Source organism: Eptesicus fuscus, chromosome 17 (assembly GCF_027574615.1).
Source record: "Eptesicus fuscus isolate TK198812 chromosome 17, DD_ASM_mEF_20220401, whole genome shotgun sequence".
In the NCBI taxonomy this organism is placed as follows: domain Eukaryota; kingdom Metazoa; phylum Chordata; class Mammalia; order Chiroptera; family Vespertilionidae; genus Eptesicus; species Eptesicus fuscus.
The window spans coordinates 38,856,561-38,909,662 of record NC_072489.1 but is presented as its reverse complement, the minus strand read 5'-3'; the positions used below and the strand labels follow the sequence as shown (position 1 = coordinate 38,909,662).

Here is a 53,102-nt window from a genome sequence, read left to right as displayed (position 1 = left end):
ATGACACCACACTTGGTTTTTCTAAATCAGATTAAACCTAGAAAGTGAAAGTTCTCCATAATTACAGTTGCCCCCACAGAGGTCACCGGTGCCAACTATCGATGTGTGGTCCTCCAAGCTTTCTCCTCTGCACATAGGACATACCCAAATCTATAAACAAACGCTTTGCATAGTCTTTATCCCCTTAACGGTGGAACTGGGGTAGGTTTCCATAATTCACCAAACCCCTATTGATGATGCAAATGTTTGAAAGTCTCGCCAGCTTTCTACCACAACCAACAATGGTGCATTGAGTACAATTATTGGCTCAAAGAGCAGGAACATTTCGAATCTTGAGATCCTGCCAAATTGCCTTCCCCCAAAAATGCCGATTTTATTCTAGGCCAAGTCCACGGGAGTGTCTGTCTCCCCACCACCCAATTAAAACTAGCTCATTATCCGCTTCTACGAAATGTCCCTTGGTTCGCCTGCCTTTTCTCTGATTGGCCCCTTCTCAGTCCTCTTCCTATCTTCGCTGGGTTCTCAGCTTCTGTTATTTTCTCTCCACACGTGCTCCTTCAGGTCTCAGGTCTCTCACAATGTAATTTGAGGCCAAGGAGTCCATTGTATGAGGGCTCTTTTCAATGAAGAGTGGTAGAAACCTAACACCACGGATCATTCTTGAGTGACATCACTAGGAAGAAGGGAGTTGGAGCTAGCCTCAGGCAGGAACGAATGCAGAGACAAAGTTTCTGTTGGTATGCCCTGACCTGTTTGGCTCAGTGGATAGTGTGTCGGCCTGAGGACTGAATGGTCCCAGGTTCGATTCCAGTCCAGGGCATGTACCTTGGTTGCAGGCACATCACCAATAGGGAGTGTGCAGGAGGCAGTTGAATCGATGTTTCTAACTATCCCTCTCCCTTCCTCTCTGTAAAAAAATCAATAAAATATATATTTTTTAAAAGTTTCTGTTGGCCAAAACCGGTTTGGCTCAGTGGATGGAGCATCGGCCTGCAGACTGAAGGGTCCCAGGTTCTATTCTGGTCGAGGGCATGTACCTTGGTTGCAGGCACATCCCCAGTAGGGGGTGTGCGGGAGGCAGCTGGTCGATGTTTCTCTCTCATCGATGTTTCTAGCTTTCTATCCCTCTCCCTTCCTCTCTGTAAAAAATCAATAAAATACTTTTTAAAAAAAAGTTTCTGTTGGTATTTGTCTTATCCTTGGGGTTGCTGGTCTTGTTTGGCTGCACGTTCACCTGCTGAATGCAGCAGCAGGCAGCCTCGCAGCAGCTCCCACCATTTCTCTGACTCCAGACGAGGCTAAGGCCTTCCTGTTAAGTTCCTACTTGGTGCAGGTAATTGATTGCATGGATTAGCCAAGAAGGTGGTTCAGATTGAGAATATCCAAAAACATTTAAGATGAACCCATAGATGCAAAAGGCCTTGATGAGATTATGAGTGACTGTGTGACAATTCAGTTTGTGATGTCTGTCCTGGAAGATAACCACTCTTCCCTTCACTCAGCCATCAGCAGGAGCAAAATGCTGCCTAGATTGAATCTCTCTGGAAAACTTGTTTTCAAGTGAGATCTGACAAACGGATAAGCATCTGCAAAAGAGCGGTGGATCTGAGAATCCTCTTCAGAGCAGTAGCATAAGTCATGTCGCAACAATTTGAGCGAGAGCTGAACGTACCGAGGTCCATGGATCTCAAAGGACGGTCAGTGGACCCCTTGCAGCCCTCGGACCCTCTCAGGAGACTTGTAAAGTCAAAACTATTTTCACAAAAGTGTTAAGGTGCGTGTGGTGCCAGTTCCCAAGAAAGTCTTCGGCGATCCTCACCTCCAGGACTCACAGCCTGGAGCGGTCCCTTCTGCACTCTGTCAGGGTTGGCCTGCATGACGAACAGATTATGACAGAAGAGAGGGTATGTCGCTTCTGAGTCCAGGTCATAGAAGCCATGTGACTTCTGTCTCTTGCTCTTGGGGAGAAACAGGCTCTAATTTAGAACTTCTGGTGCCAGGTACCTTGTTGTGTTAGAGAAATGTGCTAATGCCTCCCAAAACAAGAGGCATTTGAAAGAACAGTGGGCTGGGAGTCTGAAGACCTGGTTCGAAAGACCCGCTGCCTCAGATTCTTGTTAGGTTGTGAGACCCCGGAAGTGCCGGTTGAGCTCTCTGAGCCTGGGTTTCCTCGTCTGGGAGGAGGAGGTGCCTGGACCACAGTGGAGTTCTGTTAGAAGGAGGAAGAAGTGATGTTTGGAAGGCAACCTGCAAGGCCCACCACAGAGCTCTCCAATTATTCCAGTGCCTCCTGTATACCAGCACCTTCCATGCATCTTCTCGTTGCTCTTGCCAATCCTGTGAGGTAGGTATTCTTGTCTCCATTTACAGGTAGGAGCCTGAGACTCAGGAATTCAGCCTGAGGTATACAGCCAGTAAGTGGGTTCAGTCGGACTCCAAGGCCAGTTCTTTCCATTCATCACACTCTACTGCCTCCAGGGGACCACAGCGGGGACAAGTCTGCAAGCATGACTTCATGGAATACGAATAGCGATAACCGTTTGATAAACACCTACTATGTGCTTGAACATCGAAAGTTCAATAAAAGATGTATGTCCCTCCCCAGTCTAATGTCAGAGCCGAGACAGCAGCAGTGGCATAGAAGGAATCTTCATGTACCCCTGCCGATTCCATGTCATCCTATTCTTTACCACTCACAAGCCTCTCTGGTCCAGCCCCTGCCTGTACTTCCCACCCCCACACTAGCCCTTCAGTGCCTGCACTGCGGCTCCCATATGTGGTGTCATGGATCCGCAGAGCTCCTAGGCCACCAAGAACCTTGTGCTCCATGTTTTCTGTGTCAGTTAAGAATAACTTCAACCGCAAGAGCACGTGGCCCAACAAGTGACAGCTTATGTGACACAGATGTCCCGTTTCACAAAAGAGAAGGCAGGCGTCTGGGTTAGCATTTCTGACTCCCCTGTCCTTTCCCAATTATGAGCTGACTACTACCATGGCAACTCCAAGCATACGTCCTCATACAACTGCTTCTGAAGGCAGGAAGCGGGGAGCAACCCAGGACTTGGCAATACCTACTCATCTCTACATCATTACTGTAGTGAGTCCACGGTGTTCACGGTATGGATGCACCGAGGCATACCCAGCAGCTCCCTCTTGTTGACAGAGTGTTTTCAATATTGTGCAATTAGGCACAGTTCTCTGATGGACAACCTTTTACATACTCTTAGTACGTTAAGTGCCTACTTTTTTTCTAGAATAAATTCCTAGAATGTAGTGGGGTGGAGAGTCTGACCTTGCCACGTGATTTGCAAATGAGGGGAGAGGCTACTGTGAGTGTGTGTTTAATTTTCTAATTTACACTATAGAGTGATTCCCCTCCTTCCCCTCCCTCCCCCGTCAAGTTTTTACCCTGTGGGTACTGGAGTGTTTATTTCATCTATTAAAATGTTATGTTTCTAAAAAAAAAAAAAAAAATCCTAAAAGTGGAATTGTTAGATCAAAGGTTATGATGTATACTTTTTAAAATATATATATTTTTATTGATTCCAGAGAGGAAGGGAGAGGGACAGAGAGAGAGAGAAACATCAATGATGAGAGAGAATCATTGATCGGCTGCCTCCTGCATGCCCGGAAAATTGAACCGTGATCTTCTGGTTCATAGGTTGACGCTAAACCACTGAGCCACTCCAGCCGGGCGTGATGTATACCTTTGACAGCTACATAGTGTCACACAGCTGTTGACAAGATGGGTCAGGTCTTTCTTGGAGGTCACCTTGGATGTGTGCTTTCCTGTCTGTGGCCAAGACTTCATCATCGTAGGCTCTCCCGCAACCGACACCTCTTCCTGAAATTCCTTCCTCTGTGACAAAACGCTTCCCACTCACCAAGTGAGTGTGGAGTTAGAGGTGCCCTCATCATCTTCCGCTTGGGAGTCCAGTTGTAGATGAACGGGCTTAAGTTTCTTGTGTGTGTGTGTGTGTGTGTGTGTGTTTTTAGCCTGACCAGTGTGACTCAGTGGTTGAGCATCGATCCATGAACCAGGAGGTCACTGGTTCCATTCCTGGTCAGGGCACATGGCCAGGTGGTGGGCTCGATCCCCAGTAAGGGGGCGTGCAGAAGGCAGCCGATGGACGATGCTCCTCTCTCATCCATGTTTCTATCCTATCCCTCTCCCTCTCTCTCTTTCTAAAAATCAATAAAAACATTTTTTAAAGTGGTTTTTTTTTTAAGTTTCCAAAGAATTCAGTGTGGCTCCTTCACCTAGGAGCCCAGGGGAGGCAGCCTGTGGAGGGGTGTGCCGAGCAGTTGGTGTGGAATCAGAGGCGCTTCTAGAGAACGGTGGGAGAAGCAGGCAGAGATGGGAGCAGCGGGACTCTAGGGGCGAGAGGAGAGTTTTCAGGAGGAGCTGTGTGCAGAAACACGCAGAGAGGACGCTAAGCTTCAATCCAGGGGCTTAGAGAGTTCACCCAGAGCAGGCGGGGTCAGGCCTGAAAGAGAATAAGTAACAACTGTGTCCCATTTACCTAGAAACAATGAAGTCCCTTATGCACAGCAACCTTTCCATGACCCTGCAAAGAAGGCCTGGTCCTGCTTTCCAGTTAAGAGGAAACCTCTCAATCCTGTTCCTCCTCCAGCGACAGCCTCCTTTCTCTCGTTCCCTCCCAGCGAAAGGCCCCAAAAGAGCTGTCTGGGGGCTGGGTGGAGGCGGGCACAGGGGTGGGTGGGGAATGGGAACATCTGTAACAGTGTCAACGATAAATTTTTTGAGAGAAAATTAAAAATAAAAAAGAGCTGTCTGTACTTGTGGTCTCCCAATTCCTCTCCTCTGATTCCCTCTTGAGCCCACTCCTTTCAGGATTTCCTCCCACGCCCCAACAAAACCCATCTCTTCAGGCCCTTCTAAGATCTTCCCGCCTCTTAATCTTGTGCTGGGTCTCAATGCTCAGCTCCCTGGACTTCAGCAGCATTTGACACACCGGCTCCCCCCTCCCTCCGAGAATCACTTTCCTCCCAGGCCAGCATCTTACAGTTGGTGACCCAAGGCCCCATCCTCGACCCTCCCCTGTTTTCCTGGTCCCGGGGCCGCCACCCACTCTCATGTCTTAAAAATCCACTGTATGTTCCTCTCCTGCCTGGCCTCTCCTGTGGGCTCCAGACTCCTAGATGCAACTGCTGTGCCACATCCCCGCTCAAGCTTAAATATGTCCAGAGCTAAATTCCTTAGCGTACCCCCAAAGCTGCTTCTCCCACAGGCCACCCCGTCTTCTTCGTTCACGGCAGTTCCATCGTTATAGCTGCTGTTCAGGCCAGAACACTTGAGTCATCCTGGACACCCCTCCGGTACCTCCCTTCCTCTCCATCAGCAAACGCTCGACAACACAGCGGAATCCCAGCACTGCGCCCCGGCTCCTCCGCTCTCCACCCTGGGTCCCCGCCAGTAATCATCTCTCGCCTGGATTAGGACAACAGCCCACTCACGGCTCCCTGCCCTGTTCTTGCCTCCTCCTCCATCTGTTTCAACACACAGAGCAGAGTGTTGGAAACACAAGGCAGATCACGTTCATCCTCTGCCTGGAGCCCTCGGGACCCTCCCTCTGACTCCCAGTGATTCTCCGATGCCCCTCCAGGCACTGCCGGGTCAGGCCCTCTGTCGTCTCTCTGACCTCATTGCCTGCTCCTCCCTCCCGCGCTAACCCCAGCCCCCCTGGCCGCCTTGCCAATGGACATGCCAGGAGTCCCCGTCTTTGAACTTGCTATTCCTCTGCCTGGAATGCTCACTCACCTGGCTCAGCTCTCCATTCAAATCACTTTCCTGGAGAAGTCTTCCCTCACCACTTCTATTTTTGATGCTTGCAACCCTGCTTCATTTTTCTCCATAGAACATAACACCGTCTATTGTGCTATGTGTTATCCCCTTTTAAAAAAACATTTTATAAGGTCACAGAAAAGTTCCAAGAATAAGGACGGTACAAAGAACTTTAGCAGGGCTATCCTTTAGCAGATCCACCTATTGTTAACATCTTATCTCATTTACTTCATTTCTCTCTCTCTCTCTCTCTCTCTCTCTCTCGCGCACACACACACACACTCATATACACATAACTTTGTTCTGAATGTTTGAGACGTAGTTACATACATGCAGCCCTTTATTTCTTTAAAAAAATGTTTTCATTGATTTGAGAGAGAAAGGAAGGGAAAGGGAGAGACATCGATGTGAGAAACATCCATCGGCTGCTTCCTGCACACCCCCTACTGGGTATCGAGCCCCAGCCCAGGCACATGGCCTTACTGGGAATCGAACCAGCAAACTCTCGGTGCTTTAGGCCAACTGAGCCACACTGGCCAGAGTGCCGCCCTTTATTTCTGAATACCCCAGTGTGCATTTCCTAAAGACAGGGCTCTTCCCTTACGCAGCCACCATCTAATTATCAACCAGACATTTAACATTGATACAAGCCCTGACCGGTTTGGCTCAGTGGATAGAGCGTCGGCCTGTGGACTCAAGGGTCCCAGGTTCAATTCTGGTCAGGGGCATGATGTACCTTGGTTGCGGGCACATCCCCAGTAGGGGGTGTGCAGGAGGCAGCTGATTGATGTTACTAATTCTCTCTCCCTCCCTCTCTGTAAAAAATCAATAAAATATATTAAAACAAAACATTGACACAAGACTTCAACCTCCCACCTGTATCTATTTATTGCCACCAGATATATTGCGTTTGGGTTGTCAGACTCTTTACTCTCCTTTAATCTGGAACATTGCCACCAACTTTCTCTGTCTTTAATGACATTGCCATTTTAAAGAACATAGTTCCTCGCCCACGCCCTTTAATTTATGAGGGGCTTGCCTGATGTTTCCCTGTGACTGTGTTCAGGTTATGCGTTCCCGGCTGGAGTGTGTCCTTCTCAGGATGCCATATTTGAGTCACACATTGCTCTTTGCCCCTCGCTGGTGACGTTAACTTTGATCTCCTAGCAAAGTGGTGTTGGATTTTGCCGTGTATTGTTATTTTTTCCCTTTTGCACCTAATAAGCAATCTGCAGGAAGGTACTCTAAGGCTGTACAGACGTCCTGCTCATCAAACTGTCACCCAAGATTTGTACCCAATGATGATTCTTGTTTGAATTAATCTTTACTATGATAGTTGCAAAATGATGGTTTTCAAACTCTTTTTAAAATATTTTTATCTGTTGATTTGAGAGAGAAACACCAATTTGTTGTTCCACTTATTTATACATTCCTTGGTTGATTCTTTTTTTAAAATTTTTTTTCATATATTTTTTATTGATTTTTTTTACAGAGAGGAAGGGTGAGGGATAGAGAGTTAGAAACATCGATGAGAGAGAAACATCGATCAGCTGCCTCCTGCACACCCCCTACTGGGGATGTGCCTGAAACCAAGGTACATGCCCCTTGACCGGAATCGAACCTGGGACCCTGCAGTCCGCAGGCCGACGCTGTATCCACTGGGTCAAACCGGTCAGGGCCCTTGGTTGATTCTTTATGTGCCCTGGCCATAGATAGAACCTGCAGCCTTGGTGTATCGAGACGATGCTCTAACCAACTGAGCTCCCCGCCAGGGCAGTTTGCAAACTCTTGCAGTCCCTCCACATTTCCTACTTGGCCTTCAGAATTCCACGGTAAACAGGAGCCCTCTTCCTTCTGCCCTCCTCCCCTCCCCGTTCTTCCTTGCTTCCTTCACCTATCCATACATCCATCTACTGTGGGAACTTGTTGATCCTTGTGTCTTTTTTTTTCTGATAAGCTGGACAATTTTAATGCTTAAATTGTTCCAGTAGCAGTGGGAGCTCCGTTAAGCAGGCCTCTGTGCCCTTGTAACATGCATTCACCACCTTTTCAAGCACTTTCTTACCTTCTACATAACCAGCTATTCTGGGCTCATCGTGTACCTATCTCGCCGCAGCCCTCTAATTTCCTTGAGACGCACTGCACCTCTCATGGTGCTTAGGAACCAAGATCAGGATACCAGGTGTACTCATTGCTCTGCAGTATCATTCTTCCAGGCCCCTTTGGCAGGAAAACATATACAAGCAAATACACATATACATACTAGTTACACGTCCTTATTTAAATACTAGCGGCCCAATGCACGAAATTCATGCAAGAGTAGGCTTTCCTTCCCCCGGCTGCCGGCACCAGCTTCCCTTGCAGCCCCGGCTTCGTCCGGAAGGGCGTCCAATCTAATTAGCATATTACGCTTTTATTATTACAGATACACACGCATACGTGACCATACATACACAAAATATGCCATATCGTTTACTTATTTATTTTATTGTTTGTCCATTACACTAAAATGTTAGCTCCATGAGGGAGGACCTTTCTGTCTGTCTTGTTAGGTGTTGACTAAAAGAGAGAAAAAGAAACAGCCCCAGTCAGCTAAATGCCTCACCAAATCCTCACAGCTACAAAGGGCAGACCTCTCCTTTCACCTGGCTTCAAAGACCCCTCAGAGGAGCTGGCGTCTGGCTAGGATAACAGACGTCTTCATGGTCATTTTCCCACTTCATTTTTTTCTGAACTCTTTTACCTCCAGACTTCGTAGTTCGGAACCACTCTTCCTATGCTCTGGGATTCACAATTTCAGGTGGGCGGTGGGCGGGGGCGGAAGTCAGAGGTTCGGTGGCTAGGCCCAGGGGTAGGAGAAGACCCCTGACCTCTCTTCAGCCTAGAATGGAACCTAATGTGAGGGGTTGAGGGGGACAGGTGGTGATACCTGCCAGCATTGTCATTTCTAGCTGGCCTCCTGCTCTGTTCTCACCCAGCAGCAGCCCTGATGCGACCCCAGGAATGACCGCAGGGAAGCAGAATGCTCGAGGTAATAGGAGAGAAGATGAACCCAGAGGGGGTGGGTGCAGACCCAGCAGAGAGGAAGCCACCCTCTGGGAGGCCTGGCGTCATGGAAACTGGCCCTGCCACTCATCTGTCCCCAAGTGCTATAAATAGTTTCAGTATCAGCCATGACCAGACCAGGCCCGAAACTCAGGCGAAGCCCCAGAGGAAATGATTGGGAGGGGATGTCACAGAGAGAGTGCGGGGTGGAATGGGTGGAATGAGGCTGGAGGAAGCCCGTGCCTGTCCCCACTGCACGCCCTATCTGGTCGCTGGCGCCCAGAGCCCTCCCCACAGAATTCCCCAGCCTGCCTATTGTCCACTGATGTTATCCCACAGACCACGTCGCGCCCCTCCTACGACCTCGTTTTGTTTCTGCTGCCTGTCAAGGCCTTTCTGCCTTCATATTTGCTGAGACTTTTGAATCTTATCTCAAATTCCACCTCCTCCAAGAAGGAGGTCCGGAAAGCCACCCACCAAGGGATTTAGTCTAGCCGAGTGGCTGGCACTTGGGCTGCGGGTGTCCCTGCCAGTGGGACAGGGAGATCTGGCCCTGGGACCTCCATGGAGTGTGGACTTGAGGAGTTTTCTGGGATCCCAAGAACCTCTGAAAAACCTCTCGCCTGCCTCTCCCTCTTCTTCACAGAGCCCTCCAGGCCCCACAGGGGTCTGCCTCCCCAGCCCAGACTTTGCCTTGGGACTGGGTGACTGAATGACTTCGGGGAAATCCGTTAACCTCTCCGGGCCTATTGCAGGCTGGGTTCCCTGGTCCCAGGGAGAGTATAGCCTGCAGGATGTTCATTAAGGAGGCCTTGGCCCTCACCTGCAGGCCCTCACCGCCCGTGCAGGGGCATGGAGAGGAAGCTGAATGGGTCAGAGAGAGAAGGTGAGCTGCCAGGTAGGCCTGACAGCCTCCACCTATTCCACAGGGAGCTCTAGAGCCAGAACGACCCACCAAAGTTGTCCCCTGTCGGCCAAAGTGGCCATTCCTTTAGCCCCACCTAGAGCAGCCTGGGGAAGGGCCTGCCCTCAGGCAAGGCTGCTCTCTACAGCAACAACAGTCCCTGCAGGGGCTAAAAGCTGATCGCTGTCCTCCTCTCAGCAGCTGGGACAAGTCCCTCCATGAAGAGGGATCTGGGCTGTGCACTGGTGTCCCGGATTCCTCCTGTAACAAGGGTTTAAGACACCTCATTGGAATCTTGTTCCAACGACATGCAACAAACTAAGACAAGTTCCTGGTACACACTCTGACTCACATCACTGCTTAGTAATGAGAACAATGTTTATTGTCTGAGTATTGGGTTAAGGCCTGTTGGGTAATCCTGACCCCAAGCCAACTTTCCTCTCTTGGGGAGGGGCCAAGGGGTGATTCCATGTGAGCTAGACTCAAATTTAAACTTTTAAAGTTTCTTTAAAAAAAAAATGTTTTTTATTGATTTTGAGAGAGTGAGGAAGGGAGAGGGGAGAGAGATAAAAACATCGATGAGCCTGGCTGGTTTGGCTCCGTGGATAGAGCGTCAGCCTGCGGACTGAGGGGTCCCGGGTTCGATTCTGGTCAAGGACACATGCCTGGGTTGTGGGCTTGGTTCCCAGGGGGGGACGTGCAGGAGGCAGCCGATCGATGGTTCTCTCTCATCATTGATGTTTCTCTCTCTCCTTCCCTCTCCCTTCCTCTCTGAAATCAATAAAAATATATTTAAGCCGAAACCGGTTTGGCTCAGTGGATAGAGCGTTGGCCTGCGGACTCAAGGGTCCCAGGTTCGATTCCGGTCAAGGGCATGTACCTTGGTTGTGGGCACATCCCCAGTGAGGGGGGGGGGGGTGCAAGAGGCAGCTGATCGATGTTTCTCTCTCATCGATGTTTCTAACTCTCTATCCCGCTCTCTTCCTCTCTGTAAAAAATCAATAAAATATATTTTTTTAAAAAGATATATTTAAAAAACAAAAAAAAAAACATCGATGAGCCTGGCTGGTGTAGCTCAGCAGTTGAGCCTTGCGCTAGGAACCAAGCGGCCCCAGGTTCAATTCCCGGTCAGGGACCATGCCCAGTTCTGGCTTAATTCCCTGTGGGGGGCGTGCAGGAGGCAGCTGATCAGTGATGTTTCTCTCTCATAGATGTTTCTATCTCTCTATCCCTTTCCCTTCCTCTTCCTCTAAAAAATCAATAAAATATATATTTTAAAAAATGGATGAGAGAGAAACAGCATCATCAATGGGCTGCATCCTGCACGCCCCCTACTGGGGGATCGAGCTCACAATGGGGGCATATGCCCTGACCAGGTATTGAACCCTGACCTCTTGGTTCCTGGGTTGATGCTCAACTACAGAGCCGCACCAGCTGGGCAGTTTCTCTAGATGAAGTTCCATATAAAGTCACAGAAATACAACAACAAAAATGAAATATGTTCATCCCACAAATTTAAAAGAGGTCTCAGATTAGCAGATGCATTACATTTTATTCATTTATTCATTATCTTGTGAACAACACTGTCATACTACATTTTGTGTTTTTGTCTTAACTTCTCCAATATACTAAATGTTTAATATGAATCGCTTTGTCCCGGATCCTATTATGGAGTTTCTTCTCAATATTCAGGCATGCTTGAGAAATGGTGGTGGTCAGGCTTCCTCTGCCTTTGGGAACTCTGTGCCCCCCGGTCCAGGTGGGGGCCAGGAGGCAGGTGGGTAGCAGCTTCAGCTCTGGGGCTGGTCCCTCCATTTCGTGTCCACTAGGAACATGGCTTTGGACCCAACAGCTTATCTGTCCCCGGCTTTTCCAGCCGCGAGGGAGAACCCCAGGCAGGTCAGGTGCACACGTGTCCTTATGGTGCAAGCGCCGAGGAGCATGCTCTGTGCCGCCTGGCGCCCAATCCCGAGTGGCCACTTCAGGATTTCCTCTGGGCTGGAGCAGGAAGCGGGAGAAAAGCAAAAGTCGGGAGCCGATTCCCTGCCCAGCCCCTGGCACAGCCGAGGGCACCTCCCCCAGCAGTCCAGCCGCCCGCGCTGACCAGCCGCCCGCGCCTGGGATCCCAGGGAAGGACGCGCGGCCTCCGGGGGCAGGGTTAGGGGTTGAACGCGGCTGGGCTGGCGGGACTGGGCCGGGCGGGAAAGACGTCTTTGTTCTGCGAACCTCCAAGCTTAGGTTTCATTCTTTTTACAGAAAAAAAAAAAAAAAGCATGTCGCTCGGCTGTCTTTTGAGCAGGGCGCCCCGGGCAGCCGCGCCGTTGGAGGGCGTGGGAGGCACTGTGCGCCCTGCCAGGCGGCTTCCCGCGGTCTCCGGCGCCCGGGCAGAGCCGGCCTCAACCCCCGGCGTAGGCGCTGAGTCTGCGAGTCACCTACGCTCCCACCTGGGTCGGGCCAGAACCGCTCAGCCCTGGAGGAGGGTCCTGGTGGCGATTTCCAGGGATGGGAACACCTGGGCGAGTCCAGGACCTGGAGATTAAAAACGACCCTAGGGCCCTGGCCGGTTTGGCCCAGTGGATAGAGCGTCAGCCTGCGGACTGAAGGGTCCCAGGTTTGATTCTGGTCAAGGGCACATGCCCGGGTTGCGGGCTCAATCCCCAGTACGGGGTGTGCAGGAGGCAGCCAATCAATTGTTCTCTCATCATTGATGTTTCTATCTCTCTCTCCCTCTTCCTTCCTCTCTGAAATCAATAAAAATATTTTTAAAAATTAAAAAGAAAAAACGACCATAGGTAAATTCCTGGTCTCTATCTCCATCCACAGAGTGGCCCCCTGGGGGTCCTGGCAATGGCACCCTGGGTGTGGGGTTGCCAGCTCTGCAGAAGCCAGACTGGGGGAATCCGCAGGCAGAGCCCCCCACCCTGTCCACACTGCAAAACCGGATTGATAACTGGAAAGACCCACTGTCCGCCCCGCTCCCTGGACCACTCCTCTGTCCGGTGCCTGCCCTCCTTGCTTCCATTTCTCCAGCATTCTCCTGCATCCCCTCCAACCCCACCCCACCCACCCCCTTCCAGACATTTGGTGGCGGCTGTTGAGGTCAACAGACTTCTACGGAATTCATTATAATAATAACAAGGCAACTGACGTTCAGAGAGGTTGCTTAAGGCCTCCGCAGGAGTCAAAGGTCTGAGGGAACTGGGAGGAGGGATAAATAAGAAATGGTGTTTAACATAAGACAGGGTTGCTTGCGTTCCCGGCCAGAACTGTCAATGGCCTGGGCATTTGAGTACGTGCTGTGTGGTCAGTTCAGAGCTCCCCAGTAGAAGAGATTTAAAAGATAGAAGATGAGACTTCCTACCCCCAGAAAGACTGACCTTTAGTCACCAATCCAAGAAGCTGAGAACAGTTTATTTGTTTTGAAAACTTTACACCATCATTAGAGGAAATTCTTTTTTAAAAATCCCCCAATTGCATCTCCCAAAACAAAGTTAGCTTTTTGTGCTTTCTCCTAATTTTTAGCAGTAAGAAGACATAATTTTCGTTTTTTGACATAAATTTTACAAACAATAATATTTGGTTTACAAATAGTCTTGTTCCACTTATTTTTACCTATTCTGAAAACACGTTTCCCTGTCTCCTCTTAGTCCTCAGCGTCGTTATTCTCATGCTGCATACTCTTCCCTCATGTGGCCACACCATATTTAGCCACTTTTCTGTTACTGGTTGATTCCAGTTTTGTTTTTTGTGTTGTTGTTTTTTTTGTCATTATAAATAATGTGGCTATAAATATCTTTGTACATATAGCTTTTTTTTTTCTTCTTTTAAATTATATCCTTGGAATCACTGCCCAGAAGGGGGATGTATGGGTCAAAGGGTTGACTGTTTTATAGCTCTTGCTACGTAGATCCCGACTACAACTGAGAACCTTTAACAACTAAATGAAGCAACTGAGGACTCCCGGCCCTCACAATTGCACCAGTGCCCACACCTGCAAAGAACATTGTGTAGCCTGACTGGCGTGGCTCAGTGGTTGAGTGTCGACCTATAAACCAGGAGGTTGCGGGCTCCATCCCCAGGGTTGGGTGTGCAGGAGGCAGCCGATCAATGATTCTCTCTCATCGTTGGTATTTCTATTTCCCTCTCCCTTCCTTTCTGTAATCAATAAAAATATATATTTTTAAAAAGACTATTGTGTAGAATAAGCACTGTTGGCACCTATGAGTATCAGGCCCCTGCTAGCAGGACACACAGGATGAATGAGAGAGAGGCAGGCCCCCTCCTTGGGAGCACAGAAGCTGTGGCTTTTCCACCTTTTCCTCCTCCTCGGACACAAAATACTTCAAACTGCTACACATCTAAGGGCAGACTCGGAATTTAGCAATTCTCCCCACATTCTGCAAGGACTTGAAACACTAGCATGTTTTCTAATCAGCAGAATCTTAATCAACGCCAGTGGATTTGGGGCTTCCATGAAGCCGGTGGCTGGCTGGTTCCTGGCTGCAAGTCCATTCCTTTTTTCTCAGACTCAAAGAATATCAAGGGATGGGAGGGATGTATAGATAACATAAATCCACTTTGCTTTCTAAATGTAAGCAAACCCTTCCTAAAAATAGACATCGTGCTGTGATACAATCAGAGAAGTAAGATGATCCTTTCATGTGTAATCTGGTAGGTAGACCAGAAGACAGAGCCCTGCTTTTGTTTTAAAAATATATTTATTATTGATTCCAGAGAGGAAGGGAGAGGGAAAGAGATAGAAACATCATTGATGAGAGAGAATCACTGATTGGCTGCCTCCTGCAGGCCCCTCACTGGGGATCGAGTCTGCAACCTGGGCATGTGCCCTTGACTGGAATCGAACCTGGGACCCTTCAGTCCGCAGGCCAACACTCTATCCACTGAGCCAAACCAGCTAGGGCAGAGCCCTGTTTTTAACAAACACATTCAATTAAGTTCCTGGACCCAACTGGATCGTGGGATGGGGTGGGGTTCTCCCCACGCCAACAATTCTTAGACACCAGCAAGGTGTTCAAGAAATCAACTCAACTTTGACACTATCTACAAGACTGCGCCCCTCCACACACACACACTTCAGAAGCCAGCCTTAATCAGGCTCACACCCGTGCTTCTGACCAGCTGGCTATAGATTGGAGGTTCCAACACGACCCAGGACACTGAGCAATTTAAAGCTTCAATTGTTTATTTCTGAAACTTTCCATTTCATATTTTCTGCCCAGGGGTGACCACAGGTGATAGATTGGAGGTTCCAACGACCCCCTCCAACTCAGAATGCCAATCACAAGTCCAAGTTGTTACCTGCACTTCTGACCGACTGGCTATAAAATCAGAGGTTCCCAAAACCTCCTCCTTGCTTTCAATTAATTTGCTAGAACAGCTCGAAGAACTCAGAGAAATCTGTTACTTGCTACAGCTCTGGTTTATTGTAAAAGGATATGACTTAGGAACAGCCAGATGTTAAGATGCATAGGGTAAGGATTTTTTTGGGGGGGGGGCGTGCGGAGCTTCCAAGCCATTTCCAAGTGCACCACTCTCCCCGCATATCCCTGTGTTCACCAACCTGGAAGCTCTCAAAAGCAAATTCACGGAACCCAATGAGAAGAAGGTTGTGGGAACCTCTGAGTTGAGGTCAGTCGATTTTTATGGAGGCTTTTTATACGTAGGCTTGGCTGATTAAATCACCCGCCGTCGGTGATTGATTCATCTCCAGTCCCTCCCTCCTCCCGGAGGTGGGGGTGGGGAGTATGGGATTGAAAATTCTAAACCTCTAAATCACGTGGTCCACGCTCCAGGCAACCAGCCCCCATCCATAGGTGCTTTCTACAAGTCACTTCATTCACATAACAAAAGACACCGCTATCTTTCTCAACACGGGAAATTTTGTGGGTTTCTGCAGTTGTGAGCCAGGAATTGTAGGTGAAAACCAAATATTTTTGAGAAATACACTTTACTCATCTGAATGTGTAAATATATACGGTTTATAAATCTCTATATCGCACACATCGGGCATGTGCTCTGTGCCAAGCACAGCACTGGGGCCCTGGGGCAGGATGAATGAGGGCCAAGAAAACCACGAGGTACCTGGTCCGAAAAGGGTAAGTGGTCCTAATGGCCAATGCATTGCATCCATTAAGTACTGTGTGCCGTGCACTATTCTAGACACTGGGACAATCTGATAAAACTGATAAACACCTTACCCCCACGGAACAAAGGCTTAGGGGTCGGGTAGGGCAGGTAATAAGTAAAATGCAGAGTCTGTCAGATGGCGATAAATACAACGGAGAAAAATAAAGCAGAGGAAAGGCGACAGCGTTCGCGAGAGGAGGTTTAAGTAGGGCGCTCCGAGATGGTGACCTCTGAACAAAGAGAGCCAAGGTGAGCATTCCAGACAGAGGCCCCGAGGCAGGAGCCCGAGGTGCGGCGGGGGGCAGCTGGAGGAGATGAGGTCAGAGAGGGTGTGGGCCTCCTTGTGGGTGGCCCCATAAGCGTTTTAAGGATTTCGGCTTTACTCAGCGTGAAGCAAGGAACCAGTGGGCAGCGTGAGAGACGGGCTGGTCTGGCACGGAGAAAGCAGGGCAGCGGAGGCCGGCGGGAGGCTGGTGGCAGGCTGGGAACCAGTCTTCCTACGCAACCCAGTGCCCTTTCCTCTTATTAGCTAGCTCTTGGCCCGCCCCCCAGACAGGAGGCCTGAGCTGTAAAGGTCAGAACCCACAGCGAACTCCAGCCTGGAGGAAGTTCTCTAGGACGGTTCTGGATTCCAAATACTGGACCACACCGTGCGACGGTCTCACTGGCATTGTAAACGCACCCAGACGGGCTTCCCTCGCTAGGGGGGCGCCAGCTGGGTAGCCTCGGGCCAGTCTTTGAACCTCAGGCCGACCCTGTCACCCCGGCGGCAAAATGGGGCCAGGGGCCCTGTCTGCCCCGTAGGTTCCAGAGATCATTCGATTGCACCTTTTGCACGTCATTATCGTCTACAGAAGGCACAGGTGAAGATGGGGCCGCTCTCAGAGGGCGGACTGCGCACAGCACCTCTTATCGTTTTACAAAGCGCCCAGCCCGGGTCTGTCGGAACCTGCGTGCTTCTCCCCTAGCGCCCTCGGCGGTGCTGGGGTGGCCCCGAGACCCGACCCCAGGCTCTTTCTCGGACCGACTCCCTAACCCTCGGCGGGACACTGGGCGGGGAGGACGCGCGGGGCGGGCGGCCTCACCACTGCCTGGGCGGAGCCGCCCCCGCCCCCCCCCGCCCGCCCCGCGCTCCCGGCCCGCGGCGCGCGCACTCGGAGAGCTGCCGGGGGAGCCCAGCGCGCCCGCCGCGTCCTGCCGCGTCTGTCTTCGCGGGTCGCCGCTCGCCTTCGCGGTGCCATGACCACCGAGCAAATAGTTCTCCAGGGCCCGGGGCCATGGGGCTTCCGCCTCGTGGGGGGCAAGGACTTCGAGCAGCCTCTCGCCATTTCCCGGGTAAGAGCAGCCTGGGGCGCGCGGGGAGCCGGGTGCGCCGCGGCTGGGGAGCGGCGTGACCCGGGGGGGGAACCTGGGAGGCCGGGGCCCCGTGGGCGCTGTCGGAGACGGCGGTTTCGGGAGCCGGGGACGGAGCTGGGGCTGCGGGCGCAGCCAGGTGCGCCGGGAGCACCGCGCACGGAGCGCTTCCCGCGCGCCTCGGGCCCGCCGCCCCTTCCCAGACGCTGCGCTCCGGGGAGCGCCGGGCGGCCGCCTGCCTGCGCGCAGTTCCCGGGTCCGTGAGAAAGGACAAGGCACTTTTCGTGCCTGCGCCCCGGGAGCGCGTCCAGGCGTGTGGACGCGCTTTGTCCGGCGGCGAGAGGACCAGGGTCCCCGCAGACCCCGCACACTGGGAGCTAACACCTTGCGGTTCTTCAAAGGCTCAGAGTGGCGGAAGGTCGTTTGGAAACGCCCGGACCATCTGTACAGTGAGGTGGGTGGGGGGGAAGTTCACTGGGGCCAGTGAGATGAACTTTAAACACCTCCCAAACAACTCGTTTCTCACTCTTTGGACCCGATCCATGGCCAGGTCTCACCTCCCTAATGCCTTTTGGGAAAAAAGTGGAATTTTGGAAACAACCCTCCCCCCCCCCCCCCAATAAACCTTTTTGGACATTCTCCTCCCCCTGCGGGAGTGGCCGTGATCATATTTCTTTCTGGCATTCCCGGATTATCAGCCCATCAGCACTTTTCGAAACCCCGGGAATACTTGAATCAGAGGAATAATTAAATTCTTACAAGGGCCTCCTCTCTTTGGAAGGGCCCAGGTTCCGTCAGAGACCTCCGGACCCGTCACCCTCAAATGAGGCAGAAACCGCGGGAGACCCAGCCTCAGTGTTGAGGCCCAGGCTTTGGTCATGAGCCTGGGCTACAGGCAAGGCTGAGGCCCCACTGAGAGTCATCACCTTCACTGCCTGCTCCTACAAGGCGGCCAATCCACATTTGTGGACCAAATGAAGAAAAGGAGCAGAAAGCACTGCCTGGTGTCCTCGCCTTGCCTTCAGGTCTCACGTTCCATTGTTGGGCCCATCTGCTAAAGCTGACCCTAAACTTGCCTCTTCAGCTACCAGATGATCTTTTTTCTTGGAGGGGAGTGAGAGTGGAGAGAGAAGGGGAAGATCCCTATGGGTCCTTTTGACTGAAGTCCCTGCCACCAGCAGCTGACGAATACAGTGGGAGGTGCAGGAGGAAAAGAATTAGGGGCCTCCTCTTGGATTCTCTGCCCACACTTCCTTTCAGGTGGGGCTGTGGGACTGAGGAGGTTTTCTCTGATCCCCCTCCGCCCCCCACCTCCCAGAAAAAGGCAGGTGTCAAGAGTTCTTAGGCCCTATCTTCCCCCTATCCCCCACCTGCTGCCCTGCAGGGACCTCTTTGATTGTTACGGCAGGTACAGGCCGTCTCCCCAAATTCCTCAAGTGCAGAAACTGTGCCTTCTCCTTATCTGGATCCCCCCCCCCCCCCAAGCCTGGCACAGAGCTGAACCTGGCCATGCCCAGTAAATCTTTTCAGGCTTATTAATAAAGTGCCCGCCCAGGGAAGGCACATTTAGACTCGCTTACCTCATAGTCCATTTGTCCCCACTCTTTGTGTCTATAATTAACCTGTCAGCCCTCTCCACTTCTGAATTTGTATATGACATGCAACCTCTTTTTTTTAAGAAGTGGAAGATCTATTGGCAATCTGTTAAAAGGGCAGTTACTTGCCTGGCATTTTAACTGCTTTCAAAAGTTGACGTAGGCGGCACTGTGTAGGTATGACAAAGTATGGGTTGGAAAGCAACACTGTAAATTCATTAGTTTGTACTTTCACGTATTAATTCATTTATTTGTTATCACATGTTTAATCAGCACGTTCCAGAAACCGCAAAGCCCTGGGGGTCTCCGAAATGAGAGGATACAACTCTCTTCTCAAGGTGTCCATGGTCTAGTGAAGGAAGCTAATCTTTACCTTGGCAGGTGCTGTAATTGAAAAGCGAAAAGTGACTCAGAAGAGGTGACATTCTCATGCTTATGAGACAGTGACTTACTTATTTCTTCATCTCATTTATTTCCAAATGGAAAAATGGGGGCCTGCTCCTGGGAATGGGAAAGTGGCCGCCTGAGATCTGGCGTTGGCCTGGTTTCTGCTGCTTCCTCGGCGGAACCTGGGGTGAGCCTTCTGTTGTGGAGGCTGCCCCCCTAACTGCAGTGGAGATAACCCCGGCCACTGGCTGTGAGGTGCGGTATGCGAGAGTGCTCTGTAAACTGAACAATAGTGAGGAGGCGTGAGCACTGAGCTGGAGAGGTACACACCTTCTGGTTGGTAGGTGTGTTACAGTTATCATCCTGGGCAGATCGAGTTTGCTAGTGTGGGTTTGGATATGTAGACTTTGAGTCTCCACACCAAAGCAAACCATAAAATTAGGCCTGGAGAGGAGTGCCTTTTAGTTAGTTAGGTTTGCTTTCTCTTGCATGGATTATTCTGGTATTGGCTCTAGTCTTTTGTTAAATTGCTAAAGCTTCTGGATATAACTCTAATCCGAGTACTTGAAATTGCTTTTTACATATATATATATATATATATATATATATATATATATTTTTTTTTTTTATTGATTTTAGAGAGGAAGGGAGAGGGAGAAAGAGAAACATCCATGATGAGAATCATTGCTTGGCTGCCTCCTGCACGCCCCCTACTGGGGATCAAGCCTGAAACCCAGGCATGTGCCCTTGACCAGAGTTGAACCTGGGACCCTTCAGTCTGCAGGGAATGCTCTATCCCAGTGGTCGGCCAACTCATTAGTCAACAGAGCCAAATATTAACAGTACAACGATTGAAATTTCTTTTGAGAGCCAAATTTTTTAAACTTAAACTTCTTCTAACGCCACTTCTTCAAAATAGACTTGCCCAGGCCGTGGTATTTTGTGGAAGAGCCACACTCAAGGGGCCAAAGAGCCGCATGTGGCTCGCGAGCCGCAGTTTGCCGACCACTGCTCTATCCACTGAGCCAAACGGGCTAGGGCTTGTTGTGTGTGGTGTTTTTTTTAAAAACTTATTTTTTGTGAAATAAAGTCATAAAATATAATTGCATAGCAAATGATTATAAAGTAAATAATGCCTGTATAATCACCACCACCCAGGTCAAGAAATAGAACATAGCCAGCGCCCCGGAAGCTCACTACCCATAACCCTATCATGACTTATGCTTATCACCTTGCTTTTCTTTATGGTTTCACCACCCAAATTTGCCTCCTGAACACCATAGCTTAATTTTCCCTGTTTCTGAGCAGACTTCATGCAGAATACATTGTGTGTGTAGCTAACGTCTGCTCCTCCACGTTTTCATCTATGTTATTGTGGTGACTTAACATTTCAGTCCAGCTTTTCAACTTTAAATGGACATAAATTAGCTTTCTTCCTTTCCCAGTTTCTTAATTAACTTCTACTTTGGACTCCCTGAGGATGCACACATTGGCCACTGTCCCCTGAGGTTTTTTTTTTTCTGCTCCAAATCTACAGTTGTCTGTCCCCTTGAGTTTTTGTTATTCTGTGTCAATTTCCTCTTTAAAAAAAAAAAACCACATACATTTTTATTGATTTCAGAGAGGAAGGGAGAGGGAGAGTCATTGATCGGCTGCCTCCTTCCGGCCCCACCCTGGGGATGGAGCCCCCAACCCCGACCGGAATCCAGCGGTGACCTCCTGGTTCACAGGTCAATGCTCAGCCACTGAGCCAGGCAGCTGGGCTCTATGTCAATTTCTCATTTCCTCCAGTTGCTTTCAAGGGAAGATTTCAGAGAATCCACACCCAGGTCCACATTGCTGCTGGGTGTATGTTGACTGTTTTTCTCTCCCAGCAACTGACAAAAGACAGGAAGGGGCGGGGCCAGAGATTGGGGTGCTGTTGTGGGAGGAGCTGCTCATTTTCCTCTTGAGTCCCGGGGACGCCTTTGCTGAGAGCCTGTGGTTTTGTGGCGAATTGCTCAATGTAACTAAGGGGTGCTTAGTAATAGGTGCTCTGTAGCCAGAGGGCCTTTTCTGATTTTTCAAGAGCGTTATATCCAGACTCACGTAGGTTTACATCATGGCATAAAGGTCAGGGCTCATCTGTCCGATTATGAAAACCAAGAAATGTCCATGAAGGCTCATTAGGCGTTAATGGCCCCTTGCTCGGTACTCCCTCATTCTGTGAAACCCATTACCTGAGAAATATTAGCCACTCCAGCTGGTCACAGCTGATCTAAGGAGATAGGGGGAAGAGGATGGATCAAAGGGGAATAGCATGTGAGTGAATGCTTGAGCCGCCTGGCCTGAAATTTACCAAGCCATGTCATGACCCCGAACCAGAGGCCCCCCTCTCCCCCCCTTTGTGGATATCAAAGGGGCTGCTTTGTCTTTGAGGAGGAGAGAGGGAAGGAGAATGGCTTTAAGGTATTGCAGCCTGGCAGGTGACTGCGAGGAGAGGACCAGCTCACCACTGAGGTCACACGGTCCTGCTGGTCAGGACTGGGAAAAGCACCAAGGAATTGCTTTTGTGCTGGGACCAGGCTTGTCCTGGCTTCCAAGCCGTGCTCATTCCTTAGGCTGTGCCTTGCATTGTGCTCATTCCTTAGGCTGTGCCTTGCATTGTGCTCATTCCTTAGGCTGTGCCTTGCGTTGCTCCGCGGAGCAGAAGAACGCGGGCGTTGGCCTTTCACAGAGAGGAAGGTCAGGTCCCCATAGCCTGGGGGATTGGCTAGGACTTAGGTTAGGGGTGGTGGTTATTGCACACGGGGCTCCTGGGGCTTGTTGGGAGACTTTTGAGAGACTCAGTGGCTTCTTGATACATTAAGGTATTCTGTTTTGCTATCTGCTTTTTAATTCTATTCCTACCTAAGAAATGATGGTTGTTCTTTCAGACGGAGAGCAGGAAGTCTCTCTGAACTGCCATGCTTAGTGTTAAGAGCTTCCGTTTGCACTGAGCATGAAATGAAGCTTGATTAAGGCACAAATCCTCTAATGTACCTGAACCCCACTTGATTGCCACATTGCCTTGAGAAAATGGTCATAGAGTAATCAAGAACATTTTGACACGTTCTTGGGGTTTTCAGGACAACCTACATAAAATCATACAGTTTCACTTTGCCCCAGCCATGGGTGGTTCTTAAAGGCCTATGACACTATGAGATTCAACTTGAATCCCAAATTTCATTATTCTCGTCTCGTTCCATATAATACGATCTTCATTTAGGCTATCTCACCTACTTGTAAAGAGGATTTAAATTGATTTACAACACCAAACACGTATTTAGAGTATTTAAAACATAACACACATAATAGGATTTATGAACATAGAACAAAAGAGAGATGGGTCCGGACCTTTAAATCAGGTGGTTTCTGAAATTTAATTGTGTACTATGTTTAGCTGTGAGTTTTCTGGCCAAGGCAAAACAGGAACCAGGTTGAGTTATTGACACATCTGGAATGAAATTACTTCTACAATACTCCGTTTGCAAAGAGCTTCAAGGATTTTGACCAACATTATAGGGACTGTATTTTATAAAAAAACACTCCTTTGATAAGAGGTTAGAGAAATACTTTTCTAATGGACGTTTCTCTCAAGGGCCTTCTGTGCACTTTAACAGGAGTGTAAGCCCTTACAGTTGTTTTTGGAGGAGCTGAGATGTGGGTCTAAGTATTTTTTTGTTTACCTTGATGAGTTAACATCATTCAGGAAGAGTACTTCGGGGAAAGGATAGTCAACATCCCCCTTGATGTTTCCAAACCTGGTAAACACCAGAATTTCCTGGGAAGCTTTTTTAAAAAAAAAGTAGATTATGGTCTCACTGTGTAGACCTTCAGTAGATCTAAGGTGGGGTGTGGAGATCTGTGTATTTTTTATAACCCCTAGGGGATCTGATGACTAACTTGTTTAGGAACCATTGCCTCATCCTTGCAAATACTAGTTTTCCTGACTTATTGGTGAGTTGGGTCAAATGCAAGGGTCAAGGTTAACAATGTTCTGTGAATATTCAGGAAATGGGCCTATATTCTGTCCACAGGTAAAAGTCGGAGACTCTTCTGAATAGAGACCATTTCTCCCCTGGGGTGCGGGGTTCTGCATCAGAACTGTGCAAACTGTTTGACAAACATCTGGTTAAAATCCCCATTTCTACCAGAAGGACAGCAGTGCAGTTTGTCATCTGGACTGGAACACTTGAAATGGAAGTGCTTTTGATAATCAAGATGGGAAAGTTGGTTACTATCCTGTGCGAACCAGGGCATCTTATAATCTTAGTCATAAAATGTTTCTACATATAATTTTGTTTTACATAACTTTCTTTTTTTGCCAGTCCTCACCTGAGGATATGTTTTTATTGATTTGAGAGAGAGCGGAAGGAAGGAGACAGAGAGAGAGAGAGATGAACATTGATTGGTTGCCTCCCTTAACGCACCCCAACTGGGGATTGAACCTGCAACCTAGGTATGTGCCCTGACCGGGAATTGAACCTGTGACCTTTTGGTGTACGGGATGATGCTCTAACCAACTGAGCCATCCAGCCAGGGCAGCTTTACCTAACTTTTTAACTAGGCCAGGGGTTAGTTACAAACACATTTGCATGAAGGGGTCAGGAGGCAACATAAATGAGTTTTGACTCAGGGATGAGGGAGTAAGAAAATGAAATTAATAGCTCCAAGAATGATGATAATGGCAGCTGGTACGAAGTTTCTGTGTTGAGGGCAATAGAGCTTGGGAGTGTGGGGGGTGGGCTGTGGCTGAATGGAGAGCGTATGTCCCATCTAGAGGGTACAAGCTCTGTAGCTGGTGCTGAGGGTTGCCATCGGGAATATAGATCCAGAATGCCTAGGTTTTCTGATTTTTCACAAGAAACTGAGAATCTAGGGGTTTTGTATGAAATTTATTGACATGTAATTATTACCAAGTAATTTAAGTTAAAAAAAAAATAAAACAAGATTGCAGGCTGGATTCATTTCATGGGCCTCCAGCTTTCAATGTTGAGCCTGGGGAGTTAAAGGAACCCCATCTAGCTGTCAATGCAACACGCCCTTTTAATGGAACAGCCTTCTGCAAGGCTCACTGGGGAAGCCAGCCTCCCAGTGGTTGGCCTGGAGGCTGACTGGGTGGCCCTGAATGGGCCTGTTTCTTTGAACTGCCATCAGGAGAGTGTTGTCATTCAGTCACCTTAATCTCAGCAAAACTAAGGCTTGGTGGCTGTTTCTTGGCAGCGACTGGGCAGTTGAGTCAAATGCTATGTTTAGATTCCTTTGTTGTTCTCCATTGTCTCCCAGATAAGGTACAATCTTGTGAGAAGGAAAATAACAGGGCCCTTGCAGTCTGATCTCCTTACATGTCCAGCCTCATCCCCTTCCTCTCCCTTCAGGTCCTGGGTTTCATCCATGCCAGTCCACATGCTGTTCCTATCACTGGGTGTGCGTTTTCCCGTCTCCTGCAGTGTCTTTGCACAGTTTTAAGCAACATCTCCTCCAGGGAGTCTTCCCTGATTCTACCCTTAGGTTCCCACTGCCTCTTTGCTTGCTTCTAGCACAGCTCTCATCCGCTGTTGTACATGCCTGTCTTTCTTAGGAGGTTGTGATTGATCCTTCTCCATCTGGATTCCAGTGCCTGTGTGGATACCGGAAGCTACAAATAATAGCTCTCGTTTTTAGCGTTTGACAGTATGCTCTGGCTGAATCATCTCATGTGATCCTCACAACAGCCTTCTGTTGTCAGGACTGCTACCATCCCCATTTCAGAGATGAGAAGAGTGAGGCACACAAAGGTGAAATATCCCTCCCAGGGACACTTAGTTTATAAGTGGCAGAGACAGGACTTGCACCCTGACCATCTGACTTCAGAAGCCACATCTTCATCAACAAGCTACACTGTCTTTCAGAATGTACTTCAGGAATGACTGTGTGATGAGTGAATGAATGAATGAGTGAGTGAATGAGTGAGAGAGGAAGGATAAAGTGGAAACATGCCATTATCACAGGGGAAGGTTACCTCTTCATTGGTCATGGCCGGGGTGGGTATGCGTGCAGTTCTACCTAACAGCAGTATGTAAGTATTTAGATGTAAATTGAAGGAAGCAAGAGAGCTATATCAGAGTTCTAGTCTGCACCATTTAGAAGTGAAATTGAACTCTTCACAACCTTCTGTGTGCTCAGGAGTCTGTTAGCATCCCACAGGCTTTAAAGATGCAAGGAGGAGCTTGCAGTGCAGGGCGAGTGTGCACCCTGCCTCTGAGCAGGTCTGCGGGCGGGACAGGAGCAAAGAAGGCATGAGCGGATTCTGCGGAAAAGAGCAGGTTGGTCATTAGTGGAAACCATTGTGCCTAAAACCCATTCTTAGGCAGCAGGAGTTGTGTGATTGAGTTGTGTGGTCTCTGGGGAAGAAAGCTGGAAAAGGGGTTTTGAGGATGTCCATTCAATTAATGGGTCTGTTTCTTTGGAGGAGAGGATAGGATTTCCATTTTAGAAATTGAAGCTGACTCCATCATGAGCTGATTCCGATGGTGCTTGATGGTCAGGAGGAAATTAGAAAGGACATTGTGGCATACTGGGTTAAGTGGATGGACTCTGGAGCCCACAGCCTGCCACTCACCAGCTCATAACCTCAGGAAAGCCACTTAACCCCTGTACCTCCATTTCCTCATCTGTAATGATGCAGTAATAGTCCCACCTGATCTTATCACGAGGATTGGTAAGTTAACCCTTGACCAAAACTGATGATTATGAAGAATGGAGAGTGTGGTAAGGATTGGAGTCCACCAGTCAAGATGGGAACTAACTGGTGTTGGAGATCGGTCTCCCTGAGGCCCTTCAGTCTGTGTTCTGATTTGTATATTTTATAAGGGACGAGGTTGCCCGGCTCCAGCTCAGTACAGAGCAATTGAGCTGACGGGGCACCCAGGCAGCAGCAGGATCTGTGACACTCCCGTACCTTTTGTAGAATGTGATGAGTCTCTTTAATTCTGGATTTCTCTTTCGCTTTGGGCTTGAAGCATCTGCTTGTGGCTTTGTGGTAAAGCAGAAAGGGAGTCTGGTGTCAAGTTCAGGCTCAAGCCGTTAGCTGGGTGAACTTGAGTCAGTCACAGCTTCTGTGAGTCAGTTTCCTCATCTGTCATTGTTGTATGTTGGTGGTGAGGTCATTATTAAAATCTCAAAGAGGAGATTGGGTGTGAAAGGGCTTTGTAGAAGGCAAATATACATATTTTTCATTTTTAAAATATATTTTTATTGATTTCTGAGAGGAAGGGAGAGGGAGATAGAAACATCAATGATGAGAGAGGATCACTAATTGGCTGCCTCCTGCATGCTCCCTACTTGGGATGGAGCCAGCAATCTGGGCATGTGCCCTGATCTGGAATCAAACTGTAACCTCCTGGTTCATAGGTCAATGCTCACCTGGCTGGGTGAAGGCAAATCTGTAATTTGTTTAAGTCATTTAAAAAACCCCAAAAACCCAACAGCTCATAAAAGAATGAATTTAATCGGTTTATGTGTAATTTCATCCAAGTCCCATCTGATGATGTTGTCTTGTAACACTCTGAGATTTCCTTTAGCTTCCCATCGGTTTGGCTTAAAAAAAAAAAAAAAAAAGTAGATGGAAAGATAGATGGCCAGGCCTTGATTACTCAGGCTCAGGGCTCTTGAGACTGGTTCTAGCTTGTCCTGGACCTGTGGGATGTTCTGAGCAGAAATGCCTCTCCCACAGGACAGTTTGAACCAAATGCTGGAAATTCCAGAGCTCTTAGCCGCTGAGTATCTCAAGAGAAATACTTGGAAATACATAAAATCAAGGGAAACTTCCTTTTTCATCTTTTCAAACTTTTTCTCCCACTCCCATCATTTTAGTTTTGTGAGTGGTCACGTTCCAGGGTAGCCATGCCGAGGGAAATGATGATTTGATCCCTTTTTAAAATAGTCACATTTTTAAAGGATAAAATTAAGTAGCATGAATGCATATTTAATAACACTAGATATTCTAGATTCCATCATTCATTGGACAACTGTTTATTGAGTGCCTACTATGTGCTAGGCATGGTGCTGGGCACTGGGGATACCACAGCGCCAAAGGCAGACAAAATCTGCCCTCACACACCTTCCTGTTTAGTAGGTCCTCAGACATTAAGTAAATTAACCCACAAAACAGATGGACAAACCTAGTGTGACAAGTGCCTCGATGAAGAAGGATGATGGGGGATATAACTTAGATTGGAGGCGAGGGAAGGCTTCTGAGAAAGGGCTCTTGAAGCTGAGGCCTGAAGGGTGAGACGTTCATCAGGCAGAGGCCACAGCAGGTGCTAAGGTCCCGCAGTGGGAAAGAAACAAGGAACCCCGGTAGCTAGAGTTTAGTGGGGGAATGGCAGGAAGTAGGTTAGGAGGGAGGCATGGTCGTTAGGCACCTGGCTGATGATTTTGGATTTTATCTTTAGCCCCATTAGATTCGGTCATAGACATGAGTTTGATCAGGCTCCTTCCTCTGGAGGTAGAGCTTGCCAATCTAGAAGCATTGCTAATCCCAAATGAAGTGATGCCCAGGGCCATTTTTTAAACAAGGGGTGTACTGTTCTTGAGAAAAAAAAAACGGAGCTATACATGAAGTGATGTCAGATCAGTCTCCTCCGGAGAGGAATCCGTCTTCACGGCCTGTGCTGCGGACTCAGAGGCCAGTTCCACCATGCTGGCTGAAGGAAAGCAGCCACGCTTGTCTGTGGTGCGCATGTCTCTTCCCAGTGGCCGGGGGAGAAAAGGTCTGACCTTGGCTCGCTGGTAGATGGACGATGGGAAAGCCCGAAAGGAAGTTGAGGTCAAGATCTCTGCCCTGGTTTCCACGTCCTGCTGCATTCCAGGAGAGTGTTGCCTGGTAACGTCAGAGCCTGTCTAAGCCAGAAGGGACCTCCAGGATCCAGTCATCCCCTCTTCAGTTTACAGGGTTGGGTGCTAATGGGGAGATGGACCCCGACAGCACACCAGCCACCTCGGAGGTGCCGGCCTTGTCATTGAGGTGAAGTTGGAAACTGGCTGCTGAAGCCACATCAGATGCGGGGGCTTAGGGCTTGAGCCTTGTGTCTTGCTGTGGTGCCTGGGAGGGCCTCTTACCCCTGGGTCAGCCTTACAGAGGCGCACGCGTCACGAGATCCTCGGCCGTTGGCTCCCAGGGGTCCAGGGCCCTCTCCAAGGGGGGGCCACAACCTGTGGTCGCTGGGAGTCTGGGTGTGTTGCCATCACTCTGCTGCGGGGGGACTTGGAATTCTCATTAAGAAAAGTATTTTTTTTTTTAATACATTTTTTATTTATTTTTAGAAAGAGAGGATGGGAGAGGGAGAACAAAACATCCATCAGCTGCCTCCTGCATGCCCCCTACCGGGGATCAAGCCCCAAACCCAGGCATGTGCCCTTGACTGGGAATCAAACTGGCAACCTTTTGGTGTACAGGACAACATGCAACCGACTGAGCCACACCGGCCAGGGCTTCAGGGAAGCCTTTTATGTCACAGTCATGGAATGACACTGGCATGGTAGTAATGATTTTAGTATGGAGCCTAATAACGAGAAATTACGCCGAGGTTAATACTGCTTCACACTGAGTTTGTATTTCATTTGCCACACTACAGCATGTGTGTTTATTTGAATAACAGTTGGACATCTGTGTGTGAGGCACGATATTTGTTCAGTTCACATGGAATAGTCAGTAGGCAGATGGGTTTTGATGACCCGTTGCAGTAATTGATTCACTCCCCCAAGCATCGGGGGCCCGATAATTTGGAACCATTGGCTCAGAAGCATTGTCCTGCAGTAAACCAGCCCCTATAGAAAATGACCCTAATCATAGCCAGCTTCTTGGGCGGGAGGGAATGAGCCAGTGTAAATACTAAACCCACTCTACAGACTTAAAAATACTCTTACTGCCTTTTTGTTGTTGTTAATCCTCACCCGAGGATATTTTTTCATTGGTTTTTAGAGAGAGTGGAAGGGAGGCGGAGAGACAGAGAAAATCGATGTGAGAGAGACACATCGATTGGTTGCCTCCCGCACATGCCCTGACCCCAGTCGGGGATCGAGCCTGCAACCGAGGTATGTGCCCTAGACTGGAATCCAACCCAGGACCCTTCATTCTGCAGGCCAGCGCTCTATACCCTGAACCAAACCAGCTAGGGCTATTGTCTTTTTTAATTACAAAAGTAATTCAAGCTCATCGTAAAAACCGGAACCATTACAGAAATATATAACTGAACAACTTGGTGTTCAGTGTTCCAATTTGTTTCCGAGCATAAATAACATTAATTCCTAAGGCTTTTATAGACACAGATGTTACTGTACATAATGTTCTCTAAGTGTGTGTGTTTTTAATATAATGGGCAATTTATTTTAAGGAAGCCGCAAGGTTCAGAGGTCTGGTTTCCGGGTTTGAGTCCTAGCTCTGTAATAAACTAGTTGGTTGACTAGTAGTAAATACGGGGTGGGGCAAAAGTAAGTTTATAATTATTCATACGGAAAATAAGACAATAATTAATAAATACTAATATAAGAATAAACTGTATGTTTCACGTACTCACAGCTGTCAACCTACTTTTCCCCACCCTTATAGCAATATGCAAGTTGGGAGACCCCAGGCAGGTCTCTAAAATGGGGACTGGTATTTGTCCTTTCTCACGAGGTTGTTGTAAGGACCCCGTGAGATAGCATGTAGAAAAGGACTTTGTAAACCATAATGTAGTCCATAAATATAAAGGTTTGTTACTGTCGACACGGTTTTCGTCCCTTTCCTTTTTACATGCTTTGATCCACATCCGTGAATACCTGGCCTGGTGATAACTTACTCAGTGGTTGCCTTGGAGACGAGAAGTAACTCGCTCTTTCCCTTTTCCCAGGTTACTCCCGGAAGCAAGGCTGCGATAGCTAATTTATGTATTGGAGACATAATTACAGCCATCGATGGGGAAAATACCAGCAACATGACGCACTTGGAAGCTCAGAACAAAATCAAGGGCTGTGTAGACAACATGACTCTTACAGTATCCAGGTAAGGCTCGGGGAAACACCCATTCCTTTCGGATCCACTGGAAGCTGCTTGTGGCAAGGACTGCCTCTCCCATCTCAGAGTCCCTTACACCCCAGCGCGGTGCCATGTATCCATAGGCAGGTCAAAAGTTCTGTGGAATTGCCCTAGCCGGTTTGGCTCAGTGGATAGAGCATCGGCCTGCGGACTGAAGGGTCCTGGGTTTGATTCCGGTCGAGGACACGGACCTCGGTTGCAGGCTCCTTCCCGGCCCTGGTCGGGGTTCTTGCAGGAGGCAGCCAATCAATGTGTTTCTCTCACATCAATATTTCTCTCTTTCCCTTTCTCTTCCACTCTCTCTAAAAATCAATGGAAAAATATCCTCGGGTGAGGAATAAAAAATAATAATTAAAAAGGTCTGTGGAATTGGAATTTCAGTTGCTTATTTCCCCTCTTAATTGTCATAGTGCTTCTTATATTGTGGGGTCTTTATGCATTTTTTTGTTGTTGTTGTTAATCCTCACCTGAGGATATTATTCCATTGATTTTTAGGGAGAATGGAAGAGAGAGAGTAAGACACATATGACAGGAACATATCGATTGGTTGCCTCCTGCACGAGCCCAGACCAGGGCCTGCGCTGGGGAGGAGCCCGCAGCCAAGGTATGTGCCCTCGACTGGAATCGAACCTGGGACCCTTTGGTCCGCAGGCCGACGCTCTATCCACTGAGCCAAACCAGCTAGGGCTCTGCATTTTCACTTGATCCAGTACCACTTTGAGGAAGTAAGATCGTTAACTATTGCCAAGTATAACGAAATGAAAACTTCCTGGAAACCATTGAGAATCTGCTCAGGACGTGGCTCCTGCCACACCACGCCAGCAGTGGGTCCTGCGCCAGGAGATTACAGTGACAGGGAAAGGTAGCAACCGGCCAGGCGAAGCGCTGAGGGTACGTTCAGGGACACGGCCAGAAAGGAGAGCTGGCTGTTCTCAGAGGCTGCCGAGTGGGGAGAGCGCCCTGGGAGTGGTGATGGGGGTAGAATTCCCGTTCTTTTGTTGAGTCTTGGAAGGAAAGAGCATGATTTCAGAAGCGATTTGATTCAACCTTGATGGCTCCCTAATTTCCTCTTGGATCAAGTTCCCATTCTTCATTCTGATCTGTTACGGTAACCTGCTCTTTAAGGTCTCATTAACCTTAGCTCTTCATCACGAACCCTTGGCTCAGGCTCTCATCGGTGAGTAGGTTTTTGGCTTTCTTCTACCTGCACCACAAGACTGGTGGGAGGACCAAGTGCGGGGCAGGATAGCTAAAACTATGTACACGTCAGTGCCCTATCCTCATGGGAGGTACACATTTTATGACTACCCCCACAAGAGTTCATTTACCCCCCTCATTCATTTTTCCATTTCTATCTCAGTCCAGATCTTCTCCTTCAAGCCTTAGTTTGACATTCACTCACTTTTTCATTAACCAGGGGCCCAGTGCACGAATTTGTGCACCTTGAAAGGAACTGTGGGCTGCAAGACTGTGGTGGGCACAGGGGCGGGTCTCATCCCATTCTCCGTGCCCCCACCCGGCCCATCCTGCTGCTGCCGCTCCTATGCGCTGACGGTGCCAGCCTCGCTTGCACCCGCCGATGGCGCGGAGCAATTGGGGCCGGCGCCAGCAGTGGGTGTGAGCGGGGCTGGCACTGTCACTGGATGTGAGCAGTGGCTGCTGCCCCTATCGCCCCTCAGGAGCAGGGGAGGTGGAGAAGCCCTCAGGGACAATCAGGGCCGGCAGCTGCCGCTTGCACCCACTGACAGCGCCGAGTGATTGGGACAGCACCGGGCGCTGGCAGCAGGTGCGAGCGGTGGCTCTGTCACCGGCAGCAGGTGTGAGTGCCTGGCGGGACCGTGGCGCACGTGGGAGCAGAGAATTTTCAGTAACCACCATACGCACTTGTCCCGATGACAGCGACCGGCGCCCCACCTTGGTCTGGCGCCCCTGCTCACCTGCTCCACCATTCCACCATGGCCGATGCCCGCCATATTCCACACTCTGTCGCCTGCTGCCAACACCCACCATGTTCCGTGCATGCCCCCTGGCAGTCAGCGCATGTCATAGCGACTGGTTGTTCGGTAGTTCCGACATTCGGTCTATTTGCATATTAGGGTTTTATATAGAGAGGTAGTTTAATTGATTTTTGACCCATTTACCAACAAACTGAACAGATTTTACTTCTGTGCTTGAGTAAAATCTTTGTACTGTGCTAGGCACTCTGACAGTACAAAGGTAAGTAAAATATTCTCTCCCTATAAGAGAGAAAAAAAAACCTACACTAATGAAAACTGAGACCAGACTGAGATTGCAATTGATACAGAGAAATCCTTTGCAAGCTCAATAAAGGAGGCATCGCTTTTATTGGGCCCAGACATGCTTCAGGAATAAGTTGGTTATCAGGTTGGATCAAGATCACTGGGAGAGAGAAGGGAGATGCTCATTCTGTTCTGAGCAGAGGTGGGCAGCAGGAGGCATGCTCAGGAGCAGGGAGGCGGCCTGGGGAAGGTTAGCAGTGGCTGAGGGTCCGCGAGACAGTGTAGTGAGGGAGGTCGAGGCTCACGAAATCCCAGCAGCTGGAAAGCCCCTCAGGGCTGAGCGTGGGCAGCTATCAGACACGGCGTAGTCAGACTCGGTGCTTTCGAAAGATCACCCTAGTGGCTAAGTGGAGGGGGAGGCGGGTGGCAGGGTGCTGGCTCAGAGCCTGGGCGTCAGGCCGGAGGGGGCATCTTCTTCCCATTCTGCTTTGGCGTGTATTATTGACTTAGCACGCACGAAAGAGCAGCTTTGTCCCTCTCTTGCAGATCTGAGCATAAAGTCTGGTCTCCTCTCGTGACAGAGGAAGGGAAACGTCACCCGTACAAGATGAACTTGGCCTCTGAACCGCAAGTAAGTACTTGTCCACCCCTGCCACTCCTCGCACGGCCCGGCAAGACGACGCCCGTTTTTTCCTGCCGTGGAGGCCCGGCCATCAGACGGCAGGGAGAGCCCTCCACTGTCCGTGCTGGGTCCTGGCTCCGGTTCAGCTCTTCCCGTAAGGGAACTGCAGGAGGAAAAGGCTGGAAAACCCCAAGGCTGTGACACTGGCCCGGGCTGGAAGCTGGGGGTAGGAAGGCGTTACGGGAAGCGGGGGGAAGCCTTCCTGTGCAGAATGGGGCGGCGGGACCACGTAAAAGCAAGGAGCTGACTCAACTCATTATGGACGTCAGAGACGAATGAATTATGCCGGGGAGGAAGGTACGGTTGAGTCTCGAGGCCTGGACGCTAGAGGAGCTGAGGGGAAGGTTAGCAGTGAGCTCTGCTTCTCTCCTGGTTTCCCACTGTCTGATTTCCATGATCCTGAGGGTGCAAGTCTCCCTTCTTGTTGCAGTGGGACTTCTAGTGAGACCTTAAAATTACGAAAATGAAGTGGCCATTCACAGTGAAAAATGGTAGGGAGTCCATGCACAGTGTGAATTTCCTGGGAAAGTAGATTGTCCCACCCGGCCGGCGTGGCTCAGTGGTTGAGCATCGACCTATGAACCAGGAGGTCACGGTTGGATTCCCGGTCAGGGCACATGCCTGGGCTGCAGGCTCGATTCCCTGTGTGAGGCGTGCAGGAAGCAGCCGATCAGTGATTCTCTTTCATCATTGATATTTCTCTTTCCCTCTCCCTTCCTCTCTCTCTCTCTCTAAAAAAAAAAAAAAGGTGAATAAAAACATATTTTAAAAAAAGGAAGTAGATTGTCCTAGGATCCCATATTTATAAATATTCCTCAGTATTTAGAGTATAGGTGATTTATTACTTTCTTAATTACATCTTGTAAATAAGCTACAGTGAATGGGCATTCTTTTTTAAATAAGGGGAAAAAACCTAAAGAAGAAAGTTTAGGACAAGTGTAAAATTCCATACACTAGACATACTATTTTTCACCAAGTAGGTGTCTGTTGGATAAATAATGAACTATTAGTAAGTTCATAAGTAAATTGACAACAGCTTTTAAAAACTTCTTTTAGACGAGTTTGTGATTGTTATCGATTTAATCCCAATTGAAAATTTGAACTTTAATTTTTTTTTTCTTCTAAATTTGGGGAGCTAATTTTTATGGTGAATTGAGATATAATCAAAAAAGATAACGTAGCTAGCTAGCTTTCGTACATAAAACGGGAACTTGTATGAAATTGAACTCCTGGGTGCATTCACGTGGGTAAATGGAGTGGTTGCTTGTAAGCGATATTTTCTCAAACGGCTTCCATTTAATATGTCAGAAATCTAATCACAAAAATTTTTCCATTAATTTAATAAAAATCACACTTAAGCGTCCTAAGAGTCACATTAAGGATCTCTTTGCATCTGAGATTTCTAAAGGGACATGAACCGGCTACTCCGGGCAGCTCCTGTTCGGGCAGCTCATCACATGGGCTCTGTCTGTGAACTGGCATTTGTGCAAACTAATTGAAAACACGCCACAGTTAATTCCTTCCTCCCAGGGAGTTCCAGCCACTTCCTTAAACTCTCTGTAAATGCTATGCTTTCACGTGTTAAATCTCATCCATTTTATAATACAGAAGGAATGATTTTGTTTTAATTTGGTCTGTCTAAAATCCTAGTTTTCACTTAAAGTAATACTTAAATTTCAGTTATATTTTGGTATGTATTGTACTTGAGTTTTCACTTTAAACATAGAATCTGGTTACCTGTATTCATTTTTAAAATATTTATCTATTTATTTGAGAGAGAGAGAGAGAGAGACATCAGTTTGTTGTTCCACCTATCCATGCATTCATTGGTTGCCTCTTGTATGTGCCCTGACCGGGGATCGATCCCGCAGCCTTGGGGTATCCGGACGACACTCTAACCAACTGAGCTACCCAGTCAGGGCTGTGTTAAATATTTTGAAGGTAGTTCTCATCAAATTAAAAAAAATATTCAAATACTTAAACTTCAAACTGGAGTATATTTTTCTTTTGATTCTAGTAATGTTTTGTTCATATGAAAACTTTGCCACTTTTCGTGTGTTTTTTTTTTTCATTCTCTACTTCCATTTCTTCTAAAATAGAGGAGTGAGTAGGAGCAGAGTTCACCTATAGTTAAAAGATCTGTTAGTTCATATAAAGCCAGCCAACACCCCAGCTTATCTGAGGTCAGAGCACTTACACACCTACTTTATATTTCCTCATTATTGAGTTTCCTAGGCAACTGATAAATACGAAGCCCAAACAATGACATCATCCCTTCCAAAAGGCAGGCCCTGAATTAACTGCCTGACTTCTGGAAAGACCAGTGTTCACATGGGGTTATAGATACGCCTTTTATGCACAAAACAGATATATTCTTGGAAGATTCTCTATAAAGGGAAAAGCAGAATTCCCAACCTGCATTTTCTGCCGACTTCCATTCGAATGGAAGGTGTATTTCTGTGGAGCGGGACACTGGTTGCACGTCTCTGTGTGCCAGGCACCGTGCTCGGCACACTAATATTTCACAGCAAGTCCTTGTGAAAGAGGCTCCATTACTTCATTTTAGAGACGAGAAATGGGCTGAGAAAGAGGAATAACGTGCCCGAAGCTGAACAGGAAGCCACTGAGCCGACACAGAACAGTAAGGGCTCTTCCCTGGTGCTCAGCATCCTGGGTGGCTCCTCGGAGTTGCTGTGGAGAAGCTGAGAGGAGGGAGGAGGTGCGCTCCTGGCCACAGCCGTGCTCTCCCCGCAGTGCTGGGGCGCAGCCCCGGACATGGGCCCAAGTCCCGGGCCTCCCGGGCCTCCCGTCTGCTCGTCTGCTGCTGTTAATGACTGCATATTATTTCTTGGATGAGTGGTGCCGTACAATTTACTTAACCATTCTTTGATCAGTGCTAATGTTATTTTTTTAACTAATTATACTTATTTCCCCTTTTGTGAACCCTCTGTGTGTAGTTAGCTTCGGTCCAGTGTGGACAAAGCGAACTCAGCGTCATTTATACAGTTAAAACCTCACTGATTCTGACCTGTCGGATAGCGTTGTCTTCTATTTTAAATCAGTGCTACTTTTCGTCGTAATGTTTTCTAAGAAAGCGTGAAAGACTTTAAAGGTTTAGCAAAAAAAGAGAAAAAAAATAAAAGGAAGAGCAATAAAGGACAGAAACTCTTGGGGGGAGGCGAGGGGTTGGGGGGGGCGCGCAGCTGCTCTAGGCCTGGGTGTTAAGAAAGAGACCAGGGTTCGGGAAGATTTCTGGGGAACCCAGGAAATAGGGCGCAGCTGACTTGCGTAGGTTGCACAGCGCGTTCTGTTGCCTGGGAGGCAGGGAGACCCAGACCTGGGTAGAAAGCACCTTGCTCACGGAGTCATCAGAAAAGCCGGGATTTAAAAAAAAAAGACATGTTAGTTTTCAAACGTTAGGCTGTTTGCACAGAAGCGCTGAGGTGTTGTCGCTGTAGTAATTATCCATAACTCCTGGCAAGCCAGCGTCGGGGTGGAGGGCGCTTTCTCACGGGACGGGAGGAGGGGAACGGGCCCAGAAGGAACCAGAGTCTGTTCCTGCAGCCCCCCTGGGCTCCGCCCCGCGACAGGGAGCCCCTAGCCTTCATCTCAGCGGCCCTGGCCTGCTCCCACGAGAAACCACGGATTCTGGGGTTGCTCCAGCCCCCTTCTGCGGGAGTGCCCAGGCCATCGCCGCCCCGTGTCACCACAGCCCTCTCACCTTGTTTGCCTAACCCTCTCTGTCCCGGGAACTTTGTCTCCACCCGTTACCACCTCTTGCTTTGCACTGACCCAGCAGTGACTGCCTGTGCGTGTCCTCCCGGTACCTTAGTCCCCCCGGAATGCGCCCTGGAAGGGTGGTGGTTCAGCTCCAGGGCACCCGGGTGTCCTGCCCTGGGCTCCCCAGCAGGAGGTGAGCGTCACCGGCCTCAGGGGAGAACCAGGCCGCGGGGCTGGCGTGTGAACCTGTCCATGTGCCCAGCTTGTGGGAATCCTGGTTGTTGCCCATTTCTAGCGGGTACATTGGAGCCCCTCCACTAAAGTTTGGCGTTGAGCCAGGGCCTTTGGAGCGCATTGGAGCACCTGTCTCCCTTCACTCGGCCTGCACTGTCCACTGAGGAGGGTAAGTAGGATGCCCCCCCCCTGATTCCTCCTCTGATCTCTGCCTGCAGGAGGTCCTGCACATAGGGAGCGCCCACAACCGGAGCGCCATGCCCTTCACCGCCTCGCCTGCCTCCGGCTCTGCCCCCAGGGTCATCACTAACCAGTACAACAACCCCTCCGGCCTCTACTCCTCTGAAAACATCTCCAGCTTCAACAGCGCCTTGGAGTCAAAGACGGCAGCCAGCGGGCCAGAGACGAACGGCAGAGGGTGAGTGGGCTGCTGAATTCTCCGCCAGGCCAGGCCCGGGCTGGGCAGGCAGGTGGGGGCAGGTTGAGCCGCTGGCCCAGGGAGGAAAAGGTCTCCGTCAGCACAGCTCTTTCTGCCTCCGTTCTCCTCATCTCTGTAAAGGAGGAAATACCACCTGCCTCAGGAAATACCACCTGTAAAATGCCCAGTATTGTGTCTGGTGCAGAGTAATCAATAATTTGCTGAGATCATGTTCTGGTCTTAATGTCTCTGGCCACACTCCCTCCTTGCTTCTTCCTGAGAAATTCTTCAGTGTTTACAGGGGGGGTTTCTGCCGTGTTCACCATCCAGTCCGAGCAAAGGAAAAAGTGCGTCCTGAGGCACGTTTTGGTTTGCCTTTTCCCTGAGTGGCCAGTGGACATGCTAGAAAGAGAAGTCTGTGAGGATGTAAACGTGTGAGGACACAAAGGTTTGCCCGGGGCAGGGGTGGGCGGCTGGGGTGCGGCGTGGAGCGGTCTCAGGAAGCGTCTCGCTCAGGACTGGGGAGGTGTGTCCCCTCCTGTCACTGACCATTTGGCCACAGCTGCCTCTCTGTCTCTGTTCAGCAGAGGGGGCCCAGGGTCTGCTCCATCCCAAACTCTTTGAGGATGAATCCAAACACTGGGAACACCACAGATCGTGGCAAAGAGCTGGGTTTGAGGATGGAGAGGAAGAGATGGGACCAGTTTGCTGTGGGTGAAAGGGCGATGGACTACGTCGCCATGTCAAATACCCAGAGGTGGCAGAGGCGATGAGGACACGAGGGCAGAGCTGTGAGTGCCCACGGGAGCAGAGCGCCCGAGGCAGCTGGCCCGTGCACGCCCCTTCCAGAGGGGAACCACTCCTTGGCCCCAGCCAGTCCCCACATGCTGGCCTCGGAGCCTCATTTTTGCTGATTAATTGCATTGAAACCGAAGTCTAAATGCCTCTTTTTATCTGAAATTTCCTGACCGTTAATGTTGGTGACAATCAAATTTGTTGGAAAATGTGTGTGGTCCAAACTTGTCTGATCTCTGAGGAACAAGCGGAATCCGCATTCTCTGTTAGCTCTGAACCCATTTTGTTGTTCAGTGTCTCCCCAATTCACCTTTATTTTTATTATTATTTTTTTAAATATATTTTATTGATTTTTCACAGAGAGGAAGGGAGAGGGATAGAGAGCTGGAAACATCGATGAGAGAAACATCGACCAGCTGCCTCCTGCACTCCCCCTACCGGGGATGTGCCCACAACCAATGTACTTGCCCTCGACCGGAATCGAACCTGGGACCTTCCAGTCCGCAGACCGACGCTCTATCCACTGAGCCAAACCGGTTTCGGCCCCAATTCACCTTCAGTAAGAATCTGCCCAGCTCTCAGGGTGATTAAATTGCCAGTCCAGTGCCTCAAGTGCCAGGTAGGAGAGGTTAAGGCGCAAGAGGTTCCAGGCGACTTCGATGTTTGGAAAGGGCTGTTGTGGGGCCTCTGAGGGCTCCTTGGCCGTGTCGTCCGTGTAGATCCCCTTCTCTGAAGAAGACCCAGATGCTATTGGGCAGCCACTGCGTGCAGGCGTCCCGGGCCCGGCACCGGGAGGCACTGCCATTTCCTTTCCGGTTTCTTCGCGTCCAGCAGGGGGCACTTTGCTATGTGCCTGTGGCGTTACAAGCTGTCCCTGCAGTCATTGCAGTAGCCAAGGCAAAATGGCCACTGATGCTTTTTCCCCAGATTCTGATTCCTGCAGTGCCTGCTGGCTTGAGAGGATGATGTCCTTCGGGGTGACTGGGGGAGCTCTTGGGGTACCCGAGACGGCGAGCATGCTGGGCCGCCCAGGCTTTACACACACACACACACACACACACACACACTGAAGGCGGCTTTCTCTCCAGCAGCTCGGGGGGAGCTGAGCGGTGGAAACACCCTGGCCACGATTCCTGTGCTTTGCGGCCTTGGTGCTGGGGGAGGCTGAGAATGTGACCTTCTGTCACTGTCCCCGAGTGGAATGTTCCCTGCTCTGGAGTCACTAACCCAGGAAATGACACATCCTAATTGAAAGAGCTGCTATGCACGGGGAGGAATATGTGCCTGGAGGTATTTTTAGTATGGCTCTGGCCGTTATTCCCTCATTAATGTCTTCTTTCTTCCTCTCCCGTGCTCCCCGCCGGCTCCCTCCCTCAGTCTGAAACAATTACGTCTGAGACTGTCTGGACACTGTGCGAGCCTCTCCTCCAGCCCCTGTCCCCTCCGGTCGAAGACTTGATAGCTGCCGTGGCCTCTGTCTTTATCCAAAGTCTCCTTTCAGGTTTCCTCAGCAGAGGGGCCAGGTCCTGCTCCATCCCAGACTCTGAGGATGAATCCAGAAACTGGGGACACCAGGAGCCCAGGGCCCAGAAACCGCCGGACAGGCTGTGCTGTGTGCCCCCAGCAAAGGAAGGCGCCCCTCGCTTTCTCCCTCTGAGAAGCCCCAAGGCTAGCTCACCGCCCCCCCCCCCCGCTTTAGTCTGTGTAGTCTGTGAAATCCTGAGGTTCCAGAATTGCTCGCTTCATACTTGGCATCTGAGGTCATCCCTGATCCCTCGGGGCGGCTGACTCTGAGTTTCTTTGTCCAGCGCGCTTCAAAGCGGCCTGGTGTGTGTGTGGCTGTCTTGTAGGACTTCCCAGGGCCATGTCCCCATCAGACAAGAACACAGACAGCGTTGTCATTTCCCAGTTTAACTGGGAAGGCAGGCGCGGGGGGACGGTCCGTCCTCCCAGCACACGTGCAGCTGCGTGGGAGGGCCGCCGGATCCGTGCAGCTTCACAGTCACTTAGTGAGCGCCTCCTGTGTGCCTGTGGGCGCAGGGAATACTGCTCTGTCCAGCATTCAGCTTCCACCTGCCGTCTGACCTCTTTGAACTGAGTTTAGGGGCTCTCGGGTCACTTTTTGATGATCCGGGGCCTACATTTCATTATCTATGTCTCGGGAACGTCCGTCCCGAGAAATCATTTGGTCTGGCCCGGCCCAGGCATGAGGGGTGAGTATAGTAAATGTTTGACCAAATACAGCAGGCTAATTTTTTTAAGTCGGTAATTTTGTATGGCTCAAGAACGGTGTTATTAATACTCAAGTGGCCCCTGGCAGAACACAGTTTCCCCACCTGATCTATGTGCTGGTGCTCGGTACTTTCCTAAAGGTACAGACCGTGTAGATAGCGGGGCCTGGCCTCCAATTCTAGCTCTGCCTCTTGCTAGCGGGGTGATCGCGGGCAAACCTGAAAGCTTCCCTGAAACTTCGTCCTCTCCCCGCGAAGTGCGGGTAATGCTGACGGCCCCCCAGCTGCTGAGAGAACGGAATGAGATGCGTGAAGGCGCTCACGTTGGTGCCTGGCCCCCGGCAGGTGCTCAGTTCCTTCTGATTTCACGGCCCGTGAGGAACTCCACGCCCTGCACGCCGTAGCACAGGGCTTCCCCAGAGGAGCGGAAGCTTGTAGATGGGCGTCGTGGAGAAGTCCCATTTTGTGTGACCAGCATCGCAGCTTACGTTCAGCCAACCCCTGCGGCCAGTCACCGTCCTGTGTATCGGTGGCGCCTTCATGAAGTCATCGGTTGGGTCCCCATAACCAACACGACGGTCTCGAGATAGTAGTTTCAAATTGTGTTTTCAGGCAACCCTGCCATATGCTCCCCAGGCGGACTTCTAAGCAGGTGCAGGGGAAATAAGGAGGTGCATTGTTCTATTCAGGTGACGGGAGGGATTACGTTAGGCCTGACTCACTCGGAGCTGGACCAGAAGGGAGCTCCGTCAGGAGGTGGCTGTTGGCCCCTCCAGCTACACTGCCCGCAGCCACAGAGACTGGCTCAGAGTCTGGGTGTTCCTCCCCCTTCTCCCGGGCCCGTAATTACTCCTCTGGTTTCTTATTACAGGCCCAGCATCTAGGCCTTTGAAGACTAAAACTTCGGGAGCGTTCTGACCAGGCTCCCCTTCTAAACATGAATTGCATTTTTTGTGAACACTGGGTAACCAGGGTATCTCAGACATGAGGATTTATCCGCGTCCGTGTACCGTCTTTACCCGAACCTGCATGAAAATCGGGCACTAAACTTTCCAGTTAGCACTTTGGGGGACAGTTAGTATTATCTGCACATCATTTGGGGAAAGGAATCTTAAAATGAATTAAACTTTTTATTTTGACGTAATTCACTTGCAGTTACAGGAGATAATAGCAAGGACCCCTGTCCCTTTACCCAGTTGCCCTCCATGGTAACATCTTGAAAACTAGAGCACAACAAAACTAGACTGCAGACATGAATATGGTCAAGACAGAACATGTCCAATCCCTCATGGATTCCTCAGGCTGCTCGTTCATAGCCACACCTACTTCCCTCCTATCCCTGCACCCTCCCAACCCTCCTCCCCCTACCCCTACCCCCCCACCCCCCCGCAGCCACTAATCTGTTCTCCATATCTGTCATTTTGTTAACTCAAGAATGTTATATTGATGGAATCCTATAGTATGTAACTTTCAGGGATTGGCTTTTTTTTTATTACTCAGCATGATTCACTGGAGATTTATTTCATTTCTTTAGATTTTAAATAATTTAAATATATATATTTTTATTGATTTTAGAGAGAAAGGGAGAGGGAGAGAGAGAGATACACACATCAGTGATGAGAGAGAATCATTGATTGGCTGCCTCCTGCACACCCCCTACTGGGGATCGAGCCCACAACCCAGGCATGTGCCCTTGACTGGAATCGAATCTGGGACCCCTCAGTCCGCAGGCCGACGCTTTATCCACTAGGCCAAATCAGCTAGGGCTCTTGAGATTTTTGAAATGTATCATTAGTTCTTTTTTTTTCTGTTCTAAGGATTTATCTCTTTTTATTGTTTGGTTAAAAACACATAGCATAACATATATCATTTAAACCAGTGGTCGGCAAACTGCGGCTCGAGAGCCTTGAGTTTTTAGCAAAGGCCAGCTTAGGAGTACCCTAATTAAATTAATAACAATGTACCTACCTATATAGTTTAAGTTTAAAAAATTTGGCTCTCAAAAGAAATTTCAATCGTTGTACTGTTGATATTTGGCTCTGTTGACTAATGAGTTTGCCGACCACTGATCTAAACCATTTAAAAAGCATGTTTTTATTAGAGAGAGGGGAAGGAAGAGGGAGGTAAACATTGATCAGCTGCCTCCTGCATGCCCCCTGCTGGGGATTGAGCCTGAAACCCCAGGCACATGCCCTGACCAGGAATTGAACTGGGGACCTCTTTCTTGGTTCATGGGTCAGTGCTCAACCACTGAGCAACACCGGCTGGGCAGTGTGGATATTTTATTGGACATTTTAATAACATTAACTTTCCCTATCCAAGAACCTGGATGCCGTTCCGTTTACTTGTATTTCTGCAGTGCTGATCCAGCTCCCAGAGCCAGGCTGTTCTCTGTCCCCCTTGACATTCTGACCTTCACCCCAGCTGCGCCTGTGGCGGGAGCAGGCCTGTGTGTCACGAAAGGCTGTAGGCGAGGCCTCTGAAATCTTCCTCTGGAAGCCAGCGCAAGGGAGTTTCTTCTTACATTCTAAATACCACTGGCATCCTTAAATGCCTGGCTGTGTCCGCCACCTCCACAGGCTGGGCGTGGCCTGTCTGTGAGGCCCCTGGGGAGACAGGCCCTATGGCCAGGGCCTAAAGGAGGAGGAGAAAATATTAAACATTTAGGTAACCAAATGCACCAAATATGACTCAGCACCAAATATGACTCAGGAAGAAACAAGGGCTAGGAAACACAACTGTAATGTGTAGTTACTCCGAAGAAGTTGAAGTTATTAAACTCTTATATTTTGCTACATTTGGGAAGATTGCGTTTAGAAGAATGTGGTGACTCTTGGCATCCCACCCTTACAAGTTTTCTTTCCTCCCGGTGACTCAGTCATGCATAGGATATTTTTTGAAACCTTATCGTTATAGAATTCTTTCCTTCAATGCTGTTACTATATATAAAAGTGACGGTGCTTTTTTTTTTTTTTTTGCTGCATTTCTAATGTGTATTTTTGTCCTAGAATTATTTTTTTAAGAAATGTGGAGTCATTTATGAATATCTCCTAGTCTGGTGTCTAAGACTTAGACTTCGTGTCTTAGGATGCTGTTTCTGAACTAGCTGTATATCAGGGCTTCCAGTAAGGCAATGGATATTGGAAGTGCTTTATAAATTGTCAAGCGGTAGAAACATATGACTGTTATTTGGGAAAAACTGTAGATTGTTTTCCCCTTTTTAATCCTGGGAATACTTTGCAGGACTGTTTGCTGGAAGAATATGTGATGACCTTGTGGTTCGGGTTCTGTCGTCTTTAGCGTTCCCTCGGCGGCTTCCAGACATAACAACATACACCCAAGAAGGGGGAAAATTCTCCCTAAGCACATTCCATGGTCTGATCTAAAATAGTTCCAAGTGTAAGAGAAAAAAGATTCACCAAAAATAATACAATACATTTATTATAGGGCAAGCTCAGCCCTCAGGACCCAAAGGGAGAGTGAGGCGTAGAACTGGAACCTCGGTGCTGAGGAGGTGGGCCAGGGGAGACGTGGCTCCTGGTTAAAACTAATTCTTCAAGGGGGCGCTTGGCCAGCCTGGGGGGCTCCCACAGTTCCCTGCGGGTGGGAGGGACAGACAAAGGCGGGGACCATTGCAGCCAGCAGGCGTGACCAGCTGAGGAGTCTTTCTTCCTGAATTTTGACCTTGCCTGGCATCAGCAAAGCACATGTCATCGCTTGAGGGCTTCGTCCTCTATCGTGAGAGCCTGACTGTAGTCGAAGCGGAAACCCGGGGTTCCACTGGTGCAAGTGACGCTGCTTCCAGCCGGACACGAGCTTAGCCGGTGCCCCAGGAGGCGGACGGATAAGGGAGGGAGGGGGTCGGTAACCTGGGGAGAATGGCCCAGGAAACATAGACCTCCGCTTCCTTTTTAAAATGGAATGTGAAATTGAAAGATGAGACAGAGGGCCGGAGACCAGGAGACCAGGAGACCAGGACACAGGCTTTATTGAGGAGAAAGAGCTCACCTGCCGGGTTGAACACACCTTTTGAGGGGAGGAAAGGGAAGGGACGGGGCTTAGGGCACTCAGCACGAGCTGATTGGTGGTTTCATATAAGGCACATGATTAGGCACCTAGGGACTTAGGAATCAGGGGCTTAGGGTATTTGGCAGGTGCTGATTGGTGGTTCAATGTACAGTCCATACAAGGTGCCTGGTTAGGTGCTCAGGAATGTCTATGCTGCAGGTACAGGTTACGTCACACTCCGCCCATCAGTTGGGGGAAGGGAGGATCTATCAGAAACAACTACTCCATGGGAAGGAAATGAGTGAGTAGAACATCATCACTGTAATTCATTTGCAGGTGTAACCATGGCCTGAGCCCTAAGGACAAGGTGGTTAGATTCGTGGAGGAACTGTTGGAGCCACTGCCTGCACCTGCCGGCATCCTTACCTGGGAGGCAGCCCGGCGGGCTGGGTGGCGTGTTGTTACTCACACACTACAGCTGCGTGCATCCTTGTCGCGTGGGTAGATTGCACCACCTTCTGGTGTTTGCTCCTGGCGCCCTGGGCACACTGTCCCTCTACCCTGGGAGTTGGCAGCTTCTGAAAAGGCATCTGCGGCTGAGAGGCAGGAGGTGATCTGGGCCCGGGAGGCTGGGCTGCCCCTGCCCCTGGCCCCGCCCTGGGAGGTCCCCTTGTCCTAGACCCGTGGTCGGCAAACTGCGGTTCGAGAGCCACATGCGGCTCTTTGGCCCCTTGAGTGTGGCTCTTCCACAAAATACCACGGCCTGGGCGAGTCTATTTTGAAGAAGTGGCGTTAGAAGAAGTTTAAGTTTAAAAAATTTGGCTCTCAAAAGAAATTTCAATCGTTGTCCTGTTGATATTTGGCTCTGCTGACGAATGAGTTTGCCGACCACGGCCCTAGAGGATCCCCTGTGAGCCTGCAGGAGCTGGGAGAGGGCGCAGGAAGGAGGAGAGAGGGACTCAGACCCACGTGGCAGTTTTCATTCACTTCCCTCATACCTGCTGAGCCCAGACGCTGTGCCAGGCACGGATCCAGTGCCAGGAACACAGTGGTGAACAGACAGACCAAGGCCCTGCCCCCAGGGGCCTTGCCTTCTAGGGGAAGCAGACAAGAAAGAGGCAGACACTGCAAGTGTAACCCAGGGGAGAGAGGAGAAGACATGGAGGAAGATGCGGAGGAGTAAGGGGTAGAGTACTGGGGTGGGGGTGGGGGGCTGTAAGTGTCTGAAGACTGACATCTGAGCAGAGACCTGGATGAAGTGTGGGAGCCGAGGGAGCAGGGAGGGCAAAGGCTCTGAGGCTGCTGGGTTCCAGAGCAGCTTGGAGCCGGTCCGACCTGGGCCGGTGAGCAGCGGTGGCGGCGATGTGTTGAGCGAGGAAAGCAGAGCCACATCTTTGAGGGCCTTTCTACGTTGTAGCGAACATTTACTCCAAAGGAGATGGATTTGATTAAATTTGTGTTTTGTTATTAAAGCTACATATTTGGTCCTAAGTCCGATGAGAACACTTGAGCCACATCTCAGCAGTCTGATTCCTGTGCTTAAAATACCACTGTGGCCCAGAGCTGGTGTGGCTCAGTGGTTGAGCGTCGACCTATGAACCAGGAGGCCACGGTTCGATTCCCCGTCAGGGCACATGCCTGGGTTGCAGGCTTGATCCTCAGTAAGGGGTGTGCAGGAAGCAGCCAATCGATGATTCTCTCTCATCATTGATGTTTCTATCTCTCTCTCCCTTCCTCTCTGAAATCAATTTTTTAAAAATTGTTTAAAATACCACTGTGGCCCTGGCCAGTTTGGCTCATGGGATAGAGCGTCGGCCTGGGGACTGAAGGGTCCCAGGTTCGATTCCGGTCAAGGGCATGTACCTTGGTTTCGGGCACATCCCCAGTAGGGGGTGTGCAGGAGGCAGCTGGTCTATGTTTCTCCCTCATCGATGTTTCTAACTCTCTATCCCTCTCTCTTCCTCTCTGTAAAAAGTCAATAAAATATATAAAAATAAATATAAAATAAAATACCACTGTGGCTTCTGGTTGAACACAAGACGAGGGACAAGTTGCAAGGCGGGTCCATTGTGCTGCTGTGCGATGGTGTGGCTTGGCCATGCGGTGGGGTTGGGGGTGGGGGTGCTGGGAAGCCTGGGATCAGGACAGATGTCAGGTGAAGGGGACGGAGTCTCCCCGTCTCCTTCCTCAGAGGCTCCTCCCTGGAAAATGGGCCCGGGGGGAGGGGGGGCGAGGAGCCCCCAGCCCCGCCTGTCTCATCCTGTCTGGGGAACCCAGGAAGGCCGGGAAGGTGTGGGAGGCAAGGCTGGCTTGCTCCGTCCCTGGGCCTGCGCTGAAGCCTCTGCCCCTCCTTGCAGCAGAACAGAACTTGACAGTTTACAAAGCACTTGGGTGTTTCGTCCTCAGGGCCAGCCCTGTGGGCCGGGGGGGCGGGGGGGGGGGCGCAGATGCCGCCGTCCTGGGTTGTGGGCCAGGAGACCAGAGCCCCTTGCAGGAGAATGACGAGGGTTCAGAGGGCAGCAAGCAGGCTGCTGTCCTCAGGAGTCCGGGCACTGCCCTTTCTGTGTGAGGGAACACGTGGCCTGTGCCCAGGGACCCCGCTGGGGTTTCCGTGGTCAGGTCGTGGTTGACATTTTCCCGTTTCTAAATTTTCTTTTGGCATAATGTTGTTTATGTAATTTAGAGAGAAGCAAAACATTCCCATTCCGTGGGATTAGGCCAACATGTAATTGAGTGACTAAAACTCTTTTGAAAAATAGCTTCTGGCGGCACTGAAGCAGCAGCCAGCTCTGGCTCCGGGCACCTGGCAGTATCGGCAGGAGGCCTTCTTCCATCAGAATGGGGTCCCCCCACCCTTTGGTTCGGGGGTGTCCTCCCTTGGAAGGGGGTGCCTGGTGAGCTTTTTTTTTTTTTTTAACTTCTGACATGTCTTAATGAATTTCCAAACATTTTTTACAGCTTAGAGCATTCTCAGTCCCCAAGTGGACTCGTCATCGACAAAGAATCCGAAGTTTACAAGATGCTTCAGGAGAAACAGGAGTTAAATGAGCCCCCGAAACAGTCCACTTCATTCCTGGTGTTGCAGGAAATCCTGGAATCGGAGGAGAAAGGTAATCAGCTCTGCGGGTGGCCAGAGGCTCTTGTTCAAGGCCCAGGGTGAGGGCCAGCCATCCAGTCATTGTGCAAACAAAGGTGACTGCAGGGTGCCCCCGCCCACTGTGGAAAGAGCACAGTGTGCTTTGCAAGGCGTGACTTTTAAGATCCTAAAAGCTGAGAGAGGGAGAAAGAGAGGAAGGGGGGAGGGAGGAAGGGAGGGAGAGAGAGAGAGAAAGAGAGAGACAGAGAGAAAATTAATATGAATGAGCTCCCACCACACCTAGCCCAGCTGTGTCCTGTCACAGGAGCATTAGGAGTCAGTTTGCCAAGCTGTCTTAGGCGACCCTGCTAGTGGTTCTCAATCTGTGGGTCATGACCCACAGGTTGAGAACCGCTGCTGTAGAGCCTAAGACCATCGGAAAACACAGATATTTACATTACGATTCATTAACAGTAGCAAAATTACAGTTATGAAGTAGCAACGAAAATAATTTTATGGTTGGGGGTCACCACAACATGAGGAACTGTATTAAAGGGTCGAGGCATTAGAAAGGTTGAGAACCACTGACTTAGCATAACGTCCTCAAGGTTCATTCATGTTGTAGCTTGTGTTAGAAGGACCTTTCTTTTCTTACTATTATTCTTTTTAAAAAGTATATTTTTATTGATTTCATAGAGGAAGGGAGAGGGAGAAAGAGATAGAAACAGCATGCCCCCTCCTGGGGATGGAGCCTACAACCCGGGCCGGTGCCCTGACCGGGAATTGAACTGTGACCTCCTGGTTCATAGGTTGATGCTCAATCACTGAGCCAGGCCGGCTAAGCCAGAAGGTCCTTTTTTAAGGCTGAACAGTATGATATGTATATACCATCTCTTGTTTATCCACTTATTTGTCTATTAAAGGAGGCTTTTAACGAGAGAAAATTTGTAAGGAGACATCATGGGTTGAGAAAACACAGCGAAATCACAGAGGTTCTGAGATAAGAAACCTGGACCGGCTCATTAAGTATCGAGGCTCATGATGGCTGATGCCCGGGGTTCCAGGAGAATCCTCAGATGGTCTGGAGTCAGATCATGGAGATCACCAGTTGCTATGTTAAGGACCAGGAATTTGACTTTATTAGACCATGTGGAGCCATGTTAAGCAGTGAGATGGATAAAAAGAAAGCTGTGCTTTATTCAACTCATTTTTGTTTGTTTCTCCAGAAAACTTTGATATTCAAGGTTCCCTGAAAGAATGAAATTTTGGGAATGTTGGTAGTTGCCCAGAGTGCTAAGGGAGCTGGTATTTTTACTGTAAGTCGGTTGAGAGGGCGGTAAAATGAACTTGAGTCTGCAGTGTTGGCTGAATAAGAGAGAGAAGAAAATCGCATCAGCAGGTGGCGCTGCAGAGCCGAACAAGCTGCAGCCGGGATGGATTTATCCAACTGCTCCAGCTTGTGCCCAATTTTGAATTTACTTCTTATTGCACAAAGGCATGTGGACTCTCTGCCTAGTAGGAGGCTCTGGTGCCCGCCCTTCCTTCTCTCCTCTAGCTTCTTGAGTTAAAGCATGTTGGACTAAGGTAGAGACCATCATGCATTTGTCATGACATTTCACCTTTCATTCCCAGGTACTTACTGAGCCTCTGTTATTTGCTAAGCCCCACACTAGGCTCCGTGGGATATTGAAAAATACATAAAACGGGGTTCTAGTGACCTATTAATTTGCAGTCTGGACAGAGACGTGTGTATAGCCAGTGAGCATAACAATACAACTAGGCCACAGCACAGTAGAGAAATAGGGACGTGGGAACATAGCCAGCCAAATATGTGGCAATAATAGTACAATTGGGAGCGTACCGTTGTCAATAGCTGCCGTGACGTGGAGCTCTGAAGACGCAGTGAACGGGGCGGTGGCCCCGTCGGCACCCGGCAGCTACGGTTGTGTTCTATGCACGAAGCCGACTTCAGGAAGCTGCTGGCTGTGCTCGGGAGCAGCGCTTTCCTCTGGCTGCTTGTGTCGAGCGCGGCTCTCGTGTTCGTTCTGGTGAACTGGATTTTTCCCCTCTAAATACAGTCTTTGGGTGATCAGATAATATATTTTTTAAATAAAGCCTGTTAATTACTCTATTTTTAAAAAAATATATTTTATTGATTTTTTTACAGAGAAGAAGGGAGAGGGATAGAGTTAGAAACATCGATGAGAGAGAAACATCGATCAGCTGCCTCCTGCACACCCCCCACCGGGGATGTGCCCGCAACCAAGGTACATGCCCTTGACCGGAATTGAACCTGGGACCCTTGAGTCCGCAGGCCGACGCTCTATCCACTGAGCCAAACCGGTCAAGGCCAGATAATATTTTTTTTTAATTTATTCTTTCTAAGGCATTTTTAAGTACTCTTATCACTGTTTGCATGTATTGAATCAGAATGTGATGTGTGTTTCGAGGGCTGACCACGTGCCAGGTACTGTGGGAGGGCTTTACGTGCATTTTAAAATCTTTTTGTGACACTGTGAAGGAAAACAACAACAACAACAAAAGAAATCTGTTTCATAGAAAAGGAAACTGGGAACCAGAGAAATTACGTACCTCACCCAGGATCACAGTCAGGTCTGTTTGACTGTGTTGCCCATGACCTTGCTGGGACACACGTATAAATGGCTCTGAAAGAACTGAGGGATGCTTATGCAATCCTGCCCTTCCCGACCAACCCAAGTGTGTTCCTCATTTTAGGGGATCCCAACAAGCCCTCGGGATTCAGAAGTGTTAAAGCTCCGGTCACCAAAGTGGCTGCGTCGATTGGAAATGCCCAGAAGTTGCCCATGTGTGACAAATGCGGCACCGGCATCGTGTGAGTATCTGCCTTCCCCGGGCGTTGGGGGCCCTCCACGTTGGGTGAGCCGGGACAGTGTGGAAAGTGCTGAACGTTGCACATGTTGGGTGTGATGGGAAGAAAAGAAACCCTACCTGGAATTCGGAGCAGAGCGACCAGGTAGGTTCTGTGCCCCGGAGCCAGGTGCCGACGGTTTTCCTCGGCCAGAGAACCCTTAGGGTATGAACATAGAAAACCAGAAGAAGCCCAGGCTGGTTTGGTTCAGTGGATAGAGCGTTGGCCTGCGGACTGAAGGGCCGCAGGTTCGATTCTGGTCAAGGGCACATGCCTGGGTTGCAGGCTCGATCCCCAGGAGGGGGCGTGCAGGAGGCAGCTGATCAATGATCCTCTCTCATCCTTGATGTTTCTATCTCCCACTCCCTTTCTCTCTGAAATCAATAAAAATATATTTAAAAACAAAACAAAACCAAAAACAGAAGAAGAAGGGCCACGCTATTGACATGGGAGAGACTTCTGGAAGGTTTCAGGAGTAATGTTTCTAGACCCCAGGAATGGGAGGCCTGATCTGCCTTTTGATGGGCCTTTTGGGGGAGCTCCTGGCCCTGGGGCCACCTTTCTGTGCTTGTCACTAACGGAGCCGCTTCCTCCCCGCCTCCCGCAGCGGCGTGTTCGTGAAGCTGCGGGACCACCACCGCCACCCTGAGTGTTACGTGTGCACCGACTGTGGCACAAACCTGAAACAGAAGGGCCATTTCTTTGTGGAAGATCAGATCTACTGTGAAAAGCACGCCCGAGAGCGGGTCACCCCACCGGAAGGCTACGACGTGGTCACTGTGTTCCCCAAGTGAGCCAGCAGATCCGCACCGAACACTACTCTCCCACCTGCCCTGTTGCGCCTCGTCCCATGCCCCGCCCTCTCCTCTCTCGGAGGCCCCTGCTCCCTGTGGTTTGATCCCTGCTCCTTAAGCGTCCCTGCCTGTGCTAACTGGCTCCCACTGCCGGGTGATGCTGCCTTTATCGTATGTGCGTGGAAGAGCGTCCTGTTCAGTGTCCCCTGCCAGCATCCTCTCTTCACCTCGGTTCGTCTCCGCTGCAAACGGACAGCAGCCCAATTGGAAGCAAACCGAATTGACTATGTCTGCCGTTGGCTTTGTTTTTACTCAATAAATGTATGGACTCTAAGGCAGTATGGTGTCCTTTATCGCTTGATCAGGCTTTGACTGGGAGCCCTCTTCTTCCATTTCTCGGTTTAGTTAGCATCAGTAGTCTTTGAAGATTAAGAGCCAGCATCCCTCCTTTAGACGGGCTTCTGTGGTGCCCACCAGGCCTAGGATGCCGCTCTGCGGTGCCCCGTATCCGGGGCACTCCTCTCTGGCACACATCACACGGGACACTAACCACGCGTCTCCTGAAAGGCGTGCAGCCCGCTAAGAGCTGACCCTCGGTCTCTCTCAGCTTTGACTATTCAGCGCTGAGCAGGGAGATAGTCCACAGATGTTTGGTGAATTGCCCATGAAGGAATGCTCCATCACTGTTCAATAGGAATGGAATGCAAGCCACGGACGTAATTTAAACTTTCTAGTAGTCACATTGGGGGGAAAAGCAGGTAAATTAGTTTTGATAATACGTTTTTTAGTGCTGTATATCCAAAGTATTATCGTTTCAGCATGTGCCACTAGCCGCCGTCCTGGACAACATCGCCTTAACCTCCAGCAAAGACATCTTGGATTCTGCTTCCCCTCCAGGTACCGCGTTCTTCTTCCTTGTTCCCACGCGTCCACCAGGTCTCTCCTCGCTGCCTTGCCCTCCGGCCTCCAGCTCTGCCCTCCTCCGCTAGGACTGCGGGTTTTGAAGGCTCCTGCTGATTTCTCCGGCCAAACCCAAGGACCTCCTCTTGGTCCTTCTCCATCGCACACACTCAGAGGCATTTCCGTGGCTGCTCACCCAGGGCCTTGGTTTGCGTGGTGCGGAACTTCCCTGGGCACTTGCTGCTGCTCCTGGCTGCTGGGTGTCTAGGTGTCTCCCTGCCAAAGCCAGGGACGCCTCTCCTCAGATGACGCCTTCCTTTGACCGCCTATAAAACAGCATGACTGAAGCTTCAGGAAATCAAAGCAACAGGCCTTTGAAAAGGATTTCCTTCTCTACTTTTTTTCTCTGTCGACCCTAAGGCTGAGCATTATTTAAGTTTGACCTCCATGATGCTGCCCTTTGCTGCTGGGTTTTCCCCAGACGTCTGAGCTGTGCTGAGTTTCCCCACGGTGAAGGGGCTCAGGAACGTGGGGACAGTGGGGTGACGGCCTAAAGGGGAGAGGAAAGGGTTGGTGAGGGAGACACCCAGTCACTGCTTTCTAATCTCCCTGGAAGTAGTAGGACTGGCTTTCATGAATGGCAGCATGGGAGAGAAAGCAGCGTATTTTTTAGACCCAGAGTTTTTATAGGCTATTTGCCAAAATTAAATGTTCTCTTCCCTTGTGGACACACATCTAATTTGGGAGGATAAATGAGAGTCATAATAATCTTTAGGAACAATGATTAGGATCTATTC

The 53,102-nt window shown here is 49.7% G+C and overlaps 1 protein-coding gene across 1 annotated transcript; it reads left to right on the top strand.

The window, feature by feature from the left end:
- The first annotated feature begins 17,037 nt into the window (after window positions 1–17,037).
- Window positions 17,038–51,743, top strand: PDLIM1 (PDZ and LIM domain 1). The gene is made up of 7 exons (XM_054729147.1): window positions 17,038–17,237; window positions 30,133–30,284; window positions 33,104–33,188; window positions 37,412–37,611; window positions 47,604–47,755; window positions 50,458–50,575; window positions 51,219–51,743. Exons 1-7 carry the CDS (start codon window positions 17,142–17,144, stop codon window positions 51,403–51,405), a joined length of 990 nt encoding a protein of 329 aa, XP_054585122.1. The 5' UTR covers window positions 17,038–17,141; the 3' UTR covers window positions 51,406–51,743.
- The last annotated feature ends 1,359 nt before the right edge of the window (window positions 51,744–53,102 follow it).

Coding starts and splice junctions, on each gene's coding strand:
- PDLIM1 (XM_054729147.1), top strand. CDS start 17,142: ATGACCACCGAGCAAATAGTTCTCCAGGGCCCGGGGCCATGGGGCTTC. Junction 33,189..37,411: donor ACTTGGCCTCTGAACCGCAA/GTAAGTACTTGT, acceptor CTCTGCCTGCAG/GAGGTCCTGCACATAGGGAG. Junction 37,612..47,603: donor CCAGAGACGAACGGCAGAGG/GTGAGTGGGCTG, acceptor CATTTTTTACAG/CTTAGAGCATTCTCAGTCCC.